Source organism: Manis javanica, chromosome 6 (assembly GCF_040802235.1).
Source record: "Manis javanica isolate MJ-LG chromosome 6, MJ_LKY, whole genome shotgun sequence".
NCBI lineage: Eukaryota > Metazoa > Chordata > Mammalia > Pholidota > Manidae > Manis > Manis javanica.
The window spans coordinates 105,530,387-105,602,475 of record NC_133161.1 but is presented as its reverse complement, the minus strand read 5'-3'; the positions used below and the strand labels follow the sequence as shown (position 1 = coordinate 105,602,475).

General features: G+C 39.0%; 1 protein-coding gene and 1 long non-coding RNA gene across 6 annotated transcripts; both read right to left on the bottom strand.

Annotated features, from left to right (window-relative positions):
• Positions 1-11,663: 11,663 nt before the first annotated feature.
• On the bottom strand, positions 11,664-18,145 carry LOC140849955 (uncharacterized). Its single transcript, XR_012132423.1, has 3 exons — positions 17,717-18,145; positions 13,584-14,472; positions 11,664-11,799 (listed from the first exon to the last, which is right to left on the bottom strand). It is a non-coding gene; the product is annotated as an uncharacterized lncRNA (long non-coding RNA).
• A 24,801-nt stretch (positions 18,146-42,946) lies between these two features.
• Positions 42,947-70,220, bottom strand: VSTM2A (V-set and transmembrane domain containing 2A). 5 transcript variants are annotated; one of them, XM_073239153.1, is made up of 5 exons: positions 69,331-70,219; positions 67,348-67,514; positions 65,995-66,045; positions 62,839-63,175; positions 42,947-45,512 (listed from the first exon to the last, which is right to left on the bottom strand). In XM_073239153.1, exons 1-5 carry the CDS (start codon positions 69,407-69,409, stop codon positions 45,436-45,438), a joined length of 711 nt encoding a protein of 236 aa, XP_073095254.1. In that variant the 5' UTR covers positions 69,410-70,219; the 3' UTR covers positions 42,947-45,435. The 5 variants fall into 5 exon arrangements, with proteins under 5 accessions (XP_073095254.1, XP_073095253.1, XP_073095256.1 ...); XM_073239152.1 differs by having other exon boundaries at positions 42,947-45,390; positions 69,331-70,215; XM_073239155.1 differs by lacking the exon at positions 69,331-70,219 and adding an exon at positions 67,663-67,760 and having other exon boundaries at positions 42,947-45,390.
• Positions 70,221-72,089: the final 1,869 nt, after the last annotated feature.

Below are 72,089 nucleotides of genomic sequence, written 5' to 3'. Positions count from 1 at the left end.
ATACAATGGTTTAAAATATGTGGGATGCCTCAAAAGTGGTTCTAACAGGAACATACATAGCAATATAGGCCTACCTCAAGAACAAGAACAATCCCAAATTAACTGAAAATTAACAACTAAAGAAACTAGCAAAAGAAGAACAAAGTTAGTAGAAGGAAGGACATGATAAAGATCAGATCAGAAATAAATAAAATAGAAAATAATAAAAAAAATAGAAAAAAGTCAGTGAAATCAAGGCCTGGTTTCTTGAGAAGATTAACAAAGTAGACAAACCCCTAGCCAAATTTATTAAAAAAAAAATAAAGGAGGGGGTACACAAACAAAATCAGAAAGGAGAAAGGAGAAAAACTGACACTATAGAAATTCAAATAATTATGGGAATTTTATGAAAAAATATATACCAATAAATTGGACAACCTAGAAGAAATGGATAAATTCCTAGAACCATACAGTCATACAAGAATGATCCAGGAAGAAGGAAGAAATCTGAACAGACCAATTACTAGTAACAACAATTAATTGAAAATCAAAAACTTCCAACAAACAAAAGTCTATCATCAGGTGACCTCATGGGTAAATTCTACCAAACTCTTAAAGAAGAGAAAATACCCATACTTCTTAAAGTATTCCAAAAAAATAGAAGAGGAGGGAATACTTCCAAACTCATTGTAAAGGCTAGTATTAGTTTACCACCAAAACCAGACAGACTTTAAGAAAATTACAAACCAGTATCCCTGATGAACATAGATGCATAAATCCTCAGTAAAATATTAACAAACTAAATAAAGAAATACATCAAAAGGATCATCCATCATTAGGACTTATTCCAGGGATGCAAGGATGGTTTAATATCTACAAATCAATCAATGTGATATACCACATTAACCAAAGGAAGGATAAAAACCATATGATCATCTGAATAGATGTTGAAAACCCATTTGCCAAAATTTAACATCCATGCTCAACAAAGTGGAAACAGAGGGAACATACCTTAACATAATAAAGGCCATATATGACAAACCTGCAGGTAACATCATATTTAATGGTAAAAGGTGAAGGCTTTTCCTCTAAGATCAGGGACCCACTCTCACCATTTTTATTTGATATAGTACTGGAAGTCCTAACCATGGCAATCAGACAAGAAAAGGAAATAAAAGGCATCAAAAATAGTAAAGAAGAGGTAAAACTGTCACTATTCGCTGATGACATGATACTATATAAAGAAAACCCTAAGGACTACATCAAAAAACTATTGGAACTAATAAATGAATTCAGTAGTTGCAGGATACAAAATCAATATACAGAAATGTGTTGCATTTCTGTATAATAGTTACAAATTAGCTAAAGGGAAAACTTAGGAAAGAATTCCATTTACAAGTACATCAAAAAGAATAAAATACCTAGTAATAAACCTAACCAAGGAGATGCAAGACATGTACTCTGAAAACTATAAGACACTCATGAGAGAAATTAAAGAAGACAGAAATAAATGCAAAGCTCTCCCATGCTCATGGATAGGAAAAATTAATATTCAACCCAAGCATATATGGGAGGGGTTGACGAGGGTGGATGAAATAGGTGAAGGGGATAAAGAGTACAAAAGTCAATTGTAATATAAATTTGTCATGAGGATGAAAGCATAGCATAGGGAATCTAGTCAATAATACTTTAACATCTTTGTAGTTGACAGATAATAATTATATTTATTGGGGTGAGCACTTAATGCTGTTAGATAACTAGGCAAATCACTGTTGTATACCTGGAATCAATATAATATTTTACACTTACTACACCTCAATAAAGGAAAAAAAATTTGAAGGAACAATATAATTTACCAAAATAACTCAGGATGTGGGAATTATGATAGAATAAGCAAATATTGAAAAAATTGCAAGTATCCACTACATTCATTTGTAATGAGTCACAAGATTTTTCTTTGAAAAGAGTGGTAAAATAGAATCACAAGTAGACAGTTATTGAGGAGACCAAAAAGAGACAAAAGCAGACATGTACACTCCATGAGAAATGAAAAAGGTAATGCAATATAAAGGGAGAATTTTAAAAACCTTGGAACACTGCTGCTTAAAAGTGAAAAGAATAATTCTGAAAATCCAGCTAAATTGAACAATTTCCTTGAAAAATGCAAACTACCAAAATTACCTAAGCAGAAGTGGAAAATTCAAATTGGAAGAAATTCAGGAGGTAATAAAATATATCCCACTGATAGGACATCTGGACTAGGTCTCTTTACAGCTAAGTTTTTAATAACCTATTAAAGACTGACAATGCCTTTGAAACTATCCTTGGCCATAATGAAGATATAAATCTTTCCTTTTACAAAGCCAGTAAAATTTTAATAATAAAACTTTAGTGTGATAGCATCTAAAGTAAAATTATAGAAAATAATAAATAAAAACCAAATTGTTTTTAAATAAAATGTTAGCAAAAGAAGCCAGAAATACATAAAATGAGCTATGACTGAGTAGATTTTAATACGGAAATAAAAGAGTAGTTAAATATGAAAGTATGATCAAATAATCCACTACATCAATAAATTATAGGAGAAAAAATACAATCATATCCAATGATGCTGAAATGGTATCTCATAAAATTTATAAACCATTACTTTTTTTTCTAAAATTAAAGCAATGGCATAGGTAATGAATTCACACCTCCTCAAAATGGGGCTTACAGTGAAAGTAAGCCCAATATCACCGTGCTGACATTGAAACTATAGAACATCAAAGAGAAAAAAATCTTAAAAGCAGCTGGAAAGGCAATAAAGATTGCCTACTAAAGAGTGACCCACTTCCAGCAAACAACAATAGAAATGAACAAAATAATATCTCTTCTATGTAAAGGAAATAACTATATCAAATTTCTGCACTGAATAAAAGTATATTTCTAGAACTGGTGTAAAATAAATGCGTTTTCAGAAAAAAAAGCTGAGAGTTCACTATCAGATGACCGTTAGAGGAAATTCTGAAGAATGTACTCCAGAAAATCTCCCTGACAGTCTGTAAGATGCAAAACAGAATAATGAACAAAGATATTGGTAAAATTAAATAAAATTAAGTAAACAAAAATAAAATGACTAATTATAGAGTGGGGAAATCATGAACAAATGATATGCTGCTGGCAATACAGCATACAAGTTGAGAGGAGATGATTGTTGTTAAACCTCTTTTACGTAATTTAAAAAGAAGATAAAAGTATTGATTAAGTTCAGGGTAATCACTAAACTTTTAGAAGCAGAATGAAGAACTACACTGTGTTGTAGTACAGGTGATCCTCTGAAACCTAGGCAAAGCAAAGCCATCTTGTTGAAAGACACCATTTTAGAGTAAGTTTCTGGGCTGCACTCCTGGACTGCAGTTCCAGGAATAGGGAAGAACTTCTGTTCTCACTATGCTGGGGCAAGACACAGAGAATGAACTGCTTTGTGTCTGAAGAGAAACGTCGAGATAGGACGAAGGAACTGCACGCTTGCCTGCTTGCCTACACACAGTGATTGCCTTCCTGCAGGTAGCATTGTCGTCCTGTTTCCTGATAAAGGCTAGCCTAGCAGCAGTCGGGGTGGCGACTTTTGTAGGGCTGCTCCCGAGTGTCCGCAACTGCCCCATGGTAACCCCTTCATAGAACTCACTGACTCTCCAAGCTGGCCTTGGAGTCGTTCTTTGGCCCGGTGGGTTCCCTCACAATTCAGGGGGAAGGTGTTTCTTTTATGTCCGTCCTAGAAATTCTTGTAACAGTGTAAGGAAAAAATATAATTGCAATAAAATAAACAATATTACAAAAATTCTTAGTCAAGGTGAAAGAAGACATACGGGGGACATACAGGAGTTAAAAAAGTGGGACAAATATATGTAATAAGAGGGCCAAAGTAAATCCAAATATATCAATGTTGATGTTAAATGTATGCGAACTAGAATCCCTAGCTGAAATACACATTGTGAAGATGAGTTAAAAAAATCTTCATGACATTTCCAAATAATACATCTAAAACATAAGGGAAAAGGAAGATTGAGAGTTATGGACTGAGAAGTAGTATACCATGCAGATATTAATAAAAGAAACTAGGTACAATTGTGATATCATACAAAATAGTTTTTTAATCAAAAATCATTACTAGAGATTAAAATGTTTACTACTTGATAAAGGTAAACATGTATATAACTAAAAACATAACTTCAATGTATATAAAGTATAAATAGAAAAAAGTTACATATAATAAGCTTTTTTATATGATTATTAATATATTATTTATAGATATTTATAGACCTAACAAGAATAATAGATTATTATTTTTTATTGAATATTATTATTATTGAAAACTGACAAGATTCCAAGCAGTCTAAAAACAGAATTATTATTAGGGTGATTAAGATGGCTTACTAATGAAAACATTTAGGCTATTATGCCCAAGAACTAGAAAATGCACATAAAGCATGTATGGAATGTCACCAAAATATAGGCCAAAGAGCTGTGTTTAATACATTTTTAGGAACCGGTAATAGAATCATTTCCTGACTATAGTGAAATTAGGCTGGAAAACAACCGCCAAAGGATTGATTTTAAGTTTCCAGACAACTAGAACTTCTCAACATCTCATGAGGAAAAACAAAAGTAAAATAGAATATTATTAGATCTGAAAGATTTTCAAAATACTTTTTATTAAACCTTGTGGGATGCTAGTATCAGGAAGACAAGAAATAACCAATGTGGCTAAGGAGGTAGAGAAAAGGGAACTTCCATGCACATTGTTCGGGGATTTGTAAATTGGTGCAGCCACTATGGAAAACAGTATGGCGTTTCCTCAAAAAATTAAAAATAGCAATACCATATGACCCAGTAATTACAATTCTGAGAATTTATCAAAAGAAAAAAAGATCAATTCATAAAGTATGTTTATTGTTTATTGCAGCATTATTTACAAAAGCCAAGATATGGAGGCAACCTGTGTCCATTAATAGGTGAATTGGTAAAGAAGTGGTGGTACAAATATACAATGGAATATTAGTCATAAAAAAAAGAATAAAATCTTGCCAGTTGGGACAATATGGATGGACCTAGAGGGTATTATGCTAAGTGAAATAAGTAAGAGGAAGACAAATATTATATGATTTCATTTGTATGTGGAATCTAAAAAATAAAACAAATATATGATTTTATTTATATGTGGAATCTAAAAATACAACAAATATTATATATTTCACTTATATGTGGAATTTACAAAATAAAACAAATTAACAAACAAAACAAAATAGACTCATAAACATGGAGAACAAGCTTGTGGTGGGGCATGGATGAGATAGGTGAAAGGGTTAAAGAAACACAAACTTCCAATTACAAAATAAATAGATCACAGGGTGAAAAGTACAACATAGGGAATATAGAAAATAATATTATAGTATCTTTATATGGTGACAGTAACTACACTTAATAATGGTGAACATGTAATATACATAACTGTCAAATCATTATGTTGTACACCTGAAACCAATACAATATTGTATGTCAATGACACTTCAATAAAAATATGTGATATATAAAAATAAGTTTCATGGGATGCAGCTAAGGGTACAGTTAGAAATTTCTGGTTGTAAATTCTTATATTAGAAAAGAAATACTACAATATAAGGAGCTAATCTTTCAATTTAAAAATCTCTCTGTAAGAACAATAGAATAAACCAGGGAATGAAATAATAAATGTATCAGCAGAAATTAATGAATTAGTATCAAACCCAAAGAAAATAAGGGGAACGTATTTGCTACACATACCATAAAAGGGTGATTTTTCTGTAGGATATGAAAAGGGCCCACAGACCTATTAGGAAAATAATAGTACCCAATAAAAAATCTGGACAAAGACAGATAGTTAAGAATAAACAAGTAGTTCAGAATAAGGAAATATCAATGAATCTCAAGTATGACAATCAACGTTTTTGTGATAACAATAATGCAAATTAAATCTATGGAGTGCACTTTTCCTACTGAAACGTGTGTTTTGTTGGCAGAGTTTTTGGGTGAAAAGCTCCGCCCTGTGCAGCTGTGGGGGCGTGCATTACTGGTGACTGCTGCAACAAATTACCAGAACGTTGGTGGCTTAAATGACAGAAATGTATGCTCTCACATTTCTGGAGGGCAGAAGTCAAAAATTAATTTCACGAGCCGAAATCAAGGTGTCTGAGGATGGCACTCCCTCTGGAGGCTACAAGGGAGAACCAGTTCCTCTTGTCCTCAGCTTCTGGCGCCCCCTGTAATTCTGGGACTGGTGGCCTCATCTCTCACTCCCTGCCTCCAGGGTCCCGCGTGTCCCCTCCTCTGTGACTCTGATCTCCTTTGGCCTTGGGCACTTGTGATGGCATTTAGGGCCCTCTTGGACATTCCAGGACCATCTCATCTCAAAATCCTTAACTTAATCACATCTGCAAAGACCCTTTCTCCAAATACGGTAACAATCACAGGTCTGGGGATTAATATGAGGAAATGTCTTTGGGAACCATTTTAGGTCTACCACAAAGTTTTACTTGAAAATCATCTTTGTAGGGCGATATGTAAATAAATTAAAATCTGTCTTTTTGACATAGCAATACTACTCTTAGCAAAAAGAGTACAATGTTTGTAACATCACCATGTATTAGAGAGGGTAGAAATGAAAGAAAAACAGTTTGTCAATATCAGACTAAGATAAATTATGGTATAATTTAGCTACTCATTTTTTTTGCCAGTTATATTTGTTATAAATACATTCCAGTTTAGGATTTGTTTTTCATTCTTTCTCTGGTGTCTTTTTATGAACAGAAGTTCTCAATTATATTGTCAAATTTATCAATTTTCTACTTTTGGATTACCCTTTTAGTGTCTTATTTAAGAAATAAATTTTAATTTCTTAAAGATTTCCTGCTCTATTTTCTTCTAATAATTTAAGGTTTCACTTTGAAGTTTAAATACTTAATTTACTTAGAATTTGTGAAAAGTGTACAGTGGAAGTCGGCATGCTGCCCATCACATACTCTAGCTTTTTATTTCTGCCTGGGATTGTTTCTAAGATCTGTGTTCTTTCTCTTTTGTTTATTTACCTATCCCAGGACATAACTTCACACTGTCTTAATGACAACTGTTTTATAATCAGTCTTGAAGAACAGTAGGACACAGGCTCTCACATAAGTTTACTATTCAGGAATGTCTTAGCTTTTCCTATCTATTTTGTCTTCCATGTGAAAGTAGGTTGAATTTATCATGAAAAATTTAGGTTTTATTTCATGAATATGAAGTAATATCATATAACTGTTACATGATATATCTTCCTGTCCAAAAACATGGTATGTCTCTTTAATTCTTTAGTATTTATAAAATAACTTAATGACATTTTTAAATTTTCTATATAAATGTTAATGTCACCCTTCATTAAGCAGTTTTAATTTTTGTCACTATATCAATCTTTAAAAAATTTTCTGTTTATTTCTAACATGTAAAATGCACATGATATTTTTATATTGATTTGAGATCTGGCAATGCCATTTAGCTTTGCTAGTAATTCCAATCAGTTTTAATAGTTTCCATTTTTACACAGTTTTTACATAATCATGAAGTGTAAATAATGGAAATTTCTTTTTTTCTAAGTCTTATACTTATTGTTTCATTTACAAATTTACCCTATGGGCTGGATCTTCTAGAACACTGGAGAACAGGATTCTAAGATGGTCTTGCTATTCATATGTACATTGTTTTATTTTAAAGTCAGGTTTATTGAGGTATATTTTATCTGCAGTAAAATTCACCCTTTTCAGATGTACACTTCAATGAGTTTTGACAAATGTATGTATTTGACAAACTCTACCACCATATAAAAATACATAGAACATATTTATTACCCCATCAAGTTACCCAAACCTCTCTCTCACCTCCAAGCAGCCTTCAGTCTGATTCTGTTCAGTGGTCTAGAATGATGTATCAACAGGATTATAAAATATGTAGCCTTTATGCCTCTTTTTTTTTTACACTCAGCCTAATGCTTTTGAGATTAATCTATATTGCTGCATTAATTAGAAAACATCCACCTTCCATAAAATTCAGAAATCCCATTCCTAGGTATTTATTTAAGAGAAAGAAAATATATGTTAACACAAGATTTGTAGGCAAATAGTCATAACAGATTTATTTATAATAGCCCCAAACTAGAAACAACTCAAATGTTTACCAGTTAGTGAATGGATTAACCTGCTATGGGACATTCCCACAGTGAAATACTGCTCAGCAATGAAAAATGAACTCTTGATCTTGATTTTAAAATGAAGTTTTAACATCTTTCATGATAAGGAAGATGGTGTAAGGTTTTGATTAGTATATTGCTTCATGTTTAAAAGTTGCTGAGAATGAGAAACAACTGGAACTCTCATATATTGCCAGTGAACATGTAAACTGGTATAACCACTTTGGAAAATGTTTGACAGTACCTAATAACCCTGAATAAAGCATACCCTGTGCCTGGCAGTTGCAGCCTGATGTATATACCCAAAGAAATGTGTACTGGAATGTTCACAGCTGTACTAGTAATATTAGCCCCAGATGGAAAACTACCCAAATGTCCAACACAGACACAATAGATTAAATATATTTAATAACATACATAACTGTCAAATCAGTATGTTGTATACTTGCAACCAACACAATATTGTATATCAACTATACTTCAATAAAAATATAATAAAGCATGAATATTCTCACAATGGAATGCTGAACAGCAATGAGAATGTATGATAGAAAACTACATATAACTGTTGTCTTTTCCTGACATGAGCAACCAATCCTCCAACCCTCCAACACTCACTGTCTAATTCAATTGAATTCTGACACTAACTCTCTGGAGTCAGTGCAGACCCATACCACCTGCGAAAGGCTTGCTTTCACAAGACCGCCCCCACTTCAGGTGACATCGCAAGTCCCAGAACAATCTGCATTTCTGACTGACTGGCTAAAAATCTGACCCTCTTTTTGGATTTGATAATTCACTAGAACTCACAGAGCTCAGGAAAGTGCTTTGCTTAATATTAGGTGTTTATTATATGTGAAAACACATATTCTCCAGTATTTTTGGTGTAGTGTTCTATACATGTCCATTAGGCAATGCTTTTTAATTGCTTTGACTAAATCTTCAATATTCTTACTGATTTATACATTGTAAAGAAAAGTGTGTTAAAATCTTCCACTAATTTCTCTTTGTAGTTCTGGCCATTGTTTTATGTGTATATATATATATATATATATTTGAAGTTATTAAACAACTTTCAAATTAAACAAATTTCAAATTTGTGTATTATCCTGGTGTTTTAAGCCTTTATCAACACATAATGCTCTCCAAGCACTACTAATGCTGTCTGATCAATTCTGCTTTGCAGTGACATGTTCTAGTGAATGGCATATAACTGTATTAAAAAAATTTTAATATAGTTAGTAATCTCTGTATTTAACTGATAAGCTTAGTTATTTCTGTTTATTGTGATTACAATAAATATATCACATTTGTATTTATTTATTTATAAGATCTTATGGTTTGAAGTTTTCTCTCTTTTGTGTGTTTAATTTTTTCCTTTCCTGTCTTCTTTGAAAAAAAGTAACCCCTTTATTCCATTTAAATATTCTACTAATATGTAAATAAAATATTTCATATTCTTAGGTTACCTAGAAATTTAGCCCCAAAGATTAGGGATAAGTAATAGCTTACCCTCCACTCCTCAAATACAAGGATATTGGAATACTTGGATTCTGTCCACTTTAATATGCTATTTTGTCCAGTATTTTATCTTTATTTAACCTTAAATTAGGAATTTATTAGAAGTTATTTTTAGTGTTTTATATGATTAAAGTAGCTTAATTTATACATATGTCTCCTACGCTCCACTCCACTTTCCCTTGCATTCAATCTATGATTCCTAGGTTATTTTTCACCTGCTAAAACACACACACTTTTAAAATGAAGCATGATGGGTAGTCATCTCTTCCAGTTCTCATATTCCTGGAAATGTTTCTACTTCAACTTTTTCTTGAAAGCTGGTTCTGCTATTACATAATTCCTGTATGCTAAACCATGCTTTCCTGTACATTAACAGATGCATGACTATACATCTATAGGCAGCTGCCTGTACCAAATTTGCACTGTGTTAATTTTAGAGGTTTATCATAATTCCTGATACCTGGCAGTGCAAATCCAATCACCGGGAGGGTGAGTGCACAAGTGCACTCACAGGAATATTGTTTTTGTATTAAGCAACTAAATGAATAACTTATAATTTCAAACTCTTATTGAGTCTAGTAATTTCTCCATTGTTGATTTTGGGGCATTTACATAGACAAAGAGATAACCTAAGAATAATGATAGTTGTTTCTTTTTTTCATCTCCTGATACATTTTTTTTCTCTTATGGAGCAGCTAGAAATCTCTAAGGCAAATATATTAGTCTGCTTGTGCTGACTGGGCAGCTTGAATGACAGGAAGTTCTTCTGTGACCATCCTACAGTCGGGAAGTCGGATCAAGGAGCCCGCAGGGCGGGTTCCTCTGGGCCTCCCTCCTTGACTGGCAGGGGCTCCTTCTCACTGTACTCTCGCGTGGACTTGACTCTGTGTGCACACATCCCATGTCATTCTCTCTCTTCCTCTACGGACACCAGTCCTATTGGATTAGGGCTCTACCCTAGACCTCATTAAACCTTAATTGTCTCCTTAAAGACCCTCTCTCAGTTCCAGGGATCAGGGCTTCAACAAGTGTGCATTGGGGAACACAGTTCTGTCCATAGCAGCAGTATTGAATAGAAATGTGATCCTCCTTTGGTTCTGTATTTTAGTAGGAATGTTTTCATTATTTTACTATTACTATGACGTCTGCTTTACATGTTTTGTAGCTGATCAGGTTTAACAATTTACCTTTTTTTCTTCATTTGCAAAGGGTTTTTTTCTTTCTTTCCAGAAACAAATGTGGATCCTCTTATTAAACGCTTTTTCTGTTATTAGTATTCGATCTGCATGCACATCTGGACTCATGGTTCATAAAGACCTTCATTTAGTGGGGCTCTGATGGACTATTGCTGAGCCATCATGGTCACAGATTGATGGGACTCACGGGCACTGTGCACTTTCAGCAGGGGCGTCTCCTCTCTGGTTCTGCCTTAGTGCTGCCCTGGGGAGCTTCTCTCTCTTAGGGTGCAAAGTCCTGTTGTCAGTCCTATTCTTTTTGTTGTTTGCTGTGAGCTCCAGTTCCTGAGTGGGTGACCTGCTGTTCATGGCCATCGAGTAGAGAGATCAGGACTCTGGCTCTCTGAGTAAGTACCTGCCATGCAGTTGAGACAAATGCCCTAATTTGGGGCTCTGGTCACAGGCCCAGGGTCCTTCTGTCATCTTTCCATCTGGTGCACGACCAAATACAATGGACATTTTACTGAGCCATTGTAGCTTGAAAGTGTGCAAAGCAGAAAAAAACTTTATTCTTTGCCTGTTGTCTTTCAATCCCCAAATTTGGGGTCATTTTTTCTTGCCCCTAGATGAAATTTTGGACAGAACCCCAAACTTTGGTTACTTTCAGATAATAAAATTCCCTTCTATGTCTTTAATCCCAAAGACAGCCCTTGCCCAGTAGTAATAAAACACCCACCCCTGTAAATCGAAGCTCCAAATCTGTTTTGACGTCCACTTCACACTCCACACTGCTTCACACAGAGCCCGTGACTGGGGGCAGGCGGTGCTCAGCTTCCTTCTCTGCTAGCTTTTCTGTAACTTTTCCATTGCTTGCTCATTTCTTGGACTCTACAAAAGAGGTGGAGAGGGCGAAGAGGCGAAGGGGTGAGGACAGTCTTGCCTCCTGGCACTGCAGTGATCTGGTGAGAGCCAGAGCTGGCGTCCTTGCTAGCTCATGGGCTGCTCTGGGGAGCCCTCTTGACACATCTGCTCTGGGAGCCACTGAATTGCTCCCCCCTTAGCCTCTGCATTCAATAACTGATGGTATCTTTCTCCTCAGGGTTGCCTCAGCCCTGGCTGGAGCCTTCCTGGCCTGGTAAGGACAAGACAAGTTGGGCCTAAGACAGGCTCCTCCCTGGGCAGCAGCTTTTCTTGACCCAGAAGGAAACACAGGCATTCCTGTCTCCTCCAGCCGCCTCCCTTCAGTTATTTAGTCAGTTGCATCTTTACTCTTTCCAAGGAGGGTCATAACTGATTCTCATGCTCCCTCAAACCTTAGGGTAGCAGTTCCCAAATTTTGTTGCACTGAAAATTACCTGGGAGCTTAAAAACCACTCCTACTTCCAGACATTCTGAGCTAATGGACATTTTTAAAGGTCCTCAGTGAATCGAATATGCAGCAAAGGTTACATCCGTTGCTCTGGGGGTATGAGTGTCAGTATATTAGAGTAGTCATCTTGTGACCCCCCCTCATGGGCTTAAAGTGCATGCAAAGGCCCTCACCCCAGTTACTGGCAACTCTCTCTGACCATCCTCTGAAGTGACCCACTGCCTAAGTCACTTCGGGCTGTGGAAGTACAGAGCACCTGTCATCTTGTCGTAAAGTTTGGGGGCTTAATTAAATCTGAGTCTAAAAGAATCACATTTAACATCCAGATGTTAGAAAAAACCTCCTGAAATTATGAGTACAAAGAGATGAAGTCAGTGATTATGCAGTTCTCATATATGTATAATCACAAGAACCAACTATTGAAGTAAGTACACTGCTACCTGGAAAAATAGAAATAATTTTAGTCCTGTTCTTACTAATTGTCACATTATTCTGAGTGCTTATTTTATAACCCATCCTGAGATGCATTTATTTTTGCCTATATTCAGATTTTGAATATTTTTGAAGAGAAATAAAATGTGTTAATTTCTTTGGCTAGCTTGTTAAAGAATCTTTAGAAATTCTGACTCAGCGTACTAAGAACAGGGTGCTGAATTGACATCCTCAGCTGGGCAGCACAGAGAGAGAACTATGGTTCTGATTGAAGTAGCTGCAATAACTGAGCAAATGAGCTCAAATGAATGGCTTAAATACTGTTTGTGGTTTGCAAATTAGATATACACGGGCTAGAAAAATGTTTCTATACTTTCCTTCTTCAATTATGCTCAGTTTGTTACAATATTTCCCTTAAATAAGAGGACTGGGATTCTCAAACCTGGTTTCTGATTTTGGTAAAATAAATTTGCAAATAACCTTGAGTCTGGGGCATACAATTCCAAATCAAAGCTATTTACAGTGCAGTTTGGCAGACTGCAATCCAAAATCAGGGCCATTTAGAATTTCTTCATCCCAAAATGTAAAAAAAAAAAAAAAAATCATCCAAAATGAGTTTTCTTTTTGGAAACTTTTCTTTTAATTAAAAATTCCTAAATCTTTTTAGGTAGCAAAAGCATATAAAGAAAAAATCTATTTAAGAGAACTGTATCAGTCAGGGTCCTGGCAAAAACAGATGGCACACTCAGATTGGGTAATTTGAGGCAATTTTAATAAAGAGATTTGTTATATGTGTGGGCAGGGTAGAGGCTGGTGCCGGTGTCTTGGAGAACTCCTGGGCCTGACAGGGCAAATGCAGAAAGCAACTAACCAGAATTGGGAGAAGTGGGCTGTCTGGAGGGGCCCGTCACCCCAGGAAGGTAGGTTGCTAGTCCCGGCAGCCCCGCAGGGAGAAACCGGAAGAATAAAGACGTGCCTCCCTCGCTGCCCTCCCCCTCTCTCTCTGATTTATTGTTAATGCTCCCTCTTGTGTAAACTCAACTGGAAGCCAGAGGTCAAAGGCTCAGTGCTATGGGTCAGGCTCTTAGGGCATGCAGCAGGGGGAGAAGGGCAGACAGTGGTTCTGGAGTGGCATTGGAGGGTCTCCATACAATCTGTTCCTTTGGTCCCTTCGCCTCCACCCTGGAACTTCACCCAGTGAGAAATCCATGTCCTTAATATAGGAAACACAGAAAATCCCCAAAGCTGACATACCATCATGGGAGATACCGAGACAGACACCCTTTTCTGCCTGAAGCGTAAGACATTAGCTACAACTTGGGGTCTGTACATAATATAGCAGATAATAAAAAGGAAGGAATACACAGTGACTATAAATAAGAACTGCTAAGGTCTCAAGCTGCGCGGCTCACCTGTGCTGGTCACGCAGTCCCCTTCCCCGCCTGTCCTATGCTCTCCTTACACTCTGCCGGCGCTCGTCTGGGCAGGGCTCTCTGCTTGGTGGGCTGACCGAGATATTCACTTAGTTGGGCCCGACAGCCTACTGTCACGGGGTGGTCACGGTTCCCTGACTCTGGGGAACCCCGTGTTCTCAGGGTAGTAGCGGCCCCCACGGGATCAGTTCTGATGATGGAGTCACCCCCTTCTTTGTCGGCTTGGTGATAAGAGGGGTTCAAGATGGCGAAGGCTGAGTGTCAGCTTTCCAGTCTTGCAATCAGGACTCTGTTCTCCAGTGAAGCATCCTTGCCTGGGCATAAGACCTGTAAGGACAATGAAGCTGAGATTGTGAGACTGAAAGCAAACACTCATCAAGAGTTTAGTAACTAAGGCCACTGCTACCTGCACGCCTTGGTTCTGAACCCAGGCACAGGTAAGATGACACCGCATGTGAGCCACTGGTTAGGGAATGTACTGCAGGTCATTCTAGGATAGTGTCTAGTCTAGCAGAATACTGTCTCCCAACTGGTATAGTAACTGAGCTTTCAGCTTCTGAGATGACGAACAGGGGCCAATAACAGAATCGCATTGCCATACATCCCTCACCATGAAACGACTTCCTCGAACAGAAGCAATATGTGCAGGCCAACATGATGGTGGAAAAGGCACCTGTCAGTCCATTTGTAGCAGCACTGGCAGAAGTGGGGGAAGGAAGACTGCTTTCTGCCAAGCATGTCTCCCCCTGTGAGGACCAGTCACCATTCCCTTCCTTATGAGAGGGGCCCAAGGTAACGACTTCCATCAGTTAGCAGCTTGGTCACCCTGAAGACGGACGTCACATTAAGGGCTCAGTGTCCACCTTTGGTGAGGGGAAATCCATGGCCCATCTTACTTTTGTATCAGCCGAACAGGCGAGGTGAACAGGGATTAACAGGTGACCCAAGCATCTTTCAAGTATGCCGTGGAGGCTTTGGTCTCCTACCTTCCTTAGAGAGGTGGTGTTTGACCTTGGTTCACTCTCTCAGTGAGGTTAGTGGAGGGGGAGAGTTTCCAGGGGTTTCCATCTGGCTTTGTCTACTATAATAGTCTTTATTCCAGTGGCCAGGAAATAAATGAGGAAATTCTCTCAGTGAGTAAGTATATTTATCATCACCATATTTTCTGGGTCTGGGGAACACCACAGGGTGCAGTCACCATCCCACGAGCCCAACTGAGGGAGGAGCTCTGGTCAGGGCTCCATCTACCACTTGGCCTCCCCCACGCCGATCCGGCCAGTGGGCCAAAGCCACATCCTAGGTCTCCAAGGGTTAGAACCCAGTCAGAGCTCATGTCTAAAAACCTTGGGATATCCTTATTTTCATTGCATAATTATACTGCTGACATCCATTGACAACTCTAGAAAGAATGGGGAAGATCATGACATTTTCCTGGGATTGCTCTGCAGGAAAAACCTTCTCTTCTGGACCTTCAGCACCCTTTATCTACTGACTGTCAATCTTGTCTGCATATTACAATCACCTGGGAAGCTTCAAAAGTTACTGACGCCTGAGTCCCTGCCTCAGAGTCTGATTTGCTTGGTCTAGCATGTGGCCTAGGCTTTACAGATTTTGAAAGCTTCCCAAGTGCTTCTGATGTGTCTGAGGTCTGAGAGTCCCTGCTCTAGAGAAGTAGAGTGGAGTGGCAGTAGAGAAGGTTTGGAATATTTACCAAGTACCCAGGTGATTCTGATAGACCCAGAAAGCCTCTGCTAGTACATGCCAGGGGAGTTGTAGCATTTGCACTTCACATACAGTAAACTGCTATGGAGTTCCACTTCAATTAGTTAACCTAGAGGGTGATTTAGACCCCTGTCCCCCAGGTGTCTGGGGTAACACATTAGACCCGAATCCTGCAGTGAGTACAGGTGTTTTATTGAACATGGCCTGCTCAAACCTTATGTCTAATCCTCCTTGGTCTGACCACTTAGCATCTGCTCTTTCACATGCTCCCTGGGCTCTTGCCAGGAGAGATTGGCTTCATATATATAATTTGGTGTATATCTGCTTCCACAACCGAACTGGTACTTCTTTTCCTGTCGATGTTGGAGTCAAACTCTAATTAGAACACTCTAGGCATGGGTACAGTGTATGTGTCTTGCCAGTGGGTTTTCAGCCCCAGACAAGTTCACTGTCAACGAGACCAAAAAAATGACAGTGGAACGTTCTTGGAGTGAAAGGGTTTCTACCCAACTTTATTTCCACAGTGGCAGGTCAATCACTAGAATCCCGTCCACTCAGAGCGAGTCTGCATGCAGCAAGCTGGTCTCTGTCTCTGGGCCCTTCTGCCCACACAGCCATTCTCTGGGCCTCTCTGCCACCGCAGTTGTCTCAGTCTCTGTCCTCGGCACTGCCACCACTCCAGCTTCTGCTCTGCTCTCCTGCAGCCTTGCAGCCGTGCCACCGTGTTGCCCAGAGCACTGGGTGGAGCTCTTAATATAGAGTGAATAGCAACGTATTGCCCACACACATGTAGTGAGCTAGCCAACCAGGGCCAGGTGACAATCCTGGCCATAGGGACCTTCACTTTATCCACAGTGTATCATGAAGGGTATTAGCAGGTGGAGTGGCTCCTGGCTTAGTTGAAGTCATTCATAAGCTTTCATACTAGGGGAGACCAGCTCCTTCTCAGGGGAAAGTCAAGGGGCTCTCTCCCCTTGCATGAGTTTCAGAAGGATTTGAGAGTTCAGTCTTCCCTGTCTTGTCTGTTTCGGCACAAACATTCTTGTCCCATGCCTCGGGGCTCCGTGCCTCTTCAGAAGGCCCCTCTTCTTGGTATGTGTGAGACTGGGCAGGGTAAGTGTTTGTCTGCCATCCTTATGACCACACCACTGCGTGGTCTCCAGCCTTCCTGGACCCAAACTCCAGGAGATGAGGAGCTCTCCATCCATCGTGGAGACTCCCTGATTTCTACTCATGTTCTTACTGCTTTTCATGCAGGTTTCTCAACTCATCACTGCAGAGTGATAGACTCTGCACTCTGACAGCTTAGCACCATCCCTGGCTTCTACCTTCACGTACCAACAGCAACTCTCACTCCCACATTGTGCCAATCAAAACGTTTCCAGACATTGCCAAAGTTCCCTGGGGGACAGAATTGCACTAATGGAGAACCTCTGCTCTAGAGCTATCAGAAGAAGCCACCCGATGCCACGATCTTTTAATTCACATTATTACCATAGAAACTAATTGCTACAGTGAATTGATTTTCCAACAACTTGTCCTCCACCTGCCCTTCATTGTATTCTACTTTAATTTGAATAATCACAATCCCCAGATGCAGTTAGTTACTCATGCCCCCTTTCCTGATCCCAGAACCCCAAGTTGAAGGTCTGTTTCCTAGAGCTATTTTCAGTACCAATTTCTGCATCAGTTAATATCCCAGCAGGAAACAGATGCTACACTCAATTTGAGCAATTGACGACAGTTTAATCAAGGCACTATTTACATGGATATGGGCAGACTGTAGGGAAATCAAAAGGGAGAGTGTAGGACCCTGAGCTAGTAATGCTAATGGGGGCTCCATTCTTACCTCTAGACCCAAGGAGGCAATGGCAGAAGGGGAAGAGAAGTTCCCAGGATCTCAGAACCAACCTGGAAAGAGAGAGCAAGTGAGCTACTCGAGAGATGGGGTGGCTGAGGTCTCCCTCCAGTAGCTCTCTGTAATTGGTGGGGGGATAGGATATTTACCCCCATCCTATCTGCTCCTTCTGCTGCTCCCTGCTGGAAGAGCTCACCTGAAATACAGGGAGCAGGGAAGCACCTGGATGCAACCCTTTGATGAGGGTGCCTTTGATGGCCCCATACTGATTGATACATGCTTCTGGAACACATGGTGGAGAAAGATGAGGACAATGCAGGAAGGCAAAAGGGAGGCATGAAGCGTATGAGCTGTGTTTCCAACAATGGAAACAAGAAATTTTCAGACATTTTTTTGAGAAGATTATCAGTACCACTACAGACTGAAGAAAGAATGAAAACTAGGGCAACTTGGAAATGACAGCAAAAGTCACCCAAATAAAGGATTATTATAAAAAGCCACGTGTACATGTGTGTTTCTCTTCCCTCCTTTATAGTCTCCAAATAATTATTGCAAATTCCCATTTTGCTTGATAAAGGTAAAAATTTCAGTCCTGAACTTCCACTTAGCACTGAAGTCTAATGCTCACCATACTATTGATTTTGCCTCTGAATTGGCCTGGAACCCGTTCCCATCACTTCTCCACTGCCACTGGCTTTGTTCAGCCAAGGCCTTCTTTCTCCTAGATGATTTTGAAGGCCTGATACTTCATGTTGGCTTTCTCTTTTCCAGCTTGTTCTCTTTACACCATCACTTATTATTCTAAAATGAAATCTAATAATGCAAATTAACTGATTAAATAATTCTCAATGTTTTCTATTACTTACAGACAAAATGTTTAACACTTACGTAGCTTATAATGAACCTGCTTTCAAACTTTTTGACCATTCTTGTCTCCTAAAATTCTACCCATATATTCCCAGGTCATGTGAAACAAATCACCGTGCTCTGAGTCCTGGTCGTGGGGCGCCTCTGCATTTGCGCACTACTTACTCTACCTGGAAGACCGTCCCGCGCCCTGACCTAACCACCCCTCATGCTTCCCATGGAAAGATTAGCAATTGAGTTTCAAAAGTCAACCCAACCACCAGTCTTCACTGAAAATGTAACCAAAGTATTTGGGTAGAATCAGTGCTCAGAAATGGAACAAACACACTAAAAACATTCAACACTGTTAACATAAAAAAATCAAATTAAAACACTGTGGGTAAATTAAAATGAAATTAAAACCTATTATATGGTCATGCAGAAGTGCTGTGCTGGGAGGGGTGTGGCTGAATGGCCACTTCCATAAGTTAATGTTAGATAATAAATCAATAAACCTTTTTTTAAAGGGAAAGCAGAAGACTTAACCAATCTAATGTTGACTCAGTATGTTTGGTTTTGAGAATTTTAAGGCCCAATAATAAGAAACACATACTCTTGAAATCGCTGTGCTATCCTGCAACTTCACTTTCCTTTAGCATTATTTTTATAGTATGTAGTGAATTTTTTCATTTCTCTTAAGTTTTAATATTAATCCATATTCCTATGTTTAGTTATAATTTATTCCCTATTACTACTGCTTAGTGTCCTGTTAGGCAAAAGTAACAGTTCATCTGTTCTTCAGCTGACAGATTTTGGATTGTTTCTAGTTTTTGTGTTATAAAAGCACTGCTATGAACATTCTCATACATGTTTCATCATGTGCATGTGTGAGATGGGGCTTCAGAAGCAGAATTGTGGGCCTGCAGGGCATACACACGTTCAACTTCACAACATAGCGCCACACTGTTTACTACAGAGGCTGTAACAAGCTACTGTTTTTGCCAGCAGTGATCAAGGGCTAGTTACAGCCTAGGTGTGGATGGGCACTGTACCAAGTGCTTCACACATATTATTCTGCTCAGTCCTTGTGATAAGGAAAATATTCAACACAGCCATCCAGGTCAGCAAACCGCTTTTTTCCTCTGGTTGGCAAAGCCCTCCCAGCTCCCTCTGGGCTCCCCTTTTGCCCTCTGCATGCCATAATGTCACATATCAAAATAATATAAATTGCTCCCCTTGCTTGTGCTCAGGTCTCAGTCCTTGGGAGACTACTCCGCTCTGAGCCCGCCGGTGTAAACTGAAACCTCAACACTCCAAGACCTCCCAGTGCCACTTGGTTTTTCCATCAGATCCAGTCCAGGTTTTCCAGTATTTTCCGTAACACTTGCAACAACTCTGTACGAAGAGGATTAATATCACCACTCCAGACGAGGAAACGGACAGTCTGTGTACGCCACGCCCGAGTGTGCGCACACCCAGGAGCGACACTGAGGGCTCTCGGGCAACAAGGTCTGTGCTTGCAGCCATGACACAAAACTGCGGGAAGGAACTGGGATGAAATTTGTTGCAGCATTAGTGATTTTTTTTCAAAGAATTAGAGAAACCTTCAATTTCCCTTGGATTCACAGCTTTATAAATCATACTGCCATTACCTTATGAAACATGCCATCAGTAAAACAGGGTTTTGGAAGCTATTTCAATAACATGGGATGTACTCATGATATAGTATTAGATTAAAAGAATATAATAATGTACATTCCACCAGTCCAAATGTACATGTATACATGTATGTGTATGTAAGAATAACATGTACAAAGAAATATACCACATTTTTCTGGATTGTGGAATGGTAGATGCTTTTCCTTTCTCATTGATTATGTTCTCTGGTTTTCAAGATGTCAACACAGAGTTTGTATTATTTTAAAAATACGAATGAAACTCATTCAAAAATAAAGGTCCATGTTTGATGCCTCTGGCAGAATTTAGGAAAGTAGTTGTGACCTGCAGGACGGCTGAGTACGAGGTGCACTGACCTGTGGCTCTCATACTTTGCAGCTCCAGAAGCATGTAGAGGGCCTGGCGAACGTGGATGGCTGAGCCCCTGACCCCAGGGATTTTGATCCAGAGCAAAGCCAGGAATTTATCTTTTTAACAAGTTGTCTGGTGAATTGGTGGCTACTCTGACTACTGATAAGGCACAGTGGTCATGAGGCCCTTTCTTGGCAGCAATAATTATGGCAGTGCTCATAGCTGCTCCTCTGAGATTGTCCTTCCCTTCCCGCCCCGGAATCCCAGGTCTTCCTGTTTCTTTGTCTTTCTGCTACTTTTCTTCAGTGGAGTCCGTTCTCTAGCAGAAGAGAAGGAGTGGGTAGACGGCCATCTTTCTTCTCTCTCCTCCTCCTCCTCTTCTTTTTTGAGATTTTTCAACTTTGAACTCATTTGCTGCATTGTTTTCTGGCTTCCAACATGCTGCCAGGAATTCATGCCCTAACAATTACCAGTCCTTGTCAAAGGACCTGTTTTTCTTTCTGGGGACTTTTAAGGTTTGTTCTTTATCTTTGATGTTCTGAAATTTCACAATCATGATCCTTCATGTGGTTCTGTTTTCATTCATTTCAATCTGGTCAAGTTCTGTGAAAAGCTCTATTGAGATTTTTATGATAACTTCATTGAATTTATACATTAATTTGGGATGCATTGACATCTTTACAATATTTAGTCTTTCCATCCATGAACACAGAATAAATCTCTTTGCATTTTTAAGATCTTGTTTTATGTTTTGTAATAAAATGTTTCATAATTTTCTCTTGAACAGCTTTACATTTCTTCTAGATATATTCTTAGGTGTTCAGTATTCCCAGGTATTCCATTTTTTTTCCCATTGGGAATGTATTTTATTGAGAATACTTTTTATAATTGGTTATTTTGGTACATAGACAAGCTATTAAGTTTTATATATTGATCCTTGACTTGTTAAAGTTATTGCTTGTTAAAGTTTTAATAACTTTTTCCTAGTAATTTTTCCATGGGGTATCTTTGATTTTCTTTGTAATCAGTCTATAATTATCTGCAAATAGCAACTTGTTTCTTCCTTTATCATTGTAAACCTCTTATTCATTTTCATACCTGCTAAGCACTGTTAGCAGGGTCCTTGAGTTATCCCTGACTTGGAAGGGAATGCTTCAACCACTCTAATATCAAGTACACTAATTTCTGGGGCTCTTTGGTAGATGCACTGTGAGGTTCAAAAAATTCACTTTGATTTCTAGGTTGCTAAGTGTATTCATTTTATCATAAGTGAATGTCAAAGTATCCACTGTTTTTCCAGTGTGTGTTACGGTGAACTTACAATTTTTCCTCATAGTATCTGTTGATAAGGTAGATCATAGTAATTGTTTTTCTAATATAAAACATTTTGGCTACACTGGGGTCCCTTCTTGGTCCTGGTGTGCCTTGCATGTCTTGGTGCTGGCCACCTGTCTACTGGGCTCGGTGATGCGGTTAGATGGCTTGGACCAATGACAGGGCTCTGATTGCCCTAAGTCCAGTTCCTCTTTCCCTGCCAGCACAGATCACCCTCAGGACGATTAATTCTGTGCTGCCCTACATCTCTGTTTATCTCCATTACCAAAAGTCTTCTGGATCCTCCCTCATCACCCGGACTCTCACCTCCATATGGCTATAGATCACCTAATGACTTTCATCCTCCTCAACCTTACAGATTCTTCCAGGGTCTAGAGTTGGCAAAATACTCCATATATTTTAACTTCCTCTTTAGCTTCATGGTGTAATTACATGTTCTGTTCTCCAGAAGTCCTTTTAAATGGTATATGTCTTCTTTCCACAATTCTCATTGCTTTGATCCTAGAGTTGAGGTAGGAGGCTGTGGGAGACTACATTTTCCAAAGATGGCTGTATCATTATGCATCCCAACCTATGCGCTCTTCATAAAGCATTGATGCTGACACTCCTTTAGGATGCAGGGTCTATGTTCTCTTTGATGAGATGGAACTTTGTAACTACTTGAATCTCTAGAATGTGGCAGAAGTGCAGCCACCTGACTTCTAAGGCTGGGTGATAGAAGGCACTGCACCTTCTGCCTAGCTTCCTCTGCCTTGGGAGCACTTGACCTTGAACCCAGCTACCATGCCGTGGTGTGGCACAGCCCTCCTGGGGAGCCACATGTGGGTGCTGCAGCTGACCATCCCAGCTAGGTTCACAGCTAACAGCCAGTGTCAGGAAGCAAATGAAACTTCACATGAATCCAGCCCCTGGCCTTTATGTTTCCTGGATGGGGCCCCAGATCTCATGGGGTAGATATTAGACATTGTGGCCTAAATTCTTGGTGTGCAGAAACTATAAGAGTATAAATGATTATTGTTTTAAGTTTTGAGCTAATTTGTATGGAACAATAAATAACTAATAGAGGTCCTTAATGTTTCTCATTACTGTTTCCAGATCATAATCCAGCTTCCTCTTCACAAAACCCCAGATTCTTTGAAGCTCATGCTTTTTTAGTACATCATTCCTCTTTATTTCTATCCCTCATCCCTAGGATATTTTAAGTACTAATTTGTCTTCATCACGTCTGACAACTCATGATTCATACTTATTGTTATGTCAATATTTTCATAGAAAATGTTTCCAATACCCAGGGGCCTCTCATTTCCTTGATGTTTCCACCACACACACATATATACACAAAAGGCAACTATGCAAAGTTATGGATGTGTTACCTAAACTTATTAAAATCATTTTGCAACATAGGTGTTTATCAAATTATCATATTATATGCCTTAAATTTTAACATTGTTGTATGCTAATTATATTTCAATAAAGTGGGGGGAAAGGTTTATCCACTTGGATTCTAGGAATGTTTAAATTAATCCCCCAACTCAAGGTGTTTCTGTCAATGTAGAATCTCTTGAAGAAAAATTCCCTAGAAATCAGGTACATCTAGGGATTATTAAGCAGAAGCCATTTTTCATAAATAGAAATTATCTTTATTCATATACATGGAAGAGTAAATAGGTATCAATTATTTTTTTCCCTTTAAATTTTTTTCTCCCATTTGATTATTTATCTCAGGAATAAAGCATTTTGTGGTCAGCAAAGTTTCCTCTTGTTCAATCAATGCAATTACATTTTGTTGTTTTGTTTAATGAGTTTAAAGCACACAATAAAGCACGTGATAGGATGTGGTCTGGTTTCTTACTGGGTTGTTCAGAAAGAGGTGTCCTTAAAATGTGAACAACTTCAAATGGGCAGAGTAGCCTTCCTGGTAGTAGCTGTCTGGCCCTACTGTTTGTTTACACATGCAGCATCTTTTTTTCCATAAAAGATATATGATACCTTCAAAGAGAGTAAAAGCCAAGTAAATGATAAGTGTTAAAAGTGGAAGTGACAAAAAGAGAATAAACCAAAAATGCAAGCATAAAATGGTGCCAAGAGTGAGACAAAATTGAATGAACTGGGTCAGCCATGAGACTTTCAGCAGACAAGGCAAACAGGAAAATCTGTTAATTATATAACTGAGTTTCCTGAAAGTAAACTACATTTTCACAAGATGTACAAGTAGTCTATTATGGGTCCCAAGGAGAACCTCTCAGGAATAATCGTGACATGCTGTACATGAAACTATCCTTATGTAAGCTCTACTGAAGTGTTTATAGCTCCTTTATTTTTCATACTGACACTCAGAGATACATATATTATCATGTTATAAAGAACTATAATAAGAGCAAGAGTTCTCATGGCCAGTGTGACATAGTCCAAGGATCCAGCACTCAGGTTTCCTTTGTCTTAGACAAGGAGGGCAAATTATCTCAACAAAGCTTTTTATAAATACTGGGTAGCAACAAGCTCAGGGTGGTGTACCCCAACATGCAGCTTGGGTGTACATAGTCTATGTACCCCAGTGGGCGCCAGTCCTCAGGACCTCACAGATAATAACTTGTGGGTAGAGGTGATATTCTCTTTTGAAGGCTTGAGATTAACAAGGCATCTGCCTGAATAGAAATATGCTTTCATGTCTTTCAATGATTCTGTCCCTTACAGGTGGCAGAGTGATCAAGGAAACCAGAATGACAACAAAGAGGCTGGCTCATCGAGTGAAAGCAGAAAATTAAAGTTGTATTAGGATGCAGGGTATCAGCCAAGGCAGTTAGCACCTGCTTATGTCCACACAGAACGATCAACACAAAGACAAATGAAGTATTTGCTAGGAAAATGAGAGGTTCTAATACTATTTTGGAAACTGAAGATGTTTTGGGGAGTTTTAGATGGCTCCAAATTAAAATTGGGTGCCTTTTCTGTTTGTGAGTTTAAAGGTGCCTCAACGTTTCTATCATCTCAGGTCCCATCTCTGTTTTCAGATATGCGTTAAACAGTTGTTGCCAATGTGTATTTGTAATACTGGAGTCTTCTAGATCGTGTTCAATTAAACAAATCACCAGTGCATAACAAACAGCCTCCAGTCACATAAAATCACTCCTGCCTTGTTAAAATCTCATTTGTTATAGGAACTCTTAAAAACATAAGATGCCTCTGAGGAAAAATTATTACTACTCATATTGCAACAGGAAATAATGCTCCCTATAAATCAATACCAGCGGGGATGTTCTTATTAAAAAGGGATCCACAGGTCAATTGCTAATTTCCAGTTGACAGCATAATTTAGCAAGGCCTACTGTGCCTGCATGGGGGCTAGTGATCATTTTCCAAAAGAGCAGAGGTTATTGTTGTCAGGTTATGATGGAGCAATTTGCAACAGAAATAAAATAGAATCAAAGTTTTATATGCCATCTTGTTTGAGATATTGTCTGTTTTTAAAAAACAGCTTTATTGAGATATAATTTATATACAAAGAACTGCACATATTTAACATGTACAGTTTGATGTTTGGACATTGAAAGAAGAGAGGGGATGTGAACTTCACAGTCCAAGCAGGTTTATTGCTGAACCTGAGAGGATCCCCTCTGTCCTGGCAGGCAGAACAAAGGAAAGAGGGTCTGTAACTGGTCAAGAGGCTTTTTATGGCCAGGGCTTTGGCAGGCTCTTTGAGGGCAGGGTCAGGGGAAAGGTGGGCTCATGGCTTGCTGACGTGTCCTCTGGAGGATGCTTGCAGCCTAGGGAGGATGACACCTAAGTCCCTCTGAGATGGTGGGTGGGCTTGTTTGAAAGGCGGTATTCAGGTCCGGATTCTATCAGACATATTCAGGTCATTTAAAATACAATTAGAGGAATAAAGAAAATCTAAATAAAAAAGAATGGGAAGAGGAAGCCCCAAAGCTGACTCAACTTTGGGAAGACAGCTCATCACTGAACCAACATACCCTTTAACATAAATAAAATCTATTCTGATTTGGCTGCACAATTATACAGATGATATCTTTTATATCATATATGTTAATTCTATCACCTGTATAGATATATGGTAACTTCTTTTTGAATAAAAGGACTTCTACATTTTAGAAGGAGCAGTTTTCTTAAATAATTAAACATCACTAAGTTGAGAAGATCTATAAATATCTTTGAATCTCATAGTTCACTACAATGACCAAAGTAATATTTTGTTTTATATCATTCCAATGTTAATCACACATATATATTGTTATTGTTGCACTTGTTAATATAGCATTGTTATTATAAGTGAAGAATCTGAAACCAGAAAGACTTGTTTTAAATCTTGATTCTGCCATGTTTTCTTTGTGATATTGTTTTAAATTACTTAATCTCTTTGAAACTGTTTCCTTATTCAAGAAAGGGGGATAAACAGTGCTGAATTCATATGTTTATAATTAAAAGTTAACATATGTAAATATTTAGAATGTGCTTGACACATTGTGAATACTTAATATTAGTTACCATCATCACGTTTTTCATAAAATTTCACATTTTGATATTTTTCAATGATCTTTTCCATGATGTTACAAACTCCTCAATGTCTTTTTACATAACAATTGAACTAATACATAGATCATTTTTCCTAAGGTTGAGGTCATTTATTTTAAAGTAGACTATTAGAAGTGGTTACAAATAATTTAAGAATTTATATATTATATTTACTTTAAACATTCCAATAACATAAGCATATGATTGATTTTTGTGAACAGTATGAACTCTCTTCATTAAAGATGACTGCTTTTGGTTGGATTGTTTTTAAAATTTATTTGTACCTGAGTTTTTCTCTTGGTAGAATCTGAACTGATAGGGCCCTACCAAGGCCGGCTGTTGGCTCTCAGGCTACGGGAACCACCCTGGTTCCTGGTGAGTTCCCAGCTCCAGCCCGCAGCTGCACAAGCAGAACCCCTACATAAGCATCCAGGGATTCATTTGGTGTTGGTTCTGCTGGACTGAAATGAGATCACTCTGCCCTCCACTGACACCTGGCTTGTTTTTGACACTGAACTGATAGTGGCAGAGATGACAACCCTCGGCTCCCAGATTGCTGGGACAGGACTCTGATGTCTTCTCCTGCTTGAGTCCTCCCACTCGGGATGGAGAGTTCTCTGGGCACTTTCCAAGCAGACACAGCTCAGCAGAACACCCTCTGCCCTTTCCTAAGAGCTGCACAGGGAGGGGTGGGGGTCCAGTGATTGCTGTGTCAGTGTGGCAGACCCCCAGGGCAGCTTTACACCTAGCTTTGTTGATGTTACAGCTGATATAAAATCCTAGCAAATTCTGGCAATGATTGTCAATCTTAGGCTTTAGAAATGGAAATTGTTTTCATCCATCTTCATAGGTGTTATGTTGGAAATTCCTATTGAGGCTTCAATTTAATCTCGCACAGTTGGTTTCCTTATTCAAAATCCTAAGACACTGTACTCTTAGGAAACATGTTTCTAAGAATTCCTAAACACTTAGTCTTTTGCAAGCTCGGTGCTTCTTTTGATATTCTTAAAGGCTATTTTAATTAGATATTGGAAAGCGAGATTCAGACATCAGTTTAATTCAAATCTTGATTCAGTCTTTAGTAGGGACCTGGGTAGTAAGAGGTTAAACCTGGTATTTTTAATCCCAGTGCTCTTCAACTGTCTTCTACATGAAGATAATAAAATAAGACTTTTAAATTTTTATTAACACTTCAGAAACTCCTTCACATACATTCTCTCTTTTGCTTCCTGCGGGCTGCCTGTGAGAGAGGCAGGGTGGCACTCATAGTTCCCAATGACCGATGAGGAAATTGGGGACCAGTTAGGTGAAGTGGCTAATTGTAGGCATGCACTTCTCTGGTGAAAGGCATCATTTTTGTAGAAAGGAGCAGGATATGGGAGAAAAGACACCAGTTTAGGAAACAGTGTGTGTTAGAGTCTTGTCTTTTCCCATCTTGCACACTGTCTTGGCCACGTTCTTTAAATTCCCTGAAGTCTGTCTTAAATGAGAGGCCTAAAGTGAAACACACCAAATAACAGGAATACTTTATGTACAAACCCAGAGGGATATTTGAAGTTTCAGGTAGTGAATATGATGAACAGAAAGTAGGGAAGGCAGGCAAGGGCCGGAGCCGACCGGCTACCAGGGGAAAGTGACAAGACGGATAAAAATGCTGAAAATGGAGTATGTTAGGGTCCAGGCTTCCGAGGCTTCCCCAGAGAACAAACTACACAGGCATAGAGATGTAAATTCAAGCAAAGTCTTTATTCAGCTAGCTAGCTGAGGTCCAAGTCAGCCCGATGCAGCAGGTCTCAACAAGGACCCCGAGCACTCAGAGCCAAGGGTTTATATAGCAATTTCAAAGCACTTAACTCATAGCAATTTTCTATAACTATACATTATTCTTGCAAGACATATATCCTGGGGTTAAGCAAGGGCAGGGTAAGACTACTCCTCAATGGTTAGGGAGGTTCTGCACGATAAGCTTGGTATGTAAGATTAACTGACCAAGGTTAGCTGACCAAGGGTCACAGCTGCCCACCACCTGGTGCTCATGATTAACTTGTTTTTCAAGGCCTTACCCAGGCCCAGGGTTTTTTTTTTTTTTTTCCTCTGAGTCACACTCTCAGAAAATGGTTTCTAGGTTTCTAAGATGGCTATGCTTATGCTAATTTACTAATCTTACTAATGCTTAGATTCTACATTTCCCCACTTTCCTTTGACCATTCCAATCATGGAATGTTTGTTTCTTCCTGCTGTGTGAGTGAATGATACTGCAGTTTCAGCATTAGCACCTGAACAGCACTCACTCTTTCCCTAACAAAGGCTATTAGCCGGTTTAAGATACAGGGACCTAAAGTGAGAAGCAGTATAAAAATAAGCAAGGGCCCTGCCAGGGTGGATATCAGGGTTGTAAACCATGGGGATTTAGTAAACTAGGATTCAAATAGCCCTTGGCTGGCCTCTTGCTCTCTCTTCCTTTGATCTGGTCTCTCTCTAAGTTTAGACATTGAATCTCTTACTATTCCGGAATGGTCTGCTGTTAAGGTTTAGCTAAGTTTTATTAGTTCTTTTTCCTGACTCTTAATGCTCTCTGCACTCCTTTACAGAGTGCAAAGGTAACTTTTAGTATTACTATTTGTACTTATTTCCTGGGTTGAAACACTTCTCTGGGTGTGTAATTGATCACAGTCTTATGGTATTTTGGGTGATGAGGGATGTATGGACATTTAACACTTTCCCGTAAGATCTGCCACTTCTTGAAAAGAATAGGATGGGCAGGTGTCATTTGGGGAGAGACAATTTAGAAATAGCCCGAGGTGTGTAGCTCTGAGATTTGAGTGATGTGTTTGTGGATCTTAGAGTGTTGGGGGGCAATGAATAAGGTTTTGGCTGGAGCAGAGAGTATCTGGGGGGAATCTTTATGGGATGGAACTGAGATAGTGAATTCAGGTCTCAGAGACTTCCAACTGCCCTTTTCTGTAATTTGTGCTCTATTGGCAAATGAGAGAAAAGTTTTGAGCAAAGTAATACTGTGTGTTCATTGAATGCATTCACTTGCTTCCAACTGGATCAACAAATTAAGTGACTTTAAAAGTTTCCAAACTATTTTGAATATGTAGTTTGAATATAATCATCATGGTGTGCATATTCCTTAATTTATTAGATATTTACAATAAATGTGTAAATATAAAATATATATAAACTAATGCCTTGTGGTAATAGTTCATAAAGTTATTCAATCTTAACCTTCTGTACTGAATATTGGGGGAAAATCGGGCTGGACCTGCGCTGAGTAACAGCGCATCAGCGTCCAGCTCAGTGTTTAGTGTTGCTCTGAGTTTGGTGCTTTCATCAGTAAGGTTCTCTCTCCTAGTTCTCAAATTATTGATGTAATTAGTACTTTGTTTTTAGAGATTTTTTTGTATTCAATTCTTTTTATAATGCTTCAAGATGGTTCATCTACTTTCTTGTCCAGTGCCAAGAGCATATTCTTTTTATTTTATTTATTTTTTAATTATGGTATCATTAATCTACAATTACATGAAGGACATTATGTTTACTAGGCTCCCCCCTTCACCAAGTCTGCCCACCACATACCCCTTCACAGTCACTGTCCATCAGTGTAGTAAGATGCTGTAAAATCACTACTTGTCTTCTCTGTGTTGTGCAGCCCTCCCTGTGCACCCCTCAACTATACATGCTAATCGTAGTGCCCCATTTCTTTTTTGCCGCCCTTATCCCTCCCTTCCCACCCATCCTCCCCAGTTCCTTTCCCTTTGGTAACTGTTAGTCCATTCTTGGGTTCTGTGCTTCTGCTGCTGTATTGTTCCTTCAGTTTTTCTTTGTTCTTATACTCCACAGATGAGCGAAATCATTTGGTACTTGTCTTTCTCCGCCTGGCTTATTTCACTGAGCATAATACCCTCTAGCTCCATCCATGTTGTTGCGAATGGTAGGATCTGTTTTTTTCTTATGGCTGAGTAATATTCCATTGTGTATATGTACCACATCTTCTTTATTCATTCATCTACTGATGGACACTTAGGTTGTTTCCATTTCTTGGCTATTGTAAACAGTGCAGTGATAAACATAGGGGTGCATCTGTCTTTTTCAAACTGGAGTGCTGCATTCTTAGGGTAAATTCCTAGAAGTGGAATTCCTAGGTCAAATGGTATTTCTATTCTGAGCATTTTGAGGAACCTCCATACTGCTTTCCACAATGGTTGAACTAGTTTACATTCCCACCAGCAGTGTAGGAGGGTTCCCCTTTCCAAGAGATATTCTTTACAATTTTGTTTACAACTTATTTCCCAATTCCCAAAAATGATTCTTCTCAAGCTTATGAGTTTCTCTTCTCCACCTTCTCCTTCTCACTCCCTGAAGAGTAAGAAGAAATATGATCGAACTGATATACAACACACAAAGATGTGTCACTCTCATTGGAAAGCATACTTAATGTCTCTACAGTTAGGTGTGATTTTAGGAGATTGTACAAATCACTTTCATTCACTACCCCCAAACCATGGATAAGAAGATGCAAGGATGCATCACAGCAGACTTAAATGATCACTGACAGCAAAGGAGTGCTGACCACTGCAGCCGTGCTGGGAACATGCCTGTGTCTGGGCTGAGGTGTAGGGAAAACATATACTGTTGCTGCCAATTAAAAAGTGAAATGAGGCTGTCATGAAAAAAAAATAAGGCATCACTGTCTTAGCATAATAAGATATTTCACATGTCAGCCTTGTTCAGAACTGTCACTGAACCAATATATACACAAAGTAGATGCTTTAAAAAAAAACCTTCATGAAGCGGTGGCAGAAAGGAGCTCAGTTTCAAGGCAACCAATTGTGCATCTAACACTTCCAATATACTCTCAGACATGTGAAACAAAAGTTGAATACAGAAGAGTTCGACTATTTTATGATTCCCCAATGTTCCTGGACTGTCCAAAGGCTGGTGATGTGCACAAGGAGTTAAAATGCTCAGACCTCCATCAAGCTTAGACCAATGAATTCAGGCTTCTGCAGAGACATCCTCATTAGTGCATCTTCATTCCTTCCTCGTATTTCTTTTTCTTTCCTCCTTCCCTTCCTTTCCCTTTATATACTACAAGCATTGTATTTCTATTCTAGACAAGAGCTTATACTGCTACTGGGCATATAGAGATCCCGCTCATGGGGGTGTGTGGAGTATACCACTGGCTTCTACCCAAAGATCTGTGATTCACTTCTTCAAATTTTTGTATTTTAGATGCAAGTGAAGAGAAATCTTACAGCAAAGGAATTCCAAACTATGACTGGTGAGAAGTGCTCATGATGCTGGATCATATAGTAAGACTATATTTATTATGTAAGAAACAGTTAAACTGTCTTTGGAAGTGGCTGTTGTGAATTCCCACCAGCAATGAACGAGAGTTTCTGTTGCTGCTTCTTCACTACCATTTGTATTGCAGTTTTTCTCTGCATAATTATCACCACAATTTTTTAAAGTAGTGTAAGTTTTTAATGTATCTTTTGCATCTTGGTGTGTGAAGAGTTAATTGCTGTTTGGCTTGAGTTTCAGTTGAGGATACTGACCTCCTGACTCAATTAGTAACATTGCCATGGGATTTTAAAGACACACAAATAATAGTAGTGTGATTATTGCAACCCTATCAAAATATTTGACCTCAGGCAAGCTGTATCAGTCTGTAATCAGAATATCTCCTTTTCTGAAACATAATAAACTATGTTGACATATTTTAAAGTAACTTAATCACCTTTTTCTTTTAAATAAATTTATTTTTAAGGAAACTTTAAGGTGTACAAAAAATTGAGCAGATGGTACAGCAAGCGAAGATATACTTTCTCTTGCTTCTCTCTCAGTTTTCCCTTTTTTTAACAACGTTCATTTGTGTGATGCACCACAAATATTCACCCATCCATGTCAGGAGGCACAGCTTGGTCCCTTCCGGTTTTTGACAATTACAGATAAAGGTGCTGCACACATTCATGGGCAGGTTTTTGTATGGACAAAGTTTTCAACTTACGGGCATATAGTTAGGAGGGTGATTGCTGACACATGTAGTAAGACAATATTTATTATGTAAGAAACTGTCAAACTGTCTTCTGAAGTGGCTGTTGTGAATTCCCACCAGCAATGAATAAGAGTTTCTGCTGCCCTATATTCTCACTAGCATTCAATGTTGCTGGTGTGTTGGAGTTTAGCTGTCTTAATAGGTGTGCAGTGGTTGTATTTCTTGTTTCAGTTTAGAATCACCCCAGTGACTTTAGATGTGGGGTACCTTGTCACATGCTTAGCTGCTGTCAGGGTGTTTTGTTGCTTTTGGCTGATGTGTCTGCTCAGATCTTTGCCCATTTTTGAAATGGGCTATTTGTTTTCTTATTATTAAGTTTTAAGCCATCTTTATGTATTTGGATACAAGTCCTTTGTTAAAAATGTGTTTTACAAATACTATCTCATAGTCTGTGGTTTGTCTTTACAATTGTTTATAACAGTGTCTTTCATGGAACAGAGAATTTTAATTTTAGTGCAGTTCAATTTATCATTTTTTTTCATGGGCTGTGTACTGTATGTAAAAACTCTTCACTGAATCTATGGTTACCTTGAGTTTTATTTTTAAAATTTTTTTATTAAGGTATTATTCATATACACTCTTATGAAGGTTTTGCATGAAAAAACAATGTGGTTACTACATTTACCCATATTATCAAGCCCCTCCCCATACCCCATTGCAGTCACTGTCCATCAGTGTAGTAAGATGCCATAGATTCACTATTTGCCTTCTCTGTGCTACACTGTTTTTCCCGTGACCCCTCACACCATGTGTACTAAACATAATACCCCTCAACCCCCTTCCCCCTCCCTCCCCACCTGCCCTCCCACACCCCTCCCCTTTGGTAACCACTAGATCCTTCTTGGAGTCTGTGAGTCTGCTGCTGTTTTGTTCCTTCCTGTTTGCTTCATTGTTATACTCCACAAATGGGTGAAATCATTTGGCACTTGTCTTTCTCCGCCTGGCTTATTTAACTGAGCATAATATCCTGCAGCTCCTTCCATGTTATTGCAAATGGTAGGATTTGTTTCTTTCTTGTGGTTGAATAGTATTCCATTGTGTATATGTACCACCTCTTCTTTACCCATTCATCTACTGATGGACACTTAGGTTGCTTCCATTTCTTGGCTATTGTAAAAAGTGCTGTGATAAACATAGGGGTACATATGTCTTTTTGAATTTGAGAACTTGTATTCTTTGGGTTTCCAAGGAGTGGGATTCCCGGGTCAAATGGCATTTTTATTTTTAGTTTTTTGAGGAACCTCCATATTGCTTTCCACAATGGTTGAACTACCTTACATTCCCACCAGCAGTGTAGGAGGATTCCCCTTTCTCCGCATCATCGCCAGCATGTTGTTCTAAGTCTTTTCGATGCTGGCCATCCTTACTTGTGTGAGGTGATATCTCATTGTGGTTTTAATTTGCATACCCCTGATGATTAGTAATGTGGAGCATCTTTTCATGTGCCTGTTGGCCATCTAAATTTCTTCTTTGGAGAATTGTCTGTTCATATCCTCTGCTCATTTTTAATCGGGTTATTTGCTTTTTGGGTGTTGAGGCTTATGAGTTCTTTATATATTTTGGATGTTAACCCCTTGTTGGATATGTCACTTACAAATATATTCTCCCATACTGTAGGATGCCTTTTTGTTCTGTTGATGGTGTCCTTTGCTGTACAGAAGCTTTTTAGTTTCATGTAGTCCTATTTGTTCATTTTTGCTTTTGTTTCCCTTGCTCAAGGAGATGCGTTCAGAAAGAAGTTGCTCATGTTTACATTCAGATATTTGCCTATGTTATCTTCTAAGAGTTTTATGGTTTCATGACTTACATTCAGGTCTTTGCTCCATTTCTAGTTTACTTTTGTGTATGGGTTTAAACAATAATCCAGTTTCATTCTCTTGCATGTAGTTGTCCAATTTTGCCAACACCAGTTGTTGAAGAGGCTGTCATTTCCCCATTGTATGTCCATGGCTCCTTTATTGTATATTAATTGACCATATATGGTTGGGTTTATATCTCGGCTCTCTGTTCCATTGGACTATTGTTCTATTCTTGTGCCAGTACCAAATTGTCCTGATTACTGTGCTTTTCTAGTAGAGCTTGAAGTTGGGGGGCATAATCCCCCCCAGCTTTATTCTTCCTTCTCAGGATTGCTTTGGATATTTTGGGTCGTTTGTGGTTCCATATGAATTTCAGAACGATTTGCTCTAGTTCATTGAAAATTTGGTTGGTATTTTGATAGGAATTGCACTGAATCTGTAGATGGTATTACCCCTCTACAGGGTAATATTGTTAAAGGATGGCCACTTTGACAATATTAATTCTTCCTATCCATGAGCACAGGATGTGTTTCCATTTATTGGTATCTTCTTTAATTTCTCTCATGAGTGTCTTGTAGTTTTCAAAGTATAGGCCTTTCACTTCCTTGGTTAGGTTTATTCCTAGGTATTTTATTCTTTTTGATGTAATTGTGAACGGAATTCTTTTCCTGATTTCTCTTCCTGCTAGTTCATCATTAGTGTATAGGAATGCAACAGATTTCTGTGTGTTAATTTTGTATCCTGAAATTTGCTGAATTCAGATATTAGATCTAGTAGTTTTGGAGTACTATCAGATATTAGATCTTTAGGGTTTATTATGTATAATATCATGTCATTCTCAAACAGTGACAGTTTGTCTTCTTCCTTACCAATCTGGTTGCCTTTTATTTCTTTGTATTGTCTAATCGCTGTGGCGAGGACCTCTAGAATTATGTTGAATAAAAGTGGAGAGAGTGGGCATCCTTATCTTCTTCCTGATTTTAAAGGAAAGGCTTTCAGCTCTTTGCTGTTAAATATGATGTTGGCTGTGGGTTTGTCATATATGGCCTTTATTATGTTGAGGTACATGCCCTCTATACCCATTTTCTTGGGAGTTTTTATCATGAATGGATGTTAAATTTTGTGAAATGCTTTTTTGGCATCTATGGAGATAATCATGTGGTTTTTGTCCTTTTTGTTGATGTGGTTGATTACGTTGATGGATTTTCTAATATTGTACCATCCTTGTATCCCTGGAATAAATTCTACTTGATTCATGGTGGATGATTTTTTAAATGTATTTTTGAATTCAGTTTACTAATATTTTGTTGAGTATTTTTGCATCTATGTTCATCAGGGATATTGGTCTGTAATTTTCTTTTTTTGTGGTGTTTTTGCCTGGTGTTGGTATTAGAGTGATGCTGGCCTTGTAGAAGAGGTTTGGAAGTATTCCCTCTTCTACTTTTTGGAAAATTTTAAGGAGGATGGGTATTAGGTCTTCATTAAATGTTTGATAAAATTCGGCGGTGAAGCCATCTGGTCCATGGGTTTTATTGTTAGGTAGTTTTTTGATTACCAATTCAATTTCCTTGCTGGTAATTGGTCTGTTCATATTTTCTGTTTCTTTCTGGGTCAGCCTTGGAAGGTTGTATTTTTCTAGAAAGTTGTCCATTTCTTCTAGGTTACCCAGTTTGTTAGCATATAATTTTTCATAGTATTCTCTCATAATTCTTTGTATTTCTGTGGTGTCCGTAGTGATTTTTCCTTTGTCATTTCTGATTCTGTTTATGTGTGTAGACTCTCTTTTCTTCTTGATAAGTCTGGCTACGGGTTTATCTATTTTGTTTACTTTCTTGAAGAACCAGATCCTGCTTTCATTGATTCTTTCTATTGTTTCATTCTCCTCAATTTTATTTATTTCTTATTTAATCTTTATTATGTCCCTCCTTCTACTGACTTTGGGCCTCACTTATTCTTCCTTTTCTAGTTTCATTAATTGTGAGTTTATACTGTTCATTTGGAATTGTTCTTTCCTGAGGTAGGCCTCTATTGCAAAATATTTCCCTCTTAGCACAGCCTTTGCTGCATCCCACAGATTTTGTGTTGTTGAATTATTTTTGTCATTTGTTTCCATATATTGCTTGATGTCTGTTTTTATTTGGTCATTGATCCATTGATTATTTTGGAGCATGTTATTAAGCCTCCATGTGTTTGTGGGATTTTTCATTTTCTTTGTGTAATTTATTTCTAGTTTCATACCTTTGTGATCTGAGAGCTGGTTGGTACAATTTCAATATTTTTGAATGTACTAAGGCTTTTTTTGTGGCCTAGTATATGATCTGTTCTTGAAAATGTTCCATGTGCACTTGAAGAGAATGTGTATCCTGTTGTTTTTGGATGGAGTGTTCTGTAGATGTCCATTAGGTCCATTTGTTCTACTGTGTTGTTTAGTGCCTCTGTCTCTTTACTTATTTCCTGTCTGATTGATCTGTCCTTTGGAGTGAGTGGTGTGTTGAAGTCTACTCAAATGAATGCATTGCATTCTATTTCCCTCTTTAATTCTGTTAGTATTTGTTTCACATATGTAGGTGATCCTGTGTTGGGTTCATAGATATTTATAATACTTATATTCTCTTGTTTGACTGAGCCTTTTATCATTATGTAATGTCGTTCATTGTCTCTTATTACTTTCTTTGTTTTGAAGTCTATTTTGTCTGATACAAGTGCTGCAACTCCTGCTTTTTTCTCTCTATTAGTTTCATGAAATATCTTTTTCTATCCCTTCACTTCCAGTCTGTGTATGACTTTGGGTTTGAAGTGAGTCTCTTGTAGGCAGCATACAGATGGGTCTTGTATTTTTATCCATTCTGTAACTCTATGTCTTTTGATTGATGCATTCAGAGCATTTACATTTAGTGTGATTATCGATAGGTATGTACTTATTGCCATTGCAGCCTTCAGATTTGTGGTTACCAAAGGTTCAAGGTTAATTCTCTTACTATTTAACAGTCTAGTTTAACTCACTTCATATGCTATTATAAACACAACCTAAAGGTTCTTTTTTTCCCTCCTTTTTCTTCCTCCTCCATTCTTTGTATGTTATGAATCATATTCTGTACTCTGTCTATCCCTTGGGTGACATCTATTTAGCCTTAGGAATACTTCAATCTATAGGCATCCCTCCAAAATGCACTGTAGAGGTGGTTTGTGGGAGATAAATTCTCTCAGCTTTTCCTTATCTGAAAATTGTTTAATCCCTCCTTCAAATTTAAATGATAACCTTGCTGAGTAGAGTATTCTTGGTTCAAGGACCTCTGCTTCATTTTATTAAATATATCATGCCACTCCCTTCTGGCCTGTAATATTTCTGTTGAGAAGTCTGATGATAGCCTGATGGGTTTTCCTTTGATGTGATCTTTTTTCTCACTCCAGCTGCCTTAAAAAATCTGTCTTTATCCTTGATCTTTGCCATTTTAATTATTATATGTCTTGGTGTTGTCTTCCTTGGGTCCCTTGTGTTGGGAGATCTGTGCACCTCCATGGCCTGAGAGACTATCTCCTTTCCCAGATTGGGAAAGTTTTCAGCAATTACCTCCTCAAGGACACTTTCTATCCCTTTTTCTCTCTCTTCCTCTTCTTCTGGTACTCCCATAATGCAAATATTGTTCCATTTGGATTGGTCACACAGTTCTCTTAAATTTTCTTTCATTCTTAGAGATTCTTTTTTCTCTCTGTGCTTCAGCTTCTTTTTATTCCTCTTCTCTAATTTCTATTCAATTTACTCTCTCTTTTACTACATCTAATCTGCTTTTAGATCCCTCCATTGTATGTTTCCTTTCAGATATGGAATTTCTTAATGATTGTATATCTGACTTAAATTCATTCCTGAGTTCCTGAATATTGTTCTGTACCTCCATAAGCATATTTATAATTTTTATTTTGAATTCTCTTTCAGGAAGATTGGTGAGTTAAGTTTCATTTGGCCCTTTTTCTGGGGTTTGTGAGATTTTGGTTTAAACCATGTTGTTTTGACATTTCATATTTCTGTGTGGTACCCACTAGTGCCCAGAAGCTCCAGTCTCTGGAGCTGCACAGCCCCTAGAGTGAGACAGGGGTTGTAGGGGAGCAGTGGTGAGGAAAGACCTGTTTCCTGATTCCTGTCTGTGGTGCCTGTCTCCAGTGTCAGAGCCAGTGGGCCAAGCACACAGATGTAAGCCTCTGTGCTTTGCATCTCTAGCTGTTGTAGGTGGGGCCTCCCTCTGGCTGGCCTGATGTCAGAACAGTGACTTCCAGTTTGTGAACTGGTGCCAACAGGCTAGGAGGGAGGCTCAGCAGGCTGCATGTCACAGTGGGGGGCCTCAGAGCTGAGTAGGCAGCCAGGGGGATGGAGCACCTGAAGGTCCTCAAAGTTTCCAACCAGCTGGGCAGAGCGTGCCCAGACAACCTTGTTCAGCTCTCCCTTCTCCCGTGTAGCAAGCTCTGTGCAAACCCCGCCCCTTCAGCAGCCCTCTCACTGCTTGGAAGCCTCTCAGACCATCTGCCTTTCCTCTGGTACAGAGTGGTCAGATGTGGACCCCCGTCCTTCACAAACAGCCAGAATCTCAGTCTCTCAAGCACTCTGCCTGTCTGAGCTCCCCAACACCCAGAGCACCACACAATATAGGTTTCTGCTCACAAGGCAGATCTCCAGGGCTGGGTGTTCAGCAGTCCCAGGCTTCCACCCCCTCCCCGTTCTGTTTCTGTTCCTCCCACCCATGTGCTGGGGTGGGGTGGGGGGAAGGTCCTGGGTCCTGCTGGTTTAAGGCTTTTTTATGTTACCCTGTTTCATGAGGTCTGCTTTGTTCATGAGGTCTATATGCAGTCTGATTCATCCTTCTTTCTTGTTGCTGTTTTAGGGTTAGTTTTATCAATTAACTATATTTTTATACTATTTGTGGTTTTGGGAGGAGTTCTCCATCTCATCTCTCACACTGCCATCTTGAATCTCCCCTCTGTCACTGTTTTTTATTGAGTATTTTCATAGAGAGGAAAAACTCCAGGGTCTTTAAAAAACACAGCCATTACTTTATTGGACAGGAAGTCAATGTAGAGTTTTTCTTCATTACTAAAGATAAGCATTTCAACTGTGTTTCTAGGAGTTGGGGAAATAATTACAGGTGGCTATAGTGGTTTCGGTGGAGAGACAATGGGTCATGATAACTATCTTATTAGTCATCTGCCCCCTAAGCCTTGGACTAATGCACCCCAGGGATCACAAGATAATGGTATTAGTTCTGAGCTGCTGCCTAGTGACACAGGAAAGCCTGGGGATTATTCTTCCTTTGATACAGTTACTCTCCAAACATCTCAGTTCCCTGTTGGAGAGGCTGGGAGTATATTCCCAATATGCACCTGAAATATTGTCAGGGCCAGTGATACCATCAATGAATGTGACTCTGGTGATAGGTGTGGATGAGGAGTATGGTTTTAGTGTGGTGTCAAAACTCTGTTTTCAAGAAGTGGAAGATTTTTCTTATAAGGTTATCATACAAATAAAGTGTGACTTCAAGAGGTTGCTCTTTTATTTCCTGAAGATCCCACAATCAGCTATTCAAAATGGGGTCAGGCCCTCTGATTACCTTTTTTGGGTTTTCTTCTTATTACAATAATTCTATGTGCTGTTCTTCTAGTGATTAAATACCACCACCCCAATGCCTTCCACCACTTCTCTGGTATCTGGGGACAACCACAAAAGTGGACTTTGGATATCCTGATATGCTAACTCTTCGAAGTATTTCCCAAAGCTTTGGAGAGGGAAATGTCTTCCCCAGGACCACCGCATCGGTTGTAACAAGGGTGGGAATATCTCAAAACAGGAAGACTGTTCAGATGATGATAATCAGGAGAGAAAAAGATGCAAACCCAAAACAGAACACAAAGACCACAGACATGAACAATGACCCTATTACTTTCTTACCCCCAATGACCTTAGCAGCAGTCATGGAGTGTGCATTTTTCTTCCTTGGGTCATCTCTGACTTCCCAGTTTTTGAAAAGTAAGTTTTCAGAACTCAATTAAATTACTGTTTATATTATATATCATTTAATTATGCTTGCCAATTGTACTAAATTTTGGAATAAAAGACACCTGTGATTTTTTTTTCTAATTTTGGTTTGCAAAATCAATTTAATATTTTGTGACAAGTGCTTTCAAAGAAGAAAGAAACAGAGCAAACTAGAAAGCCATAGAGTGCATTTCATTGCATGCACAAAACAAGGGTAAATGTTTTGTGAAACTTTTGTTTCTTTTCATATACAGTGAAATACAGTAAAATAGTCAATGATCCTTTAGATTTAACAGTTTCAAAGCTCATGTGGTGGACAGTTTATATAATGTCTTTTTGTTAATCAAATATGAATCAAATATTCTTTTCTTTCTTAGGGCATATAGTAAGCACAGCTTTCACAAAGATAAACATGCTGCTTTTCTATGAGCCTTGCCTATCTCAGAATGATTTTATTTTTTTTAATAATGAAATATAACTTAACAATAAAATTATTTTGCCACAATTATTTTCCCTGCTGTACTCTTTGATCCATTGTCTTCTAGGATTTGGATTGTGGAGAATTATAAGGTCTTACTTTCTGATTTTTTGATTACTCTTTTTCTGTCTGTGTACATGTAGAGGTTCTTTTCCTTTCCCTCCATCTTTTTAATTACAATGTTTTACCAACAAGTGTCTAAATTTCTTTCAATATGTACTCTCAACTTATATACTTATGTTTTTATTTCAAATTTCATTTGTAATTACTGCAAATAGTTCAGTGTTACACCAAAAGCAGTCCAATTATCTTTTAATTTTCCATTTCCTCCTCAAAATTATCAGTTGTATTTCAGCACTAAAATACTGAGTTAAGGTCCCTCATGCCTAATATATTCTTGTAGTTTCTATATGAGAACATAACTTGACTGTGTGAAAGACTCAGTTTTGGTCACAGCTGTCTTGCTTACGTCTAAACTATACAGAGTAAGAAGTCAGCTCCAGATAGCTTGTACTCTGACTTCAGAAAACAGCTCACACTGGAATTTTCACAAACCAGCTCTGTTCCTTTTGCTCTTGGCTTGTTTTTTTCTGGCTTCCCTCACCCAATCTCATCTCACACTACTCTCCCCTCATTTATCAACCTTTGCCTCTCTCTAGTCCATGAACAAGCTTGGATGGATGTCATGGTAGGAGTTTTGCAAAAATTGTTGCCTCTCCCTGGAAGCCTCTTCTCCCAAATCCTCCCAACTGATTTCTAGTCAATCATTCAAGTTTTGCTTAAATGTCACCTCCTCAGAGCAGCCTTCTCTGATCTGTCCAAGTCACACTCCTTTATATCATTCACTCGGTTTTCTCCCAGAATTTATTACTTTCTTATATTTTCTCATTTTTAAATGTTTATTTTACTGTCTGTCTCTCCACAGATAAAGGAAAGGACCTTATCCATTCCTTTGCTGAAACAATGAAATTTATATAACGCTTCCTGAATGATAGGTGCTCTTCTAATTAATAAGCAGTTCTAAGATTAAAATTATTTGGGCTTGCTATTTGAAAGTATATGCACACATATTTTATAGCTTCATAGTCTTATTTCCATGACACAATTATCAGAGTTTAAGTATTATCTCAAAGAGATTACATTTACCTTTTGCATTTTTTCACTTATAGAAACCACTAAGCTATATTTAATATTTTGTTTTGTTTTTTACATAGTAGCAATGCCAGGACTACTTATTTGAATGGTATCCATGTATATTCTGTAAAATTGTATTTTAAGTTCTTAGTATTGGTTCTAAAAATTCAACAAACATCATCCCGTATCTGTTATTCTTTGCTGTATATGAGAAATCTAAAGGAAATTTTTTTTGGGACTTAAAGATACAGTTCATCCTAGAACAATGCAGGGGTTAGGGGCACTGACACCCCACAGAGTTGAAAATCCATGTATAACTTTTTGCTCCCCCAAAACTTACTGCTAATAGCCTAGTGTTGCCTAGAAGCCTTCTGATAAAATAAAGTCAATTAACATGTTTTGTATGGTGTATGTACTATATATTGTACTCTTACTATATACAAAGCTAAAGAAAATGTTTTTTCAAATTGTCTCAAATCTCCAAAACTTTTTCCAATATTTTTATTGAAAAATATCCACAGATAAGTGATATAAGTGGACATGTGCAGTTCAAACCCATGTTGTTGAAGGGTCAACTGTATGTTTTCTTTGCCAAATACCTATAAACTATTTCTCTAAACATGTGTTGCTCCCAAGAACTTTAAGGTTAACTTGGTTCAAAATTATAATAAACAAAAGCATCTAAACATTCTTTTCGGTCAGCAAATCATAAGTCATTTTCATAATCGATGAATGTGAAGGACCATCTTCATAAGACAAATACATATATGCAAAAATATGCACATAGTTTCAGGGCATTCACTGCCCCACCAAGCTTATGTACTAACTCAGATGAAGAATTCCTGCTTTACATGGTTTTTGTTATAATTTTATCCTCAAATATTATCATTTGCATTGTTTCATTTGTAAGTCTTCAAGCAATTTTATGACTCCCTCTTATGAAAAACATTATATAACCTTGGAAATCAAGGTTGAGAAAATCAGATAACTTACTTTTCAATCTTTATTTGTTTTTATAGTCATGGATACATACAAGAGTCTCAGAGGGATGCAATATAAGGTGAAAACCACTAGACAACCTCCTTAATTGGTTACAGCTTCTGTTCCAATATTTAAGGTTCCATATTAACTTTTCAAGTTTGGAGAAATAGAGTGCCATGTTCTTTCTCAAAGAGGCCAGTCAGACTCTTGGTGGTGCACTGACAAAGAAGTCTTCATTATTTTGGAAACCAACAGAATGAATTAATGAAGATTCTTTCCAAGCTAGCAGATGTTTTTTATTATGAGTGAGCATGGCAAACATCATCGATACAGATATACATTTGTCTTGCTTTAGAATTGACCCATCTCATGACCTGAACTTTGGGTAAAAGTAAACTATATGAAAGAACTTCCCAGCCTCACTAAATTTAAATCAGTAGGGTAATTAATGCTTGAATGCATGTAATCTTGAAAGCCGAGATATACTTAATAAATAATATTTATCTTACCATTACTTTATGCATTTTAAGTATTAAACTTTGAAAGAATAAATTTCTAGGTTAATAAAATAGCACAATCAATTCCTTTATTTTTCTCATTAGACTGAAAAATAAACCAAATGAACAAGGAAAATGTGAATAAAAGATTTAGCATGAAACATTATTTCTCAGAAGATAATATGAAAATATGCACGCTTCTTATAATTGAATTTCAGAAAATTTACCTGTGAAAAGCAGAGGTATTCATTGCCTTCAAGCTTCATTTTAGAACCTTAATCTGGTTGCTGACAGTCCTACACAGATGATCTTCTGGTTTTTTAATGACAGAAAACAGAAGAATCTCTCTGGAAGGAAAACTTAGGTCATATCTCAACCCATATCTATTCCATAGCATATATAGAAACATTAATAGTTCTGCCTGTCATTCATTGCCAGAGTAGAAAATAGGTTCTAAATAAAAGTCTAATTATCATAAAGCCAAAAATAAGTATGGAATATTTAAAATTGTGTCACTTAACTAGTGAAAACTGAACACATTGTCTTCTTTAGTCAGGGATTTGCAGTCATCTTTTGCATATTGTATTTAGCCAACAATCAAATCTTAATTTTTAATTAGCAGACATTAAAACAACTAGCAGCAAATAACAGATGACAAAGCTACAAAAATTCATAAAGGTCAAAGGAAGCAGCATTTTTAGTCAAGCAAGAAGTGTTCTTTCATGAATTTAGTAAATCACGGTGAGCACTTCACCTTCCCCACAATCATCTCCAAGCCAAATTTTCTAAAAGCAACATTGCTTTTTGACGATAATCATGATGGTAATAATACTGTGGTAGCTGTCAGACCAGAGGGTATACATTCTTCAGAATCAAGAGACCCTCAAACATCAATAAACATCACGTAGAAAGGAACATAACAAATTCCAATACAGCATACACACAAAATTAATTCATTGATCAGAGACCAATACAGTTTTGGATATGCATTTCCAGAAGGAAGCAGAGGGCAACATAAACCCTCTGCAGCTGTCAAACCTGTGGAAGTGAAACAATGTATTACAAAATTCACACAATATAAGAATTATAAGTGAAAAACAAATGCTTTATCCAAAAAAAAATTGGTTGGTGGCCCAAAATACAGTTATATGTATGTATCATATCTATAATGATAAAAATCAGCTTGCATGAGGATCACAGTCTACCTACTTTGAAGTTATATCACACATATGATAAGCAATTTATAGAATTTATCAAGTTTGCATACACAGGAATTGCAAAATGAATTGAAATACATTGAAATATCGAACACTCGAAATGTAGTTATATAAACCTCCCAGGATTGACGGGGATTGGCCGTAATCAGCACTTGCCACTATTGAACAAGAACTAATCAAGAAAACGGAGAAAAATTCAAGAAAAGAAAAGGAAAATAAAAAAAAAAATCTTTCATTATTTCTCATTTTAAATAATGTTCTTGTTGACTTGCGGTGTCGAAAATTTTGTTCTCGCCCCCAAACGGGGGATTTGTTTGATGATAGTTTCTGTCCTGTAGCCTTTTGATCTCTGTTTGCTAGGAGCAGGTAATGGGTCTCTTGGCAGGAAATTAGTGGAATGTGTAGTAAATGTTTACTATACCGACGACATTCAGGCCAACCCCTGAGTAGTCAGTGAGATGATGCTTTAAGTAGCCAAAGGAAAAGGAAAAAAATAGGTCTTGCTATTAGAAAATGTCCTATGACTTCACACTAATTCTCTTGAAATAAAAAGATTAGCGATTTGCCCAAGAAAATATTATGAACAAAGCGTGTGATAGCTTCTTCGTTAATGCTTCCAGAAGCAGGCGCTCCATGTGTAGGTAATTAGAGTACAGTGGGTGCAGAGTGGTGCTTGGAGTTTAGGGTCAACTTTGCTGTCCGCTCCGTAGATTTTACAGGCGATTTGCTCTTTGCTTTAAGAAGAGAAAGTGATATTGGAAAAAAGTCAGCACTTTAGATTAAAGCAAAGCACCCTTCACAAAGCCACAAACAAGAAGCAGGACAGAAAGTCCATGGCTTGTAGCTATCCTCGCACCTGCGGAAGAAGTTATAAGATATTCGCTCATCTTGAAGATTTCCAATGCTCCTTATTAGGCTGTTTAAACACATACATATATATATTTAATTAGCTCGCCAGCTTGGCTCTGGTGCCTCATGAATGTCTTGGCATGCACTGCAAATAACAATACATACAAAGTATTTCAGTCCCAGGAAGTTGGTCTCGTTTGTTTAGTCTGTTTTCAAACAATGCCATCCCCAGTTGGGAACACTGAGAGGAACAAATCCAAATACTTTTCCCTCAAGTAATTCTTTGAGGATCATCCCCTTTGAGGATCCCCTTTGAGGATCATTTGATTGTTCCTATACTGGAACTAAGAACACACCCCCTGCGTACAAGCATGAGCACAAGAACACAGGAGATAAAACTAAAGTTGAGGACAGTGGGCTTCTCAAGGGCAGGAGACTGTGTTCTGGGATTGAGTGCATTTGGGCATTTTCTTTTAGAGGAAGATTCTCACTCAATTTCTTGTCTTTGAAATCTAAGGAAAAGTTAGTGTATCAAAATTTTGGAAATTTTTGAAACAGTTCTGAGATTATGTAAAGGGGAGAATTAAATTGTATTTTTGCATTTTTTCTTCAAATATTTTATCCAGTAAGCTTCTAGCTACAAATGATGTATTACATTCCTTTATTAGTAAGAAAACAAAAATGTGATGTGGCTCAAAGCATCTCTCTTTTTTTAACTGGGAAAAAGTTTAAAAGGTTTGGCATGGATAAGGGTATGGAAATTCAATATTCCAAATATTTCAGTAAATCATGTTCAGGTCCACATTGGCAGTGATAAAAAAATTGAGGCAAAAACACATGCTCTCAAAAAGTCACTGCAGAGTAAGTATTTGGGGGTTCTAAAATGGCTAATATAAGGAGGCTCATATTACTGTTTTTTGGTTAGTTTACTTTAGTGTTGGCATTGTTTTGCCTGTTTGGTAAGTGAGCCATATATTTAACACAATTATCTCCCCACAGAAGCCCAATGGCTAAAGACCCAGAGGTTAATGGTGGGTCTCTGGAGAGTTGCTCCTTCATTCAAGCTGGGCGACAATGTTCAAAGTGCAAAAGTGACAGTCCAGTCCACATGCAGCTCTAAGTACAAGGTCATGCAAAGAAAAGAAAAGCCATCTGTGTGACACCACTAACATCAGAGCCTTCCCACATTAAATATGTTCTTGTTAACTTTTGAAGAGAGATACACTTAATGAAAAAAAGAAAAAGGAAAGAAGTCATTACAATGGCACTGGACACAAAGTATATCTGATACAGAATTTGAGTAAAAGTTTCAAAAAATGCTGAAAGCAATAAAACCAAGTAAAGTGATTCACTTTTCAAAACAGACATTTTGTGAAATAATGGTTTCCTTTCAGCATGGCACTGGGGACTTACTCAGACTATGCTGTCCCTTTCTCAAGTCATCAGCCACTCCTAGGAAATGCCTGGCCCCATCATGCCTGTAAGATGTGCAGAGAATAGCTACTGCATTGTGGCCTAACATTATGCCCTACATGTGTAAGTCAAAACAAAATTTACATGAGCAGAATAATTGGAAAGACATCTTATACTGCAATTATATAATGTAAAGAGTATTATAAGGCAACTAAAATTTTGCACTGCCATCAGATATATACCATTGTAACAGCCATTTTTTCTCAGATTATGATCATTCATCCACTCTAGGTACATGCATTTCCTAGCATATTTTTAATCAAATGAAATTTCTGTCTGTCAGGCAAATTATATAGCATTTTTTTTCCTGTACAGCAAATCTGGTTTGTCATCAAATCAATGATTGTTTTTCTCTTCTATGTTTTACTTATTCATTGAATGAAGAGATATGTACTCCTTTATCTTTGTAATCCCAAAGATTTAGACAGTGAAATCTGAGGATCTAAGATGCTATAATTTTTCTTGTGAAGTTTTAACAAGTAGTTATTGCAGTCATTTTCATTTAGATATACACTATTCTGACATAACATTAATGTTTATCAAACGTGATAGTCTAGTCAGTACAAAGTTTAAAAAATTGTTTTTTCAGAAAGGAAACTTTGGCCACTCATCATGCTCTATTCTTATTTTTACAGATGGAAACATTTTACTTTTGTGAAATAATGGGTGCCAGAAGTGCAATCAGGGATCCTGAGTTCTAATTTCCTCTGCAGTCACTCACTTCTGACTCCAAAATATGATCTTATTTTTTCTGTGTTTCCTAAAATAAGCATAACTGTTTATATTGTTTTATGTATGTATTTTTCATATTACATATCACGTGGTGTTGGACCACCTGTTCTGCTGTGTTTGGTCTTTTGGCTCTGTGCCCAGGCCATGTAGGGATAACCTATTATCACCCTAAAACAGCTCTTGCCTGTGAACTACCTGCTGTCCACCGTGTCTGTTCCCATCAGCTGGTGTCTCTCTCCTCTGAACAGCAGCATTATTTTGCTTTTCTTTCCTACAGCCTCAACATGACCTACACTGACTTATAATTCATGTTCATATCTTATCTCACTGATTAAAGGCAAGTGGTGGGACTTTAGCCAATTTTTTTTATTACTCTCAGCGTCTAAAATAATGCCTTGAGAGTTTTTAAACTTTTGTCCCCAACACAAAATACCCTGTGAAGAAAAAAAGATGTTATTATCTAAATTATGTGAAGAAAATGTACATGTGGTGTGTCTGGATGAAGAGACTTCTCTCTGACTCAGACTGCCATTTCACGACATCCTTTGGCTTCTGACATGATGCCTTTCATTTGTTTTTATGCTTAAAATTTTTTTTCATACCACTCTCTCAGGTGTAATGCTCCATGCCTTTTATGGCAGGGGAGGTATTTTCTTCATTTTGTGATTGAAGAAGTCTAAGGTAGCCTCTTAGAAGTCTGAGGAGTACAGAAACCTAGCTTCCAGGTTTCAGCCCTTCCTATACCTCATTGAATAGCCAGGGCCACATTGCCTCCCTGAGACATGGACAAGAAAGCATTTCTTAAGAGAGTGTCTGTGACAAATAAGAATATGGCCAAGGAGAAAAATACAGAAAAAAGCCTCAAATATTTAATTTTCACCATAATTATTATTTCAGAGAATAATAGAAAATTCCATCTATTTCTTTAAAGAAAACAAAACAGGATAAAAACATCACAACACAGTGTTGAGACCTGGGCATCCTCAGCAATCAGGTAGAGACGGTATGTGGTTTTACACTGCATCACAAGCCAGTCACGGCCACTGAGAACTTAGTCCCCGTCCATTTGCCTCATTGAACTCAGCAAAACTTTCCAGACTGAAAATTCTGCTCTGCCCCTCTCCTCTGTTTGCCAGCTGGAAGAACTTAGCTCCTTTTCAGCCCCTTCCTTTTTAGACCATCCCATCTGTATCAGCATTTCTGCCCTGGATCTGTGACTATGAGGCTGGATGCTGTGGGCATATCTAACAATGCTGCATCCCTCTGTCGCTCACATCAGTCTCCAAAATGACTAAAATGAACTGAGCATCCACCCTGTGTCAGGGGCATCTGCAGTAGGCACTTTACATATATTGTCTCAGTTGATTCTCTCGACAACAATGTACAGCAAACATACAGAGCAGGAGTGACTCAGAGACATGGGATAACTCACCTACGGTTACACAGATGGTAAGGATAGAAATTAAGGAACAGCAATATAGTCAGATAAACTTAGAATATGGATGTGCTTATTTCTGAAACAACCAGAGACAAGCAATATGCCCTGTTGTCTCCGTATCTGTTAAATCAATACATGAAGTTATTATCTGAATGAACACTATTTTTTTTTCCAGAGAAAATGCGTAGGCTATAACATGCTTTAGAGGAAAAATATTTTATATAAAATTTCTTTTCCCCAGCTCTGAACTGATAAATATTGGATATAACAACATCATCAGCTTTAGTTTCCCTAAGTATTAGGTAAAGTTTGTTTTGCTCTATGCAGGGACCAAATGATATATCGTAACATTTTGAACTTTTCATACTGCAGAACTTTAGGCCTTAGAGGTTTCTCCAAATTCATCTAAATGTTTGAGTGAGAGGTGGTTTTCCCATTATGCTTCCATGTCCTCTTCTAAGAACTCTTTTCCAAGCTTTCTTTCAAATTTGATGGCCTGGGATCAAGAAAGGTTAAGTTGACTGTTGAAAGTGTTCCCATTAGTTAGTGACAGGGACAGAAAGATCATCAGAGTTCTTATCTACCACAAAAGATCAGAAGAGGGCATGAATATTTAGTTAAAAGAAATCAGTGGAGCATTGAGACAGCTTGCTAGACAAATTACCCTCTAACTTGTACCAGCTCTTCAAACATCCCCTTTCTCTTGGCTGTGAGTATCTTTTGATGGATCAGTTTCCTAGTTGAGTACAACTTGCTATCGATTTAGACAATTTGGGGCATCTGCTGACTTAGGTACAATTCTTGATAGGGTTTTCTCTTAATTTGGTTTATTTGTATTATTTTCTTGATTCTAGTAACTAGTAGAATTAAAAGGAGCAAGGAAAGAAGAAGAAAACATTTCTTTAACACTGTGACTCCATGGTCTGACTCCAGAATCTTCATTTTGTAAAAGTGAATATTAGTGATGCTTATCCTATGAACAAACCTAAGAATGGAAATTCTCCAAGCATAAAAGCAACAGCTGAATAATTTTTTTGTTTGTGAGGAGGCCAAACATAAGGAGGAGTGTCCACTGTAACTCCAGAAACAGACAGGCCCTTAATAAAAGACACACTTGTCTTTTATTACAGAGTTCAGCCCTAAGAAATGAAAATGGCTGTGTGACGAAGATGAGCTAGCATTTAATGCTATTTTTATTCAGGGTTGCTCACACTAACCACTGTTGAAGGGGAAAGGTCAAGTAGTAGGATGATTTTAACCTATAAGTCTTTTGAAAATAGTATCTTTTTATTAGCATTTGTGTGGTCCAGTGCCAAATTCTTCAGAAATCCATTTTTAAAAAAGAACTGTGCTTCATTGTCTATTTTACTTGCATACATTGCCTATTTTACTTTTCTCTGGCATGTCGGCAGCAGCTGTGTAAATTTCCTCCCTTTCTTTCCTTTCGTCAGCAAATGGACACCTCTGTTCTAGTTACGAGGCCTCACTATAGCTGAAGAAAAATGTTTCCTTTGGACACAAGGACTAAGCGACAATGCACAGGTGATATCGCATTCACCACAGAACGTTCCAGACCGCCTTGCTCACAATCTGTCCTTGAAGGCTTCCAGGGTTTCTACCTTCCACAGTGGCTCCAGAACAAGCACATAGGAGGGAGGTTGCCCCACCACCTGCTAAGACCATGGTGCATCTTAAAACACACATTTTCATTGTAATTCACTCACCCTGGTAATAACAGTCTTAGTCTACACAGGATGATGCCTTTAACAGCAGCAGTTAGTATTTCCTGAATACTTGCAATTTCTTTATCTCTGACCATGAGCCCATGAAGTCATTATAACCATTTTGCTGATCAGGGAACTGCAGCTGTTGGACTCAGCAACTAGGTAGTGCCGCTGAGACTCAAAACCTGCTCTGTTTGACTCTACACACGAATTTGTGTCTTAATTTCCTCTGGCAGTTTCCTGAAAACTATACTTGTTCAATTCTGCCTTTTAGAAATACAGGGGAATATGTATGGCTTTGATAAAAATAGCAGGAAGGACACTATCAATAAGTGGAAAAACAACTAAAATATTTTTTGAAGAACAAAGTTTTAATACCAGATATATTTAATAAGGGCCACTATAACTTAGTGGAAAAACAACTAAAATGTTTTCTGAAGAACAAAGTTTTAATACCACATATATTTAATACGTAATGCAGAAATGAGACTGATTTATTATTGGCATTATATTTCCCAGTATATAAATGCTGCTAAAGAACTTGAAACGATTTACTTGCAAAGCTTAAATGTGCCTCCTGCGTGCGTGTTTTCATTACAGATCAGCAAGCTCACTCTTCACAATGCGGGGTGGTTATCAACCCCCCACCTTGCTGGAATGGTCACAAGTCCTAGGGCTGCACACACATGTGGTTTTGTTGCACTAACGACAGTGTTGAACATTGCCTAAGGGCTTAAATCAGCACATTCAGTTTGGGGAACCGGCATGAGGAAACGAGAACAACGGACAATCAACACGGACCGGCTTAGCTGCAGGCACGGGCTCTGAGCACGGGGGTCCCGCGTGAGGACTCTGACCAAAGTGCCCGCCCCCTGGTGTTCCCGACTACTGCGCGCAGACTGTAAAGGAGGTATGTTTTCTTATTTGAACACTCACGGATTGGTAAGATAAAGGATATCTCTTCCTGCCACACTCTTTCTGCACATCTCTGAAAAATCCCTCATCCAAGGAAAAGCATCTCATATTTTTAGAGAAATGGCAACTGAGGGACTCAGAGTCAAGAAATAGAAGTAAAAGAAAGAGAAGGAAAGAAACATGTAATCTCAAATTTCATGTATATTCTTATATAAATTGAAAAGTAAAGATATCACCATAATGTATAAATACAGTAATTTGTAAAAATTAAAAAATTCAGTTTAATTGTTCATTTTGCTTTTGAGGAAAAAATTATTTGAGGATCTAATGCCAATAGGAGATAGAAAAACATCAATTATATAGCTTTCGAAAACACACTTCCTTTAACATAAGGTAATGTTTTAAGACTACATATATTTTGCAGGCTTGAGCCAGTAGTTTCCCCCTTTTCCTTAATCTAGCTATTTCAAAATTATCTAAATTAGAATGCTTTATAAATTATATTCATAACAGAAATGATCTTCTTCTGGAAGGAATGAAGTAATTAACAGAGATAGTTGAAGCAAGATTTTTTTTCCATATCCTATTTATCAAGGCATACAAATACAGTGATAAAAGTACACAGTTGCCAGGGACCATTCATCAAACTTCATAGACATAATTTGTCATTAAATATAATTTAAAATAAATGAATATTATTGCTGTCAAATGTATGTCATGAAGGTTGGCCCCAAAGCTATTTTTCAGTCCTCTTTCTCCAGTCACACAGAAGTGGTCTGGGTTGTTTGCTCAGAGTGACCGAATGACACACAGACTTCATGATCTTCCTAACAGCAGTGTCCTCCTAAGTGTTTTGCACGATACATAAAACAAGCATGGTGTTCCATCCCTAAACACTTGTTTACCTCTGATTACATGCTAAGCACCGTGCTTGGTTCTGCAATCACATTAAAAGTACCATGGCACAGTCCCCATCTTTGAAACCCTGATGTTTGTTTGAAATGGTTTTAATAAATTTCTTTTTCTTTACTGGTTGTCCATTCTACTGCTCACTCCCCAGTGTAGCACTTTTCAAATAACTATTTACAATTTTAAGATAAATAAGAGATTGCCTTCACTGCCTACATATTTGTTTAATCAGAAAAATTCAAAATATTTTCTAAGTGGTTGAAGGAGATGCCACCAGGATGGAACTATAGCGTCAGACAACTCAATGAAACAAAAAAAGGAATCAGGCCCACAACAGACCCCTCATTGCAGTGCTTGAGACCCTTATATTTTGAAATTTGGAGTATCTGTATTACTTAATCTTCATTAAAATGCTGTGTCTGGGGAGGTAAGATTGCTTAGCTTAATTTCTTATTTTTTATTTTTTCATAGCTTCATAGTCAACAGCTTCATGGAATGAGGAATCCTAACTCCCAGTGCTATAATTCACTTTAATGCAAGCACTAAGATTTTAACCTGTTCATGCAAAAATGCTCTTTCAGACTCTTTGAAGCAATCGCATTAAATAAAATATAATTATCTTTCATTATTCTTCCAGTGTGTTGCTTTTCTTCGACTCCTAATGACTGCACCATTGCTCATCCCTTTGAGCTCCCTCTGAATTGTAGGCCAGTGAGTCATACTACTGAGAGGAAAACGGATTGAAGGATATTTTACTTATGGACTTTACATGTGTTTTATTTGTTTAATAAAAACAGATGTATTACAACTATACCTATATGTTTAGAAAAACAATAATTTGGTGGTCAGATTCTCCATCCATCTCCCAGGAAACAAGATGTAATGTACCTAATTTCAATGCTACCAGCAACTTCTGAGTACACCATTTTCATAATAATATTTTTAAAACACATGTGAACACACATATGCATGTATGTATTTGTACATTTACATATATGCACATGTACATAATTTTAATTTGTCATGAGCTCCACAACCACGTATTAGTTTATCTTTCTTTATTTGTTGAATACATTTTGTTTATTAGTTCATTTTCTCTCTCATAAGCTGCCATTGACCTATTTTAAAATTTGGGAAATTTTAAATAGTGTTTCTTTTTTCCTTATAACAGAAATAATAAACTATTATTGTACAAATGTTATCAATATAAGATAAGCAAATAATTTAAAAATCATAACATCTTGACCTTTGATGTACATTTTCCTATATATTGTTATTTTTCAATGCACATTTTCAGATTTATTTAAAGTACTGTGTTCTATATTTCTCATTTTAAAGTTTTGTAGCCTACATTTTTTTCACATTTTCTTATGTATTGACTCTTTTCTAATCTTAATAACCATTCTTAGAAAATGTGATTCTAGAAGCTGCTTAATATTCATTGTATGATTTTAACACATTCGTTACATAACTTCTCTACTCGTGGTTATCTGAGTATTTCCAGGTATTTTTGTGACAAGCATTTCTCTTCAGGGGCCTGGGTCTGCCTCACCACCCATCTCCTTGGGATTTCAGGGGCCTCGTGATCTAATGCCCTGTGACTGATCCTCCTGCCAAGGTTTTCTCCAGAATGGGCGCACCAATCCGTGTGCAAATCATAATGCAGCAGAATGCCTGAGTCACTGTCATCTTGAACACAGGTGCTGATGTTAAAAGTCTTTGCTGAGATTATGAGTCAAATTTTCAAAAGTAACTAGGGTTTTGACTAGGAAGTCTGTAAATGCTTTTGAAAAAGCTGACATTTTTATGATACCACGATTGGCCACCCAAACACATAGCGTGTTTACTCATTCAGACCTAAACTCTCTTAACAAAGTATTCTAGTGCTCTTCATATTTATACTACTTATTTTTTATTTTTTTAAAAGTCTGGATATTTTATACCTTTTTGTTGTTGTTATTGTTATTAATGAGGATTGTATACTATGCCTCAAATATTTTCCATTTGGGTAATGCTGTCATATACAGTATTGATTTCCATTTATATCTTTATCTTGTCCTTATCCATATTACATGATCACTTTGGATATCTCTAAATCATTTGGTGTGAATTAAATAGCTATAGTATCTGTAGAACTGACGTACTTTCTTTCTTTTGCTAAGTATTAGACACAAATATTTCCTTGTCTGATGTATCACTTTTTAGTGACATTTAACTTAAAGTACTTTAAATTATTTATAGTAAAATGTTATTCTTATTTGTATATTTTGTAACTTTAAATTTTCAAGGCTTCAGGCCTCTGATTTTATGTAATCTTCCTATATTTGATTTTTCTTTTCTGCTTAGCTCTTTACTAGAAGTTCATTTGTATATATCATGAATTCTGATATTTCCTTTTATCACTTATGAATTAAACCAATCTTTATCATTTTGAAAATCATCAGATTCAATATTATTTTACATAATTTTAGAATTTCCAGGCTTTTTATTTTTTTTATCTCTATTCATATTTATGTTTCTTTATTATCCTCTTAATTCATGTTTGTTTAATAATATAATTTAATACCTGGTAGATAAAGAGAAAGCTAATAACTGCTGTTCTCACTCATGTGCCAATTTTACTAGACATTTAAAATACATTATATCACTTAATGCTGAAATGCCCTAAGGGCATGTGTTACTACCTCAGTTTTATAAATAAGGAGTCTTGAGTTCCAGCAAGTTTTGTGTGCAGCTCACTCAACAAACAAGCTGGTAGTTGAGTGAATCTAGGAATCAAATCTGTGCCTGTCTACCACGACAAACTACAGCATTCTTATTACAGGGTTTTAAGTCCATCTTATTTTTCTCTTTTGAAAGTTTTAACAATATTCTGACGTATGTTTTCACATGTATCTATAGTCATATTATGATTTTAAAAATCCCAAAGGTCTTGCTTGAAAGCTTGCATTTAATTAAGACAGCAAATTTATAGCTTCCAAGTGTGTGTTGTTTATTCAGGTCACATGGTTCAAATTCTTAAAGTTCCTTTGGAATTTTATTATGTTTTCTAATAATGATCTAGTTACAAACTTGGGCGAGACAGCTGGTGGCTAATATGGTATGGTTATATAGGGGGAAATTTATCATCAATTAATGGCACTGTGACAGAAGAAGCAAGCTCTGGATTTACAAAGAATAAAACATAAGCCAGGAATGAAGACCCAGTCTTCCTTCTTTAACTAATCACCTACATATACCCAACGAGGAAAACAGTCACCACAGTAGAGCCAGTGTGGACCCTTCACTCTCATCATTTCAATGTTGCTGCTGCTGCTGATATGTAAGCAAATGCAATAATAGTCATGTTAATATAGCAACTAGTCACTATTTATTGAGGGCTTGATCAGTGCCATGCTCTCTATGTATATAACTTCATTTAATCACCAAAATTTTGTGAGGATTGTACTATAGTTCCCATTTAACAACTGAGGAAACAAAGATGCTCACAGCTGAGTGATGGACAGAGATGTGAACAGTCTTCTTCCCTAACCTCTATGCCTGCTGCCCCTACTGGTGGATGTCTGGGACCAGAGGCAGAAGCTCTAGGGAGCACCTTCCTGCTCATTTCTGTCCCTTTGCAGCTAAAATGAATGAATGTGCCAGGCTACTGGTGGCAGCAAGTGCCTTGGGACAAGGAGCCGTTGCCTTTCTTTTCTTTCAGGACATGTGTTACTTTGACTAACAGAGTGAAGTCTTTCCAGCAACTTCTCAACCCTTTGGTCATCTATCCAGAAAGTGGCTTTTCTGGCAGCTCCCTGAAATCTCAAGGATCATGAAGTCATTAGAGATAGGAGCTTAGCACATTGGCAAATTTTGCTTCATGTCTCCAAAATTACAGAGCGCCTGGTAATCACAAGTGAACCTGAAAGTGGCCAGCCACGCATTGAAAAACCCTTCCAGCAGACAGACCTTTGGTTTTATGGATCCAGACAGTTTCCAATGAATTACATTAAATGTGGTTTGTGAGAGAATTCAGCCAGTATAGACTCCATCTACATAACTTCAGTTCAAACATAACTCTAGCAGATTCCTTGACCTGTATTATCCAAAGTGTTGCCTCAAATCTTTTTCTCATCTTATTCAGAGACATCTGATTTACATGGCAACTACTTAACTGATAGAATTAAAATGATTGAATTAATGTAACCTGTGTAGGCAGCCAAGGTGGACCATTTAAACCAAAATCAACATTCAGGTCTGAATGATATGACTGGCTGTCTACCTAGAGGCAGCGCACCACTCCCTCACATTTTAAATCAGGAGAAAAATCTGCTGCAAAACCCTCTGCCCCTTATCTCTCTCCCCACCTGCTCTGAATTCTGTCTGGGGATGGCTCCTCCTAAATCCGGCTGCTCTTGGAAAGCTGCCATGTTATGGGCAGCAGGGGGCCTTGGGGAGCTCTCGGCTTCTAGCAGCTGTACCAGCAGCTGCCTCTCAGGTTCACACCACGGTGAGAACACAACAATCATAGTTCGGAGTTCAGAGAATCAGATTCCTGCTGAGTGACTACAGCCTCAACATATAGGGACAGAACTACACTTTAACCATGGCTGGCTTTCTTACAAGCACCAGCTGTTGATCACAGAATGAAGAGAACAGTTTCACAAATGTCCATCCCAACACGGAAAAAAATAATAGCAAAAGACTGGTACATTCTTCTAGAGAAAAATAGTTTTCAACTATTTTGTACTATCACACACACACATACCTCTCTCATAGTAAAGGGGAAAAATTGTCTCCTCACTCATAAGAACATTTTAGAGCTGACGATTCTCCTAATTCACCTGCACATACAAATGTTTATTTCTGGTTCTGGACTTGGAGATTTTGATTTAAGAGTTGCTGGGTGGAATATGAATTTTTAACAAGCTCCCTGGTGAGTCTGGTCATCTGCATTATACACTTTGAGAAACACTGTTTAGGAGTCATGATTCGTTTTAGATTAGTGGCAATGTTTCTATTTATGCAAATATAATTTTAAGAAAAATTGGATAAAAACAAGATAGCTCTGTCCCTCTTTCTTCCTTTCCCCCCCTAAACATGAGCTTCACATGTTCTAGGACTTGGATGCAAATACAAATTGTAATATTTGTAGCCATTTTTGTTAGGGGGACCAACTATCGATCCAGTTTTGTCTGACACTGAGAGGTTTCCTGGACTATGGGATTCCCAGCACTACAAGGAGGAAAGCCCCAGAGAAGACTTACTACAATTCGAGGCACAGTGGGAGCTTCAAAGTAATGTGCAGAAATTGCTATGGAGACCTGAGTGAGGAAATAACCAATTCTGACTAAGACAATAGGAGAAAGGTTAAAATATGCACATTTGAGTAGGAACTCAGCAAACAAACAAAACAGCATCTGCAAAGTGTTAGAGGTAAAAAAGTACATGAAAACATTCAGGAAGTACCGATCAGGAAGATTATGGGTGAGTATTATGAACTCAGGAGAAATGGGGCTGGAAATGAGACCATGAAAATTAGTGATGATGCTCTGGAACCAGTAATTCTCTAGCACCTGCTCGTTGTGATCCATTCTTTGTACTAGAAACAGGTGACCTGTTCGGAGCTGTTGGAATAGATTAGGAGAGTGCACAGGGCCTGCGCTGAGAACTAAGCCAGTGTTGATGGAACAGAAAGGAGACAGTAGTTCAGGGATGTTCTGAAAACACAATTAGTAGGACTAAATGATTGTATCATTGTGGCGACGATGGAAGAAGAGAAGAACATTTTTGTGGATCCCACAAGCCCCATGATTGTGATGGTGGTATTAAAGGAATCTGGGAACACTGCAGTAAGAATACTTTTTGGTGAGAGAGCCAAGATAATGAATTCCGTTTTGAATATTTGAGTTTAGGGGCCTGACCTGGTATCTGCGGCTCTGAAGCAAACCAGCCTAAAACCTAGTGCCTTAAAACAAGGATGTATTACTCTCCCCCAAGGGCGCATGTGGTCTGGGATCCGCTGGCACTGCCTGTTTAGGATCTCTCGTGCTGCACTGCGACAGCAGGGGCTCCGGCCAAAGGCTGGCTGGTGGGCTTCCCCCATGAGGTGGTCTCAGGGAGGATGCACTTCCCTTGCGGGGGCTTGCCTCTCAGGGGCCACGGCACAGGCAGCCAGGCCCCTTGAAGGCCAGGTCCGGAATTGGCCTCACATTACTTGCACAGAACTACTTCTTTATACTTAATAGACAAAGTGGTTACAGGCTAGCCCAGGGGGTAGAAAAGAGGCAACACACCTCATCGATGGGATGTCAAGAGAGGTGCACTGTCTCTACTCTGCCACGTGCTCATCAGACATATATGTGAACATGTGTTGGGGAACAACAGTGAACCCTCCTTATCTGACTCTCGAGAAATAAATCAGAATTAGAAATGTGACTGGAGTTTTCTAGGGAAAAGTTAGCAGTCAGAACCATAGAAATGGTAAAGAAGAACAGGGGGTTAAGAATGGGAAAAGGATCCCATTTAGCAGAAGCCAACAGAGTATACCGACAGTCAGTAATTAGGGGCCCAGAGGACACATGCTGCCTGGAAACGTGCAGAAACAGACTGGAGAGGTACGGGAGGGGCGGGTTAGGGGGCCAGTGAGACCAGAGAGCGTTTCCAGGAGGCTGTCTCAGTAGCAGAGGAAGGAGAGATGAGGAAGATGTGGGTAGAGATGAGCTACAGTGCCCTCTAGTGGAGGCGCTGGCCCCCGCGGAGGGGCAGGGGGCTGTCCTCAAGAGTTTTGCTTCTCTGTTGGCAGGGGCTGGGGGACAAGGGCGCCAGTTGAAAGGAATGAAGACAGGAGGGGGGCTAATGGTTTGGGTGTCTGGGCTCTGAAAGGAGTGGATGTAGCATTGATGAGACAGGAGGAGACACTGAGGTATTGGGGATGAGGTGGAGGGGAGGGAGCACTCTGCATGCCCAGTGAAGACAGAAAGAAGCCATCTATGCTAGAATCACGAATTCTTCCTCCTCATAACAGCTGTGGGACATTCTTCCATGGTGGTTATGGGTACACAAAACTGAAGGCAGTTCAGAGGACTGGAGATGAGAAACAATGAAGGGATTACAAAAGCCAAGTTTTGTTTCTCTGTTCGCCTTATCATTTATCTTCATTATTACAGTTTCAATTGTGGATTATCAAATGGAAGTAGAACTAAAATAATTAAAGAGAGATGTAATAAAGAAAAACAGTTTCAAGCAGGAGGGGACAGTCACATGCTCATCGACTTTTGGCGAAACATCTGAAAAAATAAAGGACTACCTATATTAAATCATGATGAAATCTTTTTATCTTGTGATATGCAGGTGGTATTAGACTATCTTTTTCCATCTTCTTTTATTCATGTTAATTTCTGCTTTAGAAAAACTGGTTAAGGGGAATGTATAACAATTTGAATATTATATTTTTGTATACATATACAGAGTTTTCAGGTTAATACTTTTCCTTCATAGAGACACAAATTCTTTGACAGAAAAGTAGTATGAATTACGTGCTATTTTGTCCTAACTTAGTAAACTAAGTCAAAGACTATGATGAAAGCGAAGTAGACCAGGCTATTGTAACACAGGCTGATAAGAGTCATATATACCAGGGACGAAACATGCCTCCTGGTACCAAGAGAACATGGATAGGAGGCTGGGTAGTTCTTGGCCTGTAAAAGCAAGAGTTTAATTTTTGTGTCTTCCTCATGCTTTTCCTCAATAAAATAAGAAAGGAAAGATGCATGAGCAATGGAGTTTACCCATATTTTACTTTCCCACAACTAACACATAAACTCTTTGAAGAGAGGAAATGTATCTTCCATTCTGTGTCACTCTGCCTGGCATGTAAGCTCGACAGGATGAAGGGTGATTAAATGAATGAATAAATGAAGCATGGGTATTGAAATCAGCTTTATTTGAATATAACCTGAAAAATTATAAAGCAAAAATATGAATCAGGATGTGGGTTTACAGTGAATATAATATATGTAAATATCCATCCCAGACAATGTATTTACATAGTAATTGTGCAAGCACAGAAACTTACACACAAATAGATGGGTGGCTGGGCCATCCCAGCTTCTGAAATAGAAGTCAGAAAATGTTGCTAAATGTATATAAAATATTTCCAGTATTCACTGGTAGAAAAAATAGAAACTAAAAATTGTGATATATTTCAGATGAATCTTTGCTATAAAGCAGATAATTTTTAGTGAAGATGGCTTTTAATGAATAAAGGCTCATGCACTACATGACACTGTACAGGCTAATGACTCAGCACCCTTCTCTCCTCTCACCTTGCTTTAGAAAAAGCAATGAGTGAGACTGGTGGTTGGGTGAAAAGCGAGCAGTGATGTTCATTTGAAAATGATTAGAAGATACCTAGAGTTTACCATTTCCTTCATTGGAATAGGTAATCAATTTAATTTTATTCCACAGAGCCGATTTACAATCACTGGCTTGGAATATTCTATGTAGGCTAATACACTCATTTCCATGATTTGGAGTTCTCAGTAATGAGGCTGGAAAGTGTCTGCTGCGGCTATTGGGAAATTTTCCATATAGTGTCTAGTTTCTTCTTTTGATAACATGAAAGGGAGTGGTCAATGCCTCCAAAGATATGAAATGTTTATCAAGTAAGGGCTACAAAATTATAACCAGTAGGTACATATATATATATATATACACACACACACATATATATCTGTGTTATATATATAACATTCTATATGTTATATATGTATCTACAAAATTATAACCTGTAGGTGCATATATATGTATACACACACATTATATATGCAACATTCATATGTTATATATGTATCTATTCAATAGATATATATATATGTTTATATATTCGAGCTATGGTTTTGTTATTTTGGGAAACAAGAGAGATGATAAAGAGGAAAGTGAGACTTAGTCACACAAACCGTGCTTCACAGAGGCTAAGCTATATATTCATTAGACTGACATAAATTGCCATGGCCGAGGCATGCTGGAATAGTTGCTCACTCATATTTAAAGGCAGTGAAAACTCTCAGGGACCCTTAGTCAAGCTCTCTGCAAATCATACCCACTTGTACATGAAGCATAAGGAGGAAACCTAGGTTGGCACACATTTATTTTACAAGTGTTATTCATAAACAAGGATTTAAAGATGTATGTGTACATATTTATCTCTCTTTATGTATATATAAAATCTATATGTGAATATGTGAATGAATCTCTCTATATACATATATATATACATATGTGGGTGAATGAAATCATCCTGATGAAATGAACATATTTTTTAAAATTTAATGAATTAAAGAGAACCTGAATGTTAGCAATGCAATTTTCTGTTACCTATAGTAGTATCAGTAATTCTTCAATGATAAAACTATAGAGGGGAAAGCTTAAAGAATGATATATTAAATATGTTTATGCTCCCTTCCTCTTTTAATAGTACATCAAGTGTTTGGGCAAAATACAGAACAGTCATGGGTCATGTGAGTACTGCTCATTCCAGGAAGCCTTATCCCTCATCAAGTTTAAAACTTCAGGGAGCTGCCACTGGCTGAATGATGTATAAATTAATGCTATTCAGAAAAGCTTTAACTTGCACAGCTGACTTAGGAAACGTGTGACTACGCTTTCAAACTGGTCTCTGCGCCACTTACTGCTTTGAACCCTCCTCACTTCCCCCATTATCATTATCGCTTTCATCCCAGGCAGCTGAAATCAAAGGCCTTGGAGAAAAGTCCTGCTTAAAGCTATGGGTTGCTGAAAATGTGGTGTCTCCTTCATTTACCTTAGGTGAAAGTCCCTTAGTTTGGACCATTATGGATACATAAACCATATGGAAAATGAACATGCATTTATAATGCAAGTAACATTATTGTTTTTGTAATCTGCAAATACAGAGGGAAAAAAAAAAGTCCAGCTCTCAGGTCCCCAGGACAGGAAGGACTGCCAGCAACTGATGTGCGAAGGGCCAGCCAGGCTCCCTGTGTCTCACCCTCATTCCAGCTGCACTAGGCCTCCAAACTTAAAACCTGTCATATACAAATCTGTCTACTCTACTTGACTGATCTTCCTGTGGAGGGCTTGTGAGTGGGAAAATGAAAGGCTCAAAACGGTTTCCATACCTGATTGAGGACTTTGTTTGGGGATTTTGGCTACCGCTTGAGGGCTTGAGGTGGAGTGCATCTGCTGGTTGGCTGAGCTGTGGATGCCGCTGGGAGCCACCACGGAGGCATTCTTGCGAGGCTTCATATCCTGCAGCCACATGGGGGAGGCTTCGAAGGCCTGCATCCTCCGGGCATGGCTGTTGGGGTTGACTTTCAGGTAGGCCTGGGCCTTGTGTTCCTGAAGCTCTCCGTAGTTGGCATCGGTCACCCTGCACTCATATAAGCCTTCATCCTTTCTCCTCACTTTGGAAATCTGAAGCTTGTGAGAGATGTCATTGCCTTGGACTTTCACTGTCTGAAAAATTGCAGGTAAAAAGATAAGGTGCAACATGACATGACTTTGTTACCATACTTATTACTGACCTTGCTAATATTGGAAAATTAAAGGGTTTTAATGCCCTTATAGCCACAATCAGGGAGGTATTTATTTTCTCAATAGAGTAATCTGAAGGTCTTATTTATACCATTCTCCTAACAACTGGCTTCACAAAATCATGGAGTAATTAGTTCAAACCAGCAGGACCAGTTTCTGTTAGCCATGTGGTCCCCATTTCTCATGTTCTGGGAGCAGCTCTGCCATTTTCCAATCACGGAATTGGCCTCTGCTGATTAGCTCGTCTGAATGAAGCATGTACCTAAGGAGGCCAGGTTTATAGTTAATACAGCCTCTTTTCTTCACCATGGGCGTGGGAGACCACAAAAATATTTTGTCGGTCACAACAGAGTTTCAATGAGAATGTGCCTTTATCCCTACATTGGGATGACTGATAATGGTACTGACAAAATGGACTTGGGTATTGAAAATTCTTCTCAGCTCAGGGTATTAACATCACTTGAAGTTGCAACAGATCAGAGTACACACTGCTGGAGGTCTTTATGCTGCTGGGACTGGAGATACTATCAGTTGAACTCTAGTTTGACTGTCAAAAGTGAAATTGGCTCTCTTACTTTTTCTAATAATTTTATGCCAGATTAATAGCAAAATTATGTAATACATATGATTATGTATAATAAAATTCTGTATTCTGTATAAGTGTGTGTGTAAATATATATATATATATATATATATCCATAAGCATTTTTACTATAGAACAGTGAGATTTAAATACATAGCATATATTATCCATGAGTAACACAATGATGGATTTTGTAAGACATTTAGGATTTAAGGATTTGAATGATTTTGAAAGGTAGAGAAAAGTGAAGAGGGCAGAAAGTTTTTCTGCTACTGGCCACTACATTTTCAAATGGCCAAAAATAATTAAGAAAATTTGGGAAGTGTTCATTTAGTTTTTACATATAGAGTTGTATGTACAAATAGTTTTCAACACTTGAACCACAACCATATTTATGTGCATGCAAAATTATATATAAATGTACTATATAATACATACAACTGTAACTATAAAAATAATGGAAATTAATAGTTTCAAATATATTCTCAGCTGAGCCTCCTAATAACATTTGAGGTAGCCAGAGTACTGATTATTATCCTGTTTTACAGTAAACTGGGGTGTAGGAGGTTTGGGTCTGTGATTCTCAACATTGACTGTACATTAGAATAATCTGGGAGTTGTTAGAAATTACTAGTCTGCATCTCCAGGGGGCTAAGCTCCTATCAGCGTTTTATAAAAGCTCTCCAGGGGGTTCTAAGTTAACATCTGCTGGTTTAGGGCACATGTCCAAAGTCACACAGTAGGTAAATATGAACAAACTACTTTCTACCTCAATTTGCATCTAGGACTTTTTCTAATTCACCATATTTTATGAACTATTGGCATAGATAATCCTGTTAGTAGTTGTGGGTGTGATTGTGTATTTAAGTGTATGCTTTCCTGGGCCTGGACAGGAAAGGTTATTTTTGTTGCTGGTCTTTGGAAGATATGGGCATACCTGAAGGGTGAAAGATGGATGGGCAATAAACAGTCTAGTCATTTATACATGTATATAAAAAATGAAACATTTAAGAAAAATACTGTCAACAATTGATCTTACCAGTAAAGCTTCTAACATTGTATGAAAACAATAGTTTCTATTATATATGAGTCATTGAATTGAAATAGTCTAAAAAGTCAGTGAGTTTATGAAAATAAATGGAAATTTTTGGTTCATATCTTATTTTTGTTTGATATCTTCTTCCATGTTGAAATTATACACTTAGATCACAGAATTTGATTTTATGAATACAATATACTTTTAAACTTTTATTTATGTTGTAACCCCAATCTTACACCACTTTTTTGCTATTGTAGAGCATCAGAATACATTTACTTTTTAAGTAAAAGTCACTGGATTTTTAGATTCCTTAAACAAATGAATAAAATAAATAAGAGCATATATGTTCCTATTATATATTAATATATATGCATAAATATAACATATTAAGCTGGCAGACCTCATCCTTTATTATGTAACTATTTCATTTCTAGTAATATAAACTTATTTTTTATGAACAAGTTAAGTTCTATTAATATAAAGTGATTGTATGAGGCTTCTTTGAGGTAAAGAAGAGCAAGACTTTCATTTTTAAAAAAATTTCAAACACAATTACTAAAAGTACTAATTCTAATAACGCTTTTATATTTACACTGGCTTTTGGTTTTATGTTTAATTTTATGATTTTTGAACGTTGGCATTGCATGCATTAAGAATGACTTTGAAAACAGTTTTCATTACAATTTCAATATCCTATTGGATGCTTTAACTTCTTTTTGCCTAGATTTTCATGCGGTAGTGTTTTACTTCCTATTACAGAATAATTATTTCTATGATTTTTGAATAGATATTATGGTTGTAATCCTTACTTTTACAGTTACGTAATTGTTAAAGAGAGAAAGAAAACAAGTGTCACACACCTCCTTGGGGAACAAAATGATTCTGTGGTAATTGCTTAAATATTTAAATGATTTTATTGTGTCAACTGTATATGTGGTTCAATTTTTATGTACCCGGTGAAGAAATCTGCCCTTGCCCTGCGTCGTGGAGCTGCCGCGTTCGGGGACGACAGACACACTGAGGGCTTTCGGGGCCCCACGCTCCTCAGCTCCTTTGCCCCACGGGCCGCGCGGCAGCTGCCGGGAGGCGCCCCCTGTCGCCTGCTGTCGGGATACTCACGCTGATCTTGGTCCCGTCGTTGTCCGGGTCTCGGTCGGGCACGAGCTCCACCTGCGGGAAGAAGAGGCGAACGCTCAGGCCCGGGACCGCAGACCCCGTTCCGCGCCGAGCCGCGCCCGCGGGGGTCGGCGCCTCGCCGGCGGGGCGACTCCCGGCGGGCACGCTGCCCAGGGCGCGCTCGGGGCGTCCGGTCGCGGGGAAGGGGAAGCGCGGGAAGGGCGGGGGCGCGGGGGCGCGCAGTGTGCCGGGATGAGGCTCCGCGTCCCCCTCCCGGTCTCTTCCACCGGTTTGTCCTCTCTCGCTTCGACGCGTCTTCCGCCTCTTTGGCTGAACTCTGGGTCCAGTTTCCGCTCTGACCCTCCTTTGCTCTCCCGTTTCTCCCAGGGCTTCCTTTGCCTTCCGCCCCTCCCCCGGCTCTTTCCCCGCCCTGCTCCTGCTCCCTGTCGTCCGCTCCCGCTCCCCTCACTCCCTTCGGGCTCTTTCTCCCTCTCTCCCTCCTCTCCCCCACCCGTAGTCTCTCCTCTCCCTCTTCCCCTCCCGTCCTCCACCCCGTCTTTCCTCCCCCTCCCCTCCCCCTTTTCCTCCCTCTCCCCCTCCCCGTCTTTCCTCCTCCCCCTTTTCCTCCCTCTCCCCCTCCCCTCCTCCACCGTCTTTCCTCCCCCCTCCCCCTTTCCTCCCTCCCCCCTCCCCCTCCCCTCCTCCACCCCTGTCTTTCCTCCCTCTCTCCCTCCCCGCCCCCTTCCCTCCCCTCTCCCACGCCCCCTTTCCGTCCCTCTCCCGGCCCGTCTCCCCTCTCCCCGCTCCTTCCCATCCCCTCCCTCTCCCCCTCCCTCTCCCCCCTTCCCAACATGCCCTCTCCCTTCACTCGGTCCCTCTCCCTGTCTCCCTCTCTGTCTCTCGTGCCCCCCCGTCTCTCCCTCCCCTTGTGTCCCCCCTCCCGCCCCCTCTGTCTTTCCTTCTCCCTCACTCCAGCGTCTTTCCTGCCAACCTCAGGAGTGACAGGATGCCCGGCGGGGGTGATGGGGAATCCACAGAATTCTCCCCGCTCGCGGTCCCGGACAGGGGCCAGGGAGCGAGTGTCCTGGGATGTACCGATACCGCAGCGCCCTCGCCGACAGCTTGACCCTAACCGGTACTAAAAGGAGGACGACATCCCTCCCAGTTTTAACTGGGACCGACTGGACATGATTTCCCCTTAGTGTCACCACCACTTTCCGCTCACTCACTGGCATTCCTGCAACAGCGGGCATCACTCACGCCGGGACCGCCAGGCGGTTCCAGGGCCCCTGACTGGACACTCGGAAGATAAGGGAGCGAGTGGGAAAAGCGCTGCGGGCGGCGCGACGCGGCTACCTGAGCACCGGCCACCTCGGCCCCGGGCTCCAGGTCCTCGGGCCCCCGCAGGAACCACCACTGGATCTCCAGGTACACTGAGGCGGAGCCGCTCTGGAAAGCGCAGGACATCTCCACATTCTGCCCTTCGGTCGCCGTCACGTTCCGCGGGAACGCGGTAAATTTTGCTGCAAAACAGAAACGAGTCCTGTTGGAATATCCACACCACTCTTTCAGTGTCTTCTCTTGAGAGCTGCCTACATTTTTTTTTTTTTGGACTTAAACAAGAACAAAAACCCTGTATGACATCCCCGACTTTGCCTGGCCCCCACCCACCTTCCTTTCTTTTGCCTCCTGCCTGCCTTCTTTTGGTCTCCTGCCTAAAGCACATTGTTTTTGATCAGGTCCAGATAATGAAAAGGTTAACCAGCTTGCCAGCCCGTCCCCTCTGTTAGCCAAGCTGCCCAGTTAGATCCCGATACCTTCTGTCAGACTGTAGTACTCCCCCAAACATAGAGAGGGATTCAGTGGGGGTACATTTCAGACAAATCTGTCAAACTGGTACATGACAAGAGCCTCTTGTCTCCAAGTTTCTAAACAATCTTTGACTAAATGGATGTTCCATGAAATAGAGAATGCATCATGATTACCTGTCAAAATGCACATTCCGGGTATATTAAAACAATTGTTAGCAATTGTGATTCTGAGGCTACAGCAGTGAAACAAGTTTCACACTTTCTAAGCTGCGAATCTTTCCTTTTCTTCAGATTTATCTTCATACATGTGCCCATCAAGCCATTGTACTGTAAATTACCAGGCATCAGGGTCTTTAAGAGCCACACATCTCGCTTTACCTCTCTCCGGTAAGGTTTTTTTCAGGCTTTTCATTGTCAGTCTTGATACTGCTAGTTTGCAAGACTCACGGAGTCAAGGAGAAACTCAAAAATAAAATGCTCCCTTTCTCTCAAACGCATTTCTTGTAACATGGAATGCTTTGGATGAATGTTATCATTCTGTCTAAGGGACACTTTGCAAAGAGCTGATGGGTCCCTAAAAGTAGTCCTAGATTTGTGACTGACTCCGACGCGCACCTACGGAGCGGAGGATGGCGGCCGCAGGACTGTCTCAGGGTGGACGCGCTACCCGGCCCCCCTCCCCCCCCACTGCTTAAACAGATACATCAGTAGTGTCTCTGTTCAAAATTTTATGTAATCCCAAAATGATCTTTATTGAAGTGTAACTATATCTCTACTTAGAGGAAATGGGAGATGTTAGAACACAGTGCGATCTGAAAAGGACTCCTCCGTTCAAGCTGGAAGGAGGACTATGGCATTTCTGCTTCCAGAAGTGATGCGGTCTTCTGGCAGCAGAGATGAGATCCTACTGCCGGATCTGTTGAAACGATCACTGCAGCCTGCGAGGTCCTGAACAACTGGATCCAGCAGGCTGCTGCTGCTTGTAATGCAACCTGCCTTTGTGTGGGTCCTCAGAAGATTCTGTCCTCTGAGAAACACACATGCAGACGAAGTCACACGGACCCAGAAAAGGGAAACTCAGACCCATCTTGCCCACTAAGGACTGAGGACTGCAGTGGAGTGCCCCAAGACCCAGGTCTGTTTGTTTGCAATGATTATGTATGCATGAGTGGCTACTCTGTGCTTGCACACAGATGGAAGGCGCGCGCGCGCGCGCACACACACACGCACACACACACACACACATACACGCCCCTGTGTTGGTGCTCACCCAGGAACCCACCTCGTCGTCAGGCACCAACCAGATTTGCTCTCAAATCCAGCTTACCTACTATGTAATAAACTTAAAAGAAAAATGTCAAACAGGACACGATTGCACTTACTTGCTAGGAATCTTACTACATCTGCCTGGCCTTTCCTTGAACGTAGACAACACACACACACACACACACACACACTCACACACACGCACGCACGCACGCAAGCACACCGCAAGCAAATGTGCATTTGCCAGTGAACGCAGACTTACCTTGAGAAGAAAGCCCTTGCTGTACATATAAAACGGAAAAGAAAACAAATCCAACATAGGCCAAAAAGATCCCCATCATTCCAAAAAGGGGAGGGCGGGTCACATCAGTGTGACCAACAGCCAAAAGCCCTAAAAGAACGGAAGGCAAATGTATCCGAGGCTGGGTCTCAGAGCCCGGGACGCAGCACTGCCGCCATCCCGCCGCGCCGGGCGAGGACTGGCCGCGCGGAGGGGTGCAGCTCGCGCACGGAAATCGGCGGCGGGGCCGGGCTGCGCGTCCGGGCTCGGGCGGGCGGCGCGGGGAGTGCCTCGGCTGCCGGCGGCGCGTCCTCTCCCGGCGCTCGGCCACGTCAACCCGCCGCTCCGGCTGCGCGATCACTGCCCTGCCTGCGCGCCGAGCCGGCTCGCGAGTGGGGAGTGCGCAGGGGGCGGGCGCCAGGACTCCGCCGGCTCGCCGCGCCGCAACTTTTCCCTCTAATGGCTGCGATGATGCCGTTAACCCCGTGCGCGCCGGCGGCTCTCGCCGCCGGGACTACGCGGGCCGCCCGCTACGGCGCGGGTGCGGGTTCGGGCACGGGCGCGGGCTCGGCGGCGCGCTCCCCGGGGAGCAGGGCCTTTATCTCTTCCGATTTGCTGCTTCCCCGCGTCGGCTGCATCTTCCTCGCCTCGGCGGGTCGGGTCGCTCGCGGCCTCGGAGGGCGATGTCGCCGTAGGATCGCGTGTGGGACTGCCCGGGGCTGGGCGCCGGGCGCCGGAGGAGGAAGTCGGGGTTCGTGGAACAGGAGGGGAGGCTCGGGGTGGGGTGAGACTGCTCTGGGGCGATGAAAACAGCCATTCGAGGGGAACGTCGCTTACCCAGTTACTAAGTGCTCTAACCAGAGTGATCACATGCTATTATTGCACCCGGATTTATTGCTGAACTGCCTCCAGTGGAAGGGAAGCAGCGGAGGCAGGCAGCCGCTCTGCTGGCAAGTGGAAAAGACAGAAAGTGCAGAAAGTCACGTATTGAAAGAATGTTCCAGAAAGAAAAGCCCACCATACTACGTTTACTTTATTTTTAAAATTTATATACTCCTCTGCCTTCCCTGCTTCTTCCTTCTCACACGTATTTTGGAGTGGGGGAGGGGTTTTAAATACTAATAAGATTTCCTTGCATGATTTGTTTTGTTTATTTGCTTTTCTCTTGCATATCACAGTAATCATTTAATGTTCCCTAGAATTATAAGAATAAGGAATACAGTTTTAGGAATATAAAGCACAATAAGTTTTAGAATTTGGAAAATATCTAGTTATCTGCCCTAGAGAAGGTTTGATATATCTTTTCTGTTTCTTATTAAGAATATAAAAACATTATTCATCATGTTAAAAACTCTTGAAATCCAACCATTAGTGAATTTAAATTTTTAACAAAATTAAAATAACTTTTTTAATCTACGCAGAGTAACAGCTATTTTATTCCCATTGTTATTTCCATGCAACTATACCACAAATCTTCAATTTTATTTGGAAGTATGATTTAGTCTTAACAGCACTGTCAGGAAACCAATGCAGTATATGCATTTTCATTTTACTGATAAAGAATTGGTAGTTGACTAATTCCTTCACTGACCAGAAAAAATTAACCTTAATAGTTGTGGATTTTTAAACCACTTACCCTTCCTCAGCTGAATGAAGCAGTAACTCAAACGAATAGAAAACGAAGACACAATAACTTCAAAACAATATCGTTTATTTTCTAAGGATATATTTATTTTTCCCTATGGGTAGAGACAGCATATGATTTGGAGAAAGTTGTGGGTGATATTTGACATCTGTTTATGTTTAGGCCCCAACAAGACTCCACATCCCTCTTGTACTGAGAAAAGGATTCTGAATAATGTCGTTTGAAGAAAATAAGTGTATGCCCAAACACTCATTCATGGAGAATGTGTTCAGAGTATAGGAACAAATGTAAACTAATAGTCTACCCCATACCTAACATTATTTGGAAAGTAAACAAGGCTTTGCAGGTAAAATATCCTCAGAGGTTAGTCATCTCTAGCTTTCAATTTTATGCCTAAAGGATATGCTCAACATTTATTACAGGGTTTTAGCTTTCTTTGAACATTTAACATAAACATTACAATAACGTGCCATGCCGTAAAAATGACCTGACTTAAAGGTTATCTGCTATTAGAACAGTTGCCAATATAAAGAAAAGGGCTTGCATTTTAAGCAAGCAAGTTCTTAATTAATTTAGCAAGCACTTCAACTTCTTTTAAGGGGAACTTGATCACTGGAACTGCCAAAGTACAACAAAAATAAGTTTAAAAGTGTTCAAGTATGAGAAGAGCTTTTATAGGGCAGACATACCATCAAGCTACTTTAAACAGCAAGTTAAAATCATTCAAGTAAAAAGAAAGAAAAAGAAAGGGAGAAAGGAAGGAAGAAAAGAAGGGAAGGAGGGAGGGAGGGAAGGAAGGAAGGAAAGAGAAAACAAAAAAAGAAGGAAGGGAGGGAAAGTGGATAAAGTAAGAAATGAAGAAAGAAGGATGATAAAATTGAAATGGATTCATGTTCTTTTTCTTATGGGAGTGCCTGGAAGATATTTTATCTTCAGGTTTGCTAGTGTAGTCCAGAACTTGTGTCTTAAATGTCTGTTATGTCATCTCAAGGGCTGTAAATACTGCTGGTAAACACATTTACATTATCTCCTTTCGAACATTTGCTTTATTAAAGGCAAATATCTCTATATTAACAGTTTGAAGTGATAAGAAAGT

Excerpts from the sequence above, each read along its gene's own strand:
- VSTM2A (XM_073239152.1), bottom strand. The coding sequence starts at position 69,409 with ATGATGGGGATCTTTTTGGCCTATGTTGGATTTGTTTTCTTTTCCGTT. Across the intron at positions 63,176-65,994 it reads ACGACGGGACCAAGATCAGC|ACAGTGAAAGTCCAAGGCAA; the intron begins GTGAGTATCCCG and ends GCAATTTTTCAG. Across the intron at positions 45,391-62,838 it reads CAAACAAAGTCCTCAATCAG|CAAAGAGCAAATCGCCTGTA; the intron begins GTATGGAAACCG and ends CTCTTCTTAAAG.